At 46.6% G+C, this 72,089-nt stretch overlaps 2 protein-coding genes across 6 annotated transcripts; one reads left to right on the top strand and one right to left on the bottom strand.

Annotated features, from left to right (window-relative positions):
- Positions 1–21,417: 21,417 nt before the first annotated feature.
- On the bottom strand, positions 21,418–24,711 carry LOC121008630 (histone H2B-like). Its single transcript, XM_040441292.1, has 3 exons — positions 24,581–24,711; positions 23,052–23,190; positions 21,418–21,652 (listed from the first exon to the last, which is right to left on the bottom strand). Exons 2-3 carry the CDS (start codon positions 23,169–23,171, stop codon positions 21,458–21,460), a joined length of 315 nt encoding a protein of 104 aa, XP_040297226.1. The 5' UTR covers positions 23,172–23,190; positions 24,581–24,711; the 3' UTR covers positions 21,418–21,457.
- A 4,027-nt stretch (positions 24,712–28,738) lies between these two features.
- SLC11A1 (solute carrier family 11 member 1) lies at positions 28,739–71,179 on the top strand. Of its 5 annotated transcripts, none has more exons than XR_005780611.1 (16): positions 28,739–28,888; positions 51,777–51,877; positions 54,134–54,256; positions 56,879–56,998; positions 57,419–57,525; positions 58,947–59,017; positions 59,143–59,210; positions 59,395–59,550; positions 62,469–62,627; positions 62,969–63,055; positions 63,729–63,848; positions 64,790–64,939; positions 65,131–65,204; positions 66,266–66,419; positions 67,995–70,365; positions 71,026–71,179. XR_005780611.1 is itself a non-coding variant. In XM_040441273.1 (15 exons), the coding sequence occupies exons 1-15, from the start codon at positions 28,867–28,869 to the stop codon at positions 68,103–68,105; spliced, it is 1,623 nt and encodes a 540-aa protein (XP_040297207.1). In that variant the 5' UTR covers positions 28,739–28,866; the 3' UTR covers positions 68,106–70,591. The 5 variants fall into 5 exon arrangements, 1 of the variants encoding a protein (XP_040297207.1); XR_005780610.1 differs by having other exon boundaries at positions 67,995–70,563; XR_005780609.1 differs by having other exon boundaries at positions 67,995–70,563; positions 70,895–71,179.
- Positions 71,180–72,089: the final 910 nt, after the last annotated feature.

Here is a 72,089-nt window from a genome sequence, read left to right as displayed (position 1 = left end):
GGGGTCAGTACTGGGCCCTATTCTCTTCAATATATTTATTATTGATCTTGTAGAAGGATTGCACAGTAAAGTATCAATTTTTGCAGATGACACTAAACTGTGTAAAGTAATTAACACTGAAGAGGACAGAATACTGTATATATATATATATATACTACAGAGGACAGTATACTGTATATATATACTACCGAGGACAGTATACTGTATATATACTACAGAGGACAGTATACTGTATATATACTACAGAGGACAGTATACTGTATATATACTACAGAGGACAGTATACTATATATACTACAGAGGACAGTATACTGTATATATACTACAGAGGACAGTATACTGTATATATACTACAGAGGACAGTATACTCTATATATACTACAGAGGACAGTATACTCTATATATACTACAGAGGACAGTATACTGTATATATACTACAGAGGACAGTATACTGTATATATACACTACAGAGGACAGTATACTGTATATATATACTACAGAGGACAGTATACTGTATATATACTACAGAGGACAGTATACTGTATATATACTACAGAGGACAGTATACTGTATATACTACAGAGGACAGTATACTGTATATATACTACAGAGGACAGTATACTCTATATATACTACAGAGGACAGTATACTGTATATATACTACAGAGGACAGTATACTGTATATATACTACAGAGGACAGTATACTGTATATATACTACAGAGGACAGTATACTGTATATATACTACAGAGGACAGTATACTGTATATATACTACAGAGGACAGTATACTGTATATATACTACAGAGGACAGTATACTGTATATATACTACAGCGGACAGTATACTGTATATATACTACAGAGGACAGTATACTGTGTATATACTACAGAGGACAGTATACTGTATATATACTACAGAGGACAGTATACTGTATATATACTACAGAGGACAGTATACTGTATATATACTACAGAGGACAGTATACTGTATATATACTACAGAGGACAATATACTGTATATATACTACAGAGGACAGTATACTGTATATATACTACAGAGGACAGTATACTGTATATATACTACAGAGGACAGTATACTGTATATATACTATAGAGGACAGTATACTGTATATATACTACAGAGGACAGTATACTGTATATACACTACAGAGGACAATATACTGTATATATACTACAGAGGACAGTATACTACTACAGATGGATCTGTATAGATTGGATGCTTGGGCAGAGAAGTGGCAGATGAGGTTTAACACTGACAAATGTAAGGTAATGCACATGGGAAGGAATAATGCAAGTCACCCGTACATACTAAATGGTAAAATACTGGGTAACACTGACATGGAAAAGGACCAAGGAATTTTAGTAAACAGCAAACTAAGCTGCAGAAAACAGTGTCAGGCAGCTGCTGCCAAGGCCAATAAGATAATGGGTTGCATCAAAAGGGGCATAGATGCCGGTGATGAGAACATAGTCCTACCACTTTACACATCACTAGTCAGACCACACATGGAGTGCTGCAGGGGCGTTGCTAGGGTCTGAAAACATCCGGGGCACAAGCCCATTGTATCACGCCCCTGTGAAGGCACGCGCCCACCCCATGAAGCCACGCCCCCATGGGCCTTCACAGTAGTTGTTAACCCCTTTCAGCAGTCCCCCCCTTCACAGTAGTTATTAACCCTTTTCAGCAGTCCTCCCTTCAGTGAATGGAGGACTGCTGAAAGGGGTTAATTACTACTGTGAAGGGCCTAGCCGTCTGGGCAACCCTACAGATCATCCCCTCAGTAATCCGTATCCTGCAGTAACTGAACTTTAAATCAGCGCTCATCTCATTACTATCTTGACTTACACACTCAGCTCCAGTAACAGGCAGTGCGGGCGGCGCTCACTCACTGACGTCACGCGCCTGAGCCGCCTAGTGGGAGGAGCAGGCGCGTGACGTCAGTGAGCGAGCGCCACCCGCACTGCATGTTTCCGGAGCTGAGTGTGTAAGTCAAGATAGTAATGAGATGAGCGCTGATTTAAAGTTCAGTTACTGCAGGATACGGATTAGGATGGCGGGGCTGCGCAGCGCAGGAGAGTCAGAGCGGCCGGCCCTGCCAGCAAGGAGCATAGCTAGAACTGACTGGGCCCCACAGCAAAATTTTGTATGGGGCCCCCCCCTCCATGACTATCCTGGCATCCAATATGTACATATGTAAGGGAAAGTTCACATCACATTTTTGCCATCCGTTTGATGTTTACTTTGGAAAATGGGATACAAAAGCGCAGCACACTACGCTGTTGTATCCTGCAAAGTCTGTTAAAAAAAAAACATATACATTAACGTATCATTTTTTTGGATGGTGTCAGTCTGAGTCACCTGTTAACATACAGTACAGACCAAAAGTTTGGACACACTTTCTCATTCAAAGAGTTTTTTTTATTTTCATGACTATGAAAATTGTAGATTCACACTGAAGGCATCAAAACTATGAATTAACACATGTGGAATTATATACATAACAAACAAGTGTGAAACAACTGAAAATATGTCATATTCTAGGTTCTTCAAAGTAGCCACCTTTTGCTTTGATTACTGCTTTGCACACTCTTGGCATTCTCTTGATGAGCTCCAAGAGGTAGTCCCCTGAAATGGTTTTCACTTTACAGGTGTGCCCTGTCAGGTTTAATAAGTGGGATTTCTTGCCTTATAAATGGGGTTGGGACCATCAGTTGCGTTGAGGAGAAGTCAGGTGGATACACAGCTGATAGTCCTACTGAATAGACTGTTAGAATTTGTATTATGGCAAGAAAAAAGCAGCTAAGTAAAGAAAAACGAGTGGCCATCATTACTTTAAGAAATGAAGGTCAGTCAGTCAGCCGAAAAATTGGGAAAACTTTGAAAGTAAGGGCTATTTGACCATGAAGGAGAGTGATGGGGTGCTGCGCCAGATGACCTGGCCTCCACAGTCACCGGACCTGAACCCAATCGAGATGGTTTGGGGTGAGCGGGACCGCAGAGTGAAGGCAAAAGGGCCAACAAGTGCTAAGCATCTCTGGGAACTCCTTCAAGACTGTTGGAAGACCATTTCAGGGGACTACCTCTTGAAGCTCATCAAGAGAATGCCAAGAGTGTGCAAAGCAGTAATCAAAGCAAAAGGTGGCTACTTTGAAGAACCTAGAATATGACATATTTTCAGTTGATTCACACTTGTTTGTTATGTATATAATTCCACATGTGTTAATTCATAGTTTTGATGCCTTCATAGTCATGAAAATAAAGAAAACTCTTTGAATGAGAAGGTGTGTCCAAACTTTTGGTCTGTACTGTATAAATTTTATGTATACATTACCAGGGGTCAGAAACCTTCGGCACTCCAGAGGTTGCGAAACCACAATTCCCAGCATGTTCCATTAATTTCTATGGGAGTTATGAGAAGAGCAGAGCAATAATGCATGCTGGGAGTTGTAGTTTCACAACATCTGGGGTGCCGTAGGTTGCCTACCCCTGCAATAGACTAATGGCAAAACGTGATGTGAAACCGGCCTTAGTGTGCCATGATAGTGCCAAGTGGCAAGCACTAGAGACAGAAAAGGGAGGCTGCAATGTATAGGGCACAGTATACAGGGAGTGCAGAATTATTAGGCAAGTTGTATTTTTGAGGATTAATTTTATTATTGAACAACAACCATGTTCTCAATGAACCCAAAAAACTCATTAATATCAAAGCTGAATATTTTTGGAAGTAGTTTTTAGTTTGTTTTTAGTTTTAGCTATTTTAGGGGGATATCTGTGTGTGCAGGTGACTATTACTGTGCATAATTATTAGGCAACTTAACAAAAAACAAATATATACCCATTTCAATTATTTATTTTTACCAGTGAAACCAATATAACATCTCAACATTCACAAATATACATTTCTGACATTCAAAAACAAAACAAAAACAAATCAGTGACCAATATAGCCACCTTTCTTTGCAAGGACACTCAAAAGCCTGCCATCCATGGATTCTGTCAGTGTTTTGATCTGTTCACCATCAACATTGCATGCAGCAGCAACCACAGCCTCCCAGACACTGTTCAGAGAGGTGTACTGTTTTCCCTCCTTGTAAATCTCACATTTGATGATGGACCACAGGTTCTCAATGGGGTTCAGATCAGGTGAACAAGGAGGCCATGTCATTAGATTTTCTTCTTTTATACCCTTTCTTGCCAGCCACGCTGTGGAGTACTTGGACGCGTGTGATGGAGCATTGTCCTGCATGAAAATCATGTTTTTCTTGAAGGATGCAGACTTCTTCCTGTACCACTGCTTGAAGAAGGTGTCTTCCAGAAACTGGCAGTAGGACTGGGAGTTGAGCTTGACTCCATCCTCAACCCGAAAAGGCCCCACAAGCTCATCTTTGATGATACCAGCCCAAACCAGTACTCCACCTCCACCTTGCTGGCGTCTGAGTCGGACTGGAGCTCTCTGCCCTTTACCAATCCAGCCACGGGCCCATCCATCTGGCCCATCAAGACTCACTCTCATTTCATCAGTCCATAAAACCTTAGAAAAATCAGTCTTGAGATATTTCTTGGCCCAGTCTTGACGTTTCAGCTTGTGTGTCTTGTTCAGTGGTGGTCGTCTTTCAGCCTTTCTTACCTTGGCCATGTCTCTGAGTATTGCACACCTTGTGCTTTTGGTCACTCCAGTGATGTTGCAGCTCTGAAATATGGCCAAACTGGTGGCAAGTGGCATCTTGGCAGCTGCACGCTTGACTTTTCTCAGTTCATGGGCAGTTATTTTGCGCCTTGGTTTTTCCACACGCTTCTTGCGACCCTGTTGACTATTTTGAATGAAACGCTTGATTGTTCGATGATCACGCTTCAGAAGCTTTGCAATTTTAAGAGTGCTGCATCCCTCTGCAAGATATCTCACTATTTTTGACTTTTCAGAGCCTGTCAAGTCCTTCTTTTGACCCATTTTGCCAAAGGAAAGGAAGTTGCCTAATAATTATGCACACCTAATATAGGGTGTTGATGTCATTAGACCACACCCCTTCTCATTACAGAAATGCACATCACCTAATATGCTTAATTGGTAGTAGGCTTTCGAGCCTATACAGCTTGGAGTAAGACAACATGCATAAAGAGGATGATGTGGTCAAAATACTCATTTGCCTAATAATTCTGCACGCAGTGTAGTATAGGGGGTACAGTACAGGACAAGGGGGGGTGCACAGTGCAGCATAGGGGGTACAATGCAGCATAGAGGGCACAATACAGAGCAGGGGGCACACACAGTGCAGCATGGGGGGCACAGTGCATTATAGGGGGTACAGTACAGGGCAGGAGGCACACACAGTGCAGCAGAGGGCAGGGGGCAGAATACAGCATGGGGTGCACAGTACAGGGCAGGGGGCAAAATACAGCATAGGGGTTACAGTACAGAGCAGGGGGCACACACAGTGCAGCAGAGGGCAGGGGGCAGAATACAGCATGGGGGGCACAGTACAGGGCAGGAGGCACACACAGTGCAGCAGAGGGCAGGGGGCAGAATACAGCATGGGGTGCACAGTACATGGCAGGGGGCACACACAGTGCAGCATGGAGGGGTACAGTACAGGGCAGGAGGTATACACAGTGCAGCATGGGGGGGTACAGTACAGGGCAGGGGGAACACACAGTGCAGCATAGGGTGTACAGTACAGGGCAGGGGGCAGAATACAGCCAAAACATGCACCTAGAAATGCTCAATTCACATGTCCTACCTCAGGAGATGATTGTTCCTAGTGGGCAAAAGGACCTTTCATGATGTCAGGAGCACATGATCAGTCACATGAGTGGGCGGAGTCAGGCTCCGGGCTGTGCAGGAGATTGTGTGGAAATGACTGCCAGCATAACATTCGAGGCACTGGTCAAAACATCCGGGGCTCAAGCCCCGAATGTTTTGCCCTAACGACGCCCCTGGAGTACTGTATACAGATCTGGGCTCCTGTGAACAAGGCAGACATAGCAGAGCTGGAGAGGGTTCAGAGGAGGGCAACTAAAGTAATAACTGGAGGGGGGGGGACTACAGTACCCTGAAAGATTATCTAAATTAGGGTTATTCACTTTAGAAAAAAGACGACTGAGGGGAGATCTAATTACTATGTATAAATATATCAGGGGTCAGTACAGAGATCTCTCCCATCATCTATTTATCCCCAGGACTGTGACTGTGACGGGGACATTCTCTGCGTCTGGAGGAAAGAAGGTTTGTACACAAACATAGAAGAGGATTCTTTACGGTAAGAGCAGTGAGACTATGGAGCTCTCTGCCTGAGGAGGTGGTGATGGTGAGTACAATAAAGGAATTCAAGAGGGGCCTGGACGTATTTCTGGAGCGTAATAATATTACAGGATATAGCTACTAGAGAGGGGTCGGGGATCCAGGGAGTTATTCTGATGCCTGATTGGAGTCGGGAAGGAATTCTACCTCACAGTTTTTTTTTGCCTTCCTCTGGATCAACTTGCAGGATAACAGGTCGAACTGGATGGACAGAGGGCTTTTTTTTGGCCTTATAAACTACACTGCTCAAAAAAATAAAGGGAACACTTAAACAACACAATGTAACTCCAAGTCAATCACACTTCTGTGAAATCAAACTGTCCACTTAGGAAGCAACACTGAGTGACAATCAATTTCACATGCTGTTGTGCAAATGGGATAGACAACAGGTGGAAATTATAGGCAATTAGCAAGACACCCCCAATAAAGGAGTGGTTCTGCAGGGGGTGACCACAGACCACTTCTCAGTTCCTATGCTTCCTGGATGATGTTTTGGTCACTTTTGAATGCTGGCGGTGCTTTCACTCTAGTGGTAGAATGAGACGGAGTCTACAACCCACACAAGTGGCTCAGGTAGTGCAGCTTATCCAGGATGGCACATCAATGCGAGCTGTGGCAAGAAGGTTTGCTGTGTCTGTCAGCGTAGTGTCCAGAGCATGGAGGCGCTACCAGGAGACAGGCCAGTACATCAGGAGACGTGGAGGAGGCCGTAGGAGGGCAACAACCCAGCAGCAGGACTGCTACCTCCGCCTTTGTGCAAGGAGGAACAGGAGGAGCACTGCCAGAGCCCTGCAAAATGACCTCCAGCAGGCCACAAATGTGCATGTGTCTGCTCAAACGGTCAGAAACAGACTCCATGAGGGTGATATGAGGGCCCGACATCCACAGGTGGGGGTTGTGCTTACAGCCCAACACCGTGCAGGACGTTTGGCATTTGCCAGAGAACACCAAGATTGGCAAATTCGCCACTGGCGCCCTGTGCTCTTCACAGATGAAAGCAGGTTCACACTGAGCACATGTGACAGACGTGACAGAGTCTGGAGACGCTGTGGAGAACGTTCTGCTGCCTGCAACATCCTCCAGCATGACCGGTTTGGCATTGGGTCAGTAATGGTCTGGGGTGGCATTTCTTTGGAGGGCCGCACAGCCCTCCATGTGCTCGCCAGAGGTAGCCTGACTGCCATTAGGTACCGAGATGAGATCCTCAGACCCCTTGTGAGACCATATGCTGGTGCGGTTGGCCCTGGGTTCCTCCTAATGCAAGACAATGCTAGACCTCATGTGGCTGGAGTGTGTCAGCAGTTCCTGCAAGACGAAGGCATTGATGCTATGGACTGGCCCGCCCGTTCCCCAGATCTGAATCCAATTGAGCACATCTGGGACATCATGTCTCGCTCTATCCACCAACGTCACGTTGCACCACAGACTGTCCAGGAGTTGGCAGATGCTTTAGTCCAGGTCTGGGAGGAGATCCCTCAGGACACCGTCCGCCACCTCATCAGGAGCATGCACAGGTGTTGTAGGGAGGTCATACAGGCACGTGGAGGCCACACACACTACTGAGCCTCATTTTGACTTGTTTTAAGGACATTACATCAAAGTTGGATCAGCCTGTAGTGTGTTTTTCCACTTTAATTTTGAGTGTGACTCCAAATCCAGACCTCCAAGGGTTAAAAAATTTGATTTCCATTTTTTTATTTTTGTGTGATTTTGTTGTCAGCACATTCAACTATGTAAAGAACAAAGTATTTCAAAAGAATATTTAATTAATTCAGATCTAGGATGTGTTATTTTTGTGTTCCCTTTATTTTTTTGATCAGTGTATGTTACTATGTTACTATGTAACATAAGCTGGTTGAGGTGCTGTACATTGAATATATGTATGTAGTGCAGTAAATCTAATGTATTATGTGCCACTTGTGCAGGGGGTGGGAGACTAGGGGACCACCTTGCTCAGGGGCCCACCGGGGGATTCCCCTGTACCCATGTGGGCCAGTCCGAGCCTGCCGACAAATATGGCACCGGTGGAGCTGAAGCCTACATCCCAGACATCAAGATGGACGTGCAGAACAAGGTGTCAGCAGTGTGTAATCTATATCAATGTATGTGGTGCAGTGTGTGATGATCACGCACTGCACCCATCACATGCTGCACCACATGCACATATCACACGCTGCACCCAGGGCCGTCTTTAATATTGATTGTACCCTGGGCAAGAATTTACTAGGGCCCCCTGGATCCCGCCTTCCCACCCCCTAGCATGCAATCACACCCTCCACCACAACACACACAAAATATCCACACATCTCATGGAGTAGTAAACTTTAATAATGTAAACATAAAGAACTGGTTCACAAATAAGTCCTTATATTGACCTATTTACCGCCTGTAGCTCCCTCCCACTTCTCCACCACCCAGCACCCTTACTCACATAAAACAATATATATAATATAGCTTACAGTGAATGACTGTAAATACTTCCAGTTCTGAAGACTCCAGCGGCTCAGGATCAATGCTCTGTGCTGGAAGTGGGCACCGCTCTGCAGTTCAGGAAGGAGACCGGGGCTCGGTTCACCCTAGCGTTACAGTGCACCCCAGCACCCCACAGTATGCAGTATAGCACCCAATAGTATACAGCACCCCACAGTATGCAGTATAGCACCCTATAGTATACAGCACCCCACCGTATGCAGTATAGCACCCTATAGTATACAGCACCCCACCGTATGCTGTATAGCACCCTATAGTATAGAGGACCCGACAGAATGCAGTATAGCACCCTATAGTATACAGCACCCCACAGAATGCAGTATAGCACCCTATAGTATACAGCACCCCACAGTATGCAGCAAAGCACCCTATAGTATACAGCACCCCACAGAATGCAGTATAGCACCCTATAGTATACAGCACCCCACAGTATGCAGTATAGCACCCTATAGTATACAGCACCACAGTATGCAGTATAGCACCCTATAGTATACAGCACCCCACCGTATGCAGTATAGCACCCTATAGTATACAGCACCCCACAGTATGCAGTATAGCACCCTATAGTATACAGCACCACAGTATGCAGTATAGCACCCTATAGTATACAGCACCCCACCATATACAGTATAGCACCCTATAGTATACAGCACCCCACAGTATGCAGTATAGCACCCTATAGTATACATAACCACAGTATGCAGTATAGCAGCCTATAGTATACAGCACCCCACCGTATGCAGTATAGCACCCTATAGTATACAGCACCCCACAGTATGCAGTATAGCACCCTATAGTATACAGCACCACAGTATGCAGTATAGCACCCTATAGTATACAGCACCCACCGTATACAGTATAGCACCCTATAGTATACAGCACCCCACAGTATGCAGTATAGCACCCTATAGTATACAGAACCACAGTATGCAGTATAGCACCCTATAGTATACAGCACCCCACCGTATGCAGTATAGCACCTTATAGTATACAGCACCCCACAGTATGCAGTAAAGCACCCTATAGTATACAGCACCCCACAGAATGCAGTATAGCACCCTATAGTATACAGCATCCCACCGTATGCAGTATAGCACCCTATAGTATACAACATCCCACAGTATGCAGTATAGCACCCTATAGTATACAGCACCCCACAGTATGCAGTATAGCACCCTATAGTATATAGTACCCCACAGCATGCAATACATAGTATAACACACCACAGTATGCAGTATAGCACCCCACAGTATACAGCACCCCACAGTATACAGCACCCCACAGTATACAGTAGAGCAGTATAGCACCCCACACTATGCAGCACCCTCACACTATACAATATACAGCACCCACACTATACAGCACCCCACAGTATACAGTAGAGCAGTATATAACCCCACACTATACAGCATACAACACCCCACACTATACAGAATTTAGCACCCCACACAATATACAGCACCCACAGTATACAGTACAGCAGTATAGCACCCCACACTATACAGTAGAGCAGTATAGCACCCCACACTATACAGTAGAGCAGTATAGCACCCCACACTATACAGTAGAGCAGTATAGCACCCCACACTATACAGCACCCCACACTATATAGTAGAGCAGTATAGCACCTCACAGTATACAGTAGAGCAGTATAGCACCCCACACAATATACAGCACCCACAGTATACAGTAGAGCAGTATAGCACCCCACACTATACAGCACCCCATAGTATACAGTAGAGCAGTATAGCACCCCACACTATACAGCACCCCACAATATACAGCTCCCACAGTATACAGTAGAGCAGTATAGCACCCCACACTATACAGCACCCCACACAATATACAGCACCCACAGTATACAGTAGAGCAGTATAGCACCCAGGGGCGTAGCTATAGGGGGTGCAGAGGTAGCAGTCGCTACCAGGCCCAGGAGCCTGAGGGGGCCCAAAAACCCTTGTGCCACATAAGACACTGGCATTATAGAAAGTGCATGCTGGTCAATTTACACCTTTGGCTGGAGGGAAGGGGTTAGGTCAAGAATTTAGATTGAGGGGGTGCCCTTTCAATGTTTGCTTCTGGCAGCAGGAAGGCTATGTGCTCCCCTGCCCCTTGCCAACAAGGGAAGGAGGGCCCAAGCTGAACTCTTGCACCAGGGCCCATAAGCCTTTAGCTACGCCCCTGATAGCACCCCACAGTATACAGCACCCCACTATACAGTAGCTTACAGTATATTAGTATAACAGCCCCTGTCACCTTTTCCTGATGTAATCTTGACAAAAAAAAAGCTCCACAATTCTGGCAAACTTCTCCTGCAGCAACACTCCTGGTAGAAAGAAAGGACCTTTGATTACCTCATTGCCATGTGACCAGTAATATCGCTATGTTACTGGTAACATGGTGATGATGTCATCTAAGGTCCTTTCTCCTAAGAGAATCACAGCTCTCACTCTCTCACAGTTTGCTGCCTGGAGTGCCCGCACGCAGGCAGGCATGGCAGCACCCCCCTGTGTAGGCACGCCGCTTGATGTACAGGCACGCCGCTTGATGTAATTTAATTTGTGGGCAGTGGCCAGTGGGGCAGTTAGTTACCTTGGGCCCCCCAGGATCAACTGGGCCCGGGGCAGCTGCCCCTTTTGCCCCGCGTTAAAGACGGCTCTGGCTGCACAACACCCATCACACGCTGCCCCACATGCTTCCCATACCCCACACAGTGCACCACATATCACACGCTGCCCCACATGTACCACGCACTGATGTGTGTGTGTGTGATGCATGTAGTGAATGCAGGCTATTGAAGCCAAGTGGTAAAGTACAGGGAGGATCCGCCATATTGGACTGGACTTTATCACTTTACTATAATTACCTCATGTTATTTAGACCAGTAAGGCCCCTTTCACACGAGCGAGTTTTCCGCGCAGGTGCAATGCGTGAGGTGAACGCATTGCACCCGCACTGAATCCGGACCCATTCACTTCTATGGGGCTGTGCAGATGAGCGGTGATTTTCACGCATCCCTTGTCCGTTGCGTGAAAATCGCAGCATGCTCTATATTGTGCGTTTTTCACGCAACGCATAGAAGTGAATGGGGCTGCGTGAAAATCGCAAGCATCCGCAAGCAAGTGCGGATGCGGTGCAATTTTCACACATGGTTGCTAAGATGAAAGTCTATTCACTGTATTATTTTCCCTTATAACATGGTTATAAGGGAAAATAATAGCATTCTGAATACAGAAAGGTTAGTAGAAGGTCAATTGAGGGTTAAAAATAAAAATAAAAAATTAACTCACCCCCTCCTCTTGATCGCGTCTCTTCTTACTTCTTTAATCATGAGCTGCCGGCTAAAAGACCTGTGGTAACGACACATCACATGGTCCAATCACATGGTCCATCACCTTGGTGGTAGACCATGTGATAAGCTCAGTGACATCACCACAGATCCTTTGACAGGTCCTGAAGAAAGAACAGGAGACCGGCAGCTACGCGATCAATTGGAGGAGGTGAGTTCATTTTATTTTATTTTTTTAACCCTCAATTGGCCTTCTACTAAGCATTCTGTATTCAGAATGCTATTATTTTCCCTTATAACCATGTTATAAGGTAAAATAATTACATCTACACAACCTTGAACCCAAACCTGAACTTCAGTGAAGTAGTTCGGGTCTGGGTACCACATTCAGTTTTTTATCACGCGCGTGCAAAACGCATTGCACCCGCGCGATAAAAACGGAATGCAATCGCAGTCAAAACTGACTTCAATTGCGTACCTACTCGCGTGGGTTTGCCGCAATGCACCCGGGACGCATCCGGACACGCTCGTCTGCAAGGGGCCTAACGGTTTCCTGCATGCTCACCTCTTAGGGCATGTTCACACAACCGTTATTTATTTCTGTTCTGCTCCGTAAGATGAGCAGAACAACAAAAATAACGGAAGTTCTGGATGGGGCACATTTTTGTCAACATACACAAAAAACATATACATTATCGGACGCCTCAGACAGATGCCACGTCACCATGGAGTTCCATTGTAAAAAAGTATAGGTTTTTTTGCAGGTTAGGACGGCATAGTGTATCACTGTTGCAGTTTTCCATCCTGAAAAAATAAATAAAAAAAGGATAGGCTAACATATATAATTTTTTTACACTACGGTACTCTATGGTGATGCAAAAAACAGTATGGCATCTGTCTGAGGCGTCTGGTAACATATAATAACAAAATGTGATGTGAACCCGGCCTGACTGACAGGGAAGAAGCTGGACAGACCCCGCCGACTACCATGGAGTCCGTTCAGTATCTCCCTTTATACCAGACAAAAAAGTGCTGCATATAAGGCTTTTTTGTCTATGATGGAAAAATGAATCCAGCCAGCAATGGAGGCAACATGGACAGTCACAATACATTAGTAAGTGGCTTGTATTAACTTTATCTACATGGTGAATGCTATTTGCTGAAATGAGAGGCGGGCTAGGTCAGGATTTGGGGGGTACCACCTCTCTTCATGGTGTACTACTGGTTAGGATTCTGTAGGTGCACTGGGGGGAGATGGTTCAGCACTGGCACGGTGTGCTGGAGGGACATGCAGGATGGTGGCATGCTTGAGATGGGTTTTTTGGCCCTTATGAAAGGTATATGTAAAGCTTGTGAGGTGCTTGTAACAGTGTGGGTGCCGTCTGGAGGTACATGGGGGACCAGTGGGGTGCTGGTAACAGTGTGGGTGCCGTCTGGAGGTACATGGGGGACCAGTGGGGTGCTGGTAACAGTGGAGTACATGGGGGACCAGTGGGGTGCTGGTAACAGTGTGGGTGCCGTCTGGAGGTACATGGGGGACCAGTGGGGTGCTGGTAACAGTGTGGGTGCCGTCTGGAGGTACATGGGGGACCAGTGGGGTGCTGGTAACAGTGGGGTACATGGGGGACCAGTGGGGTGCTGGTAACAGTGTGGGTGCCGTCTGGAGGTACATGGGGTACCAGTGGGGTGCTGGTAACAGTGTGGGTGCCGTCTGGAGGTACATGGGGGACCAGTGGGGTGCTGGTAACAGTGGGGTACATGGGGGACCAGTGGGGTGCTGGTAACAGTGGGGTACATGGGGGACCAGTGGGGTGCTGGTAACAGTGTGGGTGCCGTCTGGAGATACATGGGGGACCAGTTGGGTGCTGGTAACAGTGTGGGTGCCATCTGGAGGTACATGGGGGACCAGTGGGGTGCTGGTAACAGTGTGGGTGCCGTCTGGAGGTACATGGGGGACCAGTTGGGTGCTGGTAACAGTGTGGGTGCCATCTGGAGGTACATGGGGGACCAGAAGTGTTACAGAATATTGCTGATTACAAATCACTGACATGGGCAAGATTACGTTGTTTATTGCGGTCCCCAGTGCATGGAACGGGCGGCACACATGTACATGAGCCCTAAAAGTCAGAATTTCTCAATATTGGAGCATCTGACCAGATTAAAAAAAGTAATGTTTGAAAGAGTGTGACGAGCCCTACAATGCTGGTTAGTTTGCTACTGTTAATTCTGCTGACAGACTCCCTTTTTTTTAAACAGATTTTTTTTATAGGGATAACCATAATTTGTGGTTAAATAAATGTTATAATTTAGATGAATAAAATGTGTGAACATTTCAAATAATTGTCTTTTTTTTTTTTTTGTAAATGATTCAGTTGTAGTTTTTTTGTTTGTTTTTCATAACTATATACTTTGGAAAACTGTAGCCGTGCATGTGTCTCCGATGGCAGACTATGGGGGAATTGATCATGAGCAGAATATTTGAAGTCAGTTTTGCTTGAGTCTGTGTTGGAGAACTTTATTCCACATTTATCACGTGTCGCCGGTTGTCGGATATATGTGGCTCGTTCTTCCCCCAGCACTTCTGTCTAGTGACGCTTCTCCAGTTCTCCTATTCCTCCTCCTCCTGGAGTGAAGCTCATTAACATAGCTGGCCACACCCACTTTTCCCATCCATATTACAAAACTGGAGTAAGTTTAGTAAAAATGCAAAAAGTCACTAAATTTGGCGCAATTGAGAGCAAAAAAAGTTGCAAAAGCCATTTTTTGTTTACTTTTTGATGCCAGAATTCTGGAGTAAAGTTCTGTTAAGGGTCCATTTACACGTCCACATGAGAGGGTCCGGATCCGTTCCGCAATTATGTGGAACGGGTGCGGTCCCTTTCACTTTCAATGGGGCTGTCCGCATCCGCACTTCCGTCCCCCCAAAAAATATAGCATGTCCTATTCTTGTCCGCAACTGCGGACAAGAAAAGGCATTTTCTATTATAGTGCCGGCGATGTGTGGTCCACAAAATGCGGAACACACATTGCCGGTGTCCATGTTTTGCGGATCCGCAATTTGCGGACCGCAAAACACATGCGGACATGTGAATGGACCCCTAATCAGGGCCTATGTATGATGTAACAGACATACACGACTAGGGAGCAGCATCTACTGCTGATTTTCACGCATCACTTGTGCGTTGCGTGAAAATCGCAGGATGCTCTATGTTGTGCGTTTTTCGCGCAACGCAGGTCCCATAGAAGTGAATGGGGCTGCGGGAAAATAGTAAGCATCCGCAAGCAAGTGCGGATGCGGTGCGATTTTCACACATGGTTGCTAGGAGACGATTGGGATGGGGACCCGATCTTTATTATGTTCCCTTATAACATAGTTATAAGGGAAAATAATAGCATCCTTAATACAGAATGCTTAGTAAAATAGGGCTGGAGGGGTTAAAAATAAAAAAATTTAACTCACCTTAATCCACTTGTTCGCACAGCCCGGCTTCTTTTCTTTCTTCTTCTTTGTTGTGCAGGAAGAAAAGGACCTGTGGTGACGTCACTGCGCTCATCACATGGTCCGTCACATGATCCATCACCATAGTGATTGACATCACTACGCTCATCACATGGTCCAAGGTCCTTTACCCAGGTCCTGAAGAAAGAAGAGATGCCGGCTGCGCAAACAAGTGGATTAAGGTGAGTTAAATAATTTTTTTTATTTTTTTTAACCCCTCCAGCCCTATTGTACTATGCATTCTGTATTCAGAATGCTATTATTTTCCCTTATAACCATGTATAAGGGAAAATAATACAATCTACACAACACCTAACCCAAACCCAAACTTCTGTGAAGAAGTCCGGGTTTGGGTACCAAACATGCCGATTTTTATCATGCGCGTGCAAAACGCATTAAAAGGTTTTGCACTCGTGCTGAAAAATTGCGCATTTTCCTGCGACGCACCCGCATCTAATCCGGCCCAAATCCATGACGCCAGTAGACACAAATCAATAACCAAATTCCACCAAAGACAATAGCAGGAGAAACACACACGACATTAACACTGTCACTCCTGCAGTTTCTGCACAGTGTGCCAGGCAGGGTCACAGCATCCATTTACACAGGCTGTGTGTGTCACTGACTGGACCGCATCACATTCACAAATTCTCACACAATCTGTGCAAAAGAAAACGGACACTGTACTGACTGTGCACTCTATTTACTGCAGAACCAGCCAAAATTGGCTTTTTTTTTCTTTAATTTGAGCGAAAACTGCATTTTATACGGCAGGTAATCATCACACGCCATTTTGGTGTGTACGATACTTGAGAAAACTTACATTTCAATATTGCATTTTTATGTGTATATTTAAAATAAAACCGTACACTGGAATATTGCTTGTACAGGAAATGGGTTTCTTGCATCATAGACTGAAATTTGGGGTTTAGTAGGAAACAGAGGCCGGCCGTCATTATAGAGGAAGGAGATGAAAATGTCTAAAGGATGACGGAGCCATCGACATCATTATCTCACAGCCGCATGATGTTACCTCTGACTCTGACGTCACCCTCAGTTTTTGCCCCTTCCTATAAAGTTGGCTATTCTATACTTCCTTCACTGACATCTTATTTTACTGCCCCCCTCCACCTGTAATGTGTCCGCTCCGTCCAGGATCTGCCCATACAAAAAGAACACAATTTGGAAGTCCATATAAAAGAAAAGTCGCTTCTTCATTTCTGAACCACAATCATGATCACCGCTATAATATTTTTTACATTTGTGTAACAACTTACTAGTACATAATAGATGGAAAAGGTCCTTTTGAGAATATAGGAAATTTCTAATTTGTTTTTTAAACAAATAATGTTAAAGGGGTTATCCGATATCGAAAATATCCCCGCCAATGGCCGGACCCCTTGTATGGATTATACGTGTCAGGGCACCCGCGTCGCTCCAGATAAATGATCTGGACTGACATTCTGCTTTGGCCACAAGATGCCGCTGTTTCCTAAGCACAGCAACAGACTGCATTTCATGTGATGTTGGGAACGCTCAGGGGTGGAGTTATAAGTCTGGAGAGGAAGACAGAAGCCATCTTATAGTGAGGCTGTGAGAGACACTGAAGAAATGTGTGAGCAGTGAATCCGACGGCATCCAGGTGTAAGAGTGACCAGAGCGGCAGCTAAGTGAAGCTGATCGTGTCCAAGACCCTGATCCTGTCCAGCGGAAACGAGGATTGCTTCCAGGAACGCTGAGGAGCAAAGCTACATACACTGCAGTATCGCATGCTTGTTGGAGAGGCATTTGTTCTTTTCAGAGTCACCAGTGGATGCAGAGCGGCAAAAAAAAAAAAGCCAAATTAAATCGATGGATGTAGGAGCCCTAAAAGTGAAGCGAGCATCAACCAATCATAGCTCGGCTCTCATTTCTTACACTGCTCTGGTAAAATGAAAGCAGTGCTCCGATTGGTTGCTATAGGCAATGGCTAGTTTCTCTTTTAATCTATGTGTTGCTCTGTGCCCCCCACATCCATCCGCAGTTATTACACCCAATATCACCCCTGATCGCTGTGACTCCATGACACCTTTAACACTGGGTGATCTTGTAAGCCGTGTATCGGGGTGGGCTCCCCAGCATACAGCAAAGTCACGAACGAGGAAAGCAACCCCAACTTTTGCCAAAGCAGAATTTTACTTAAATGTGGAAATAAACACAAGCACAAATGCTGGGAACCTTAAATAAATTTACATACACCCAGCCCGAAGGCTGAGACCATTGTGCTGCACAGCACGGCGCCCTCCGATGGATGCACGAGGAAAGAGCAGTAATTTACCTACTGGCGGGCATGACTATACCGCCACACCTTACCTGTTATTACCCTAAAAGAACACTGTATGGGGGTGTGGTACGGGCTAGCCTGCGGTGCAGCACAACAGCTTACAATCTTACACAGATCTACAGGATTCCCCCTCCCATAACCGGTCCTGTATCACGTGCCTGAGTATTCCTTCTGAGCCAAACGACAGCCTGGCGTGAGTTAGTAGGAATTTTATCAGCTCTCCAATGTGAAATGTCACTTTAAGTTATGTAGTCCTTGCAATGAACAGTAGTAACACTTGTGGCCTGACACAAACAGAGACCCTAACTAACTACAGGCCTGGTCTCAGTCTCTAGGCGCCAACACTGTGGTGAGGTGCGTACACGATCTTACTGAACCAGGTCCGCTCTGCATCCGCTGGCGACTCTGAACAGAACAAATGCCTCTCCAACAAGCATGCAATACTGCAGTGTATGTAGCTTTGCTCCTCAGCTCTCATCAGCGATCCTGGAAGCAATCCTCATTTCCACTGGACAGGATCAGGGTCTTGGACACGACTATAAGATGGCTGCTGCCTTCCTCTCCAGACTTGTAACTCTACCCCCTGAAAGTTCCCAACATCACATGAAATGCAGTCTGTTGCTGTGCTTAGGAAACAGCGGCATCTTGTGGCCAAACAGCAGAATGTCAGTCCAGACCTTTAACTTCGTTTAAACAAACACAATGTTCAGACAATGAGAGCGGTTTCCCCATCACACAGGCTATGGCTGCGGACGAGGTCATCGTGACCCCCGCATCATGTGTTACTACTACATTTTATTCCAGTTAAATAATTTTGGGTGGTGTTCAAAAAGATTTATTAAAACAGGTGTAAATTAGAACTGGCTTAGTTGCCCATAGCAACCAATAAGATACCACCTTTCATTTTCCAAAGGAGCTCTGAAAAAAGAAAGGTGGAATCTGATTGGTTGCTATGGGCAACTAAGCCAGTTTTCCTTTCCACCAGTTTTGATAAATCTCCCCCATCATGTTAGTGCAGTTTCTTCTTCATGGTAAGTTTCCAGGGCAGTTGCCTAGCAACAGTCCACATGTGCAGTGGATGACATCAGCAGGTTGCATCCCGCTCCTTCACAATGGCAGCTGGGGGGCAGCATTCTGATCGGGGAGATGGGTTTTCTCTAAATAAAGGGGGGCAGGCACTCTCGTTTCCTCAAAATCCTGGCAGACGTCACTTTCCTCCTCTTGTCCTCAGATAACTGCCTTGAGTGTTTGTCCACCTCTCGGTAACCTAAAAGGACTGTGTGCTGAAATCATTGAATTCCTCTGGTGCTGACCTCACAGTGTGAGATACTACAGAGCTGCATTCACAATACTGTACAATCCTGAGCTGAATTCTCCCAGCATTCCCTGGTTGTTTGTTGTCTACAGAGCTTGTTGGTGATTTGCATTCTGGGAATTGTAGTCCATTTGTAGGGCCCCAGGCAGTCACCTGATGTAGATTGTGCACATACTATTTCCCTGCATTACAGGAGCTCTGTTAGAGCCTTCACACGCTGCAGATTTTATTGCAGAATTTTCCATGATTGAAAATCAGTTTCTTCTTTTTTCCCCTTTAATACACAAAGCCACACATTTAACATCACCCATACTGCCGCCAAAATCTAGGACTGATGGAAGCTAGCCTACACCTGAGCTTTGGTTGCCATTTAGACGGTACACAAAAACTGGTTTTCCACCCAGTCATGGATGGGGCCACCACTTAACAGAAAAGAATAGCAAAGCACCAATATGGGAATGTACTTTTAACCCAGAGGTGTTTTTTTCTTTCATTTTTGCATGTTTGTTTTCCTTCCCAGTCTTCCTGGACCCAAACGTCATTTTTCCGTTCACCCGTATGAGGGCTTGTTCTTTGCAGGACAAGTTGTTAAATGGTGGCATTGGAAAGTACATGGCATACAATGTAGTGAGAAATGGTAAAAGGCTGTAATGACTGCGATCGGCATTATTGCCGGTCATGGACATTAGCTGCGGGTCTCTGCTGTTTGACAGACCCGCTGGCTACGGCACTGCATGTGTGAGCAGGCACCATGTTTAAAGACCCTACCAGCACATCGCTGGTAGCAAAAGGGTTATGACTTAAGATGGGTTCACATCCTATTTTTGCCAATTTAACAAATGCATAGCGCTCAACGCTTTCCCATCCTGCAGAGCCCAGCAATAGCTATATACACACCCATTCATGTGCACTTACTTTTACAAGTGAACTCTGGTAGCATATGATAAACGCGAGCCAAAAACATGACGTGAACCCAACTTTTTGTAGTGCAACCGATTTTAAATATTGACCTACAGAAACAATCCAGATGCACACAGTTAAATGTAATCTTGTCGACTGCAGCTGTCACTCAATAGTTAAATCAGTCGCACTACAGCTCTGGTCTTATTCCCCCAACACTCAGCTCTTCATGCAGTCACAGCTTAACCCCTTCAACCACTGACGTACCGGTACATCGCAAGGTTAAGGTAATGTATGGAGCAGTCTGCTGCAGTGAGCCCACTCTGTATGTGGCGGGTGACAGTTGTATCATACAGCAGACCCCCAGCCGCAATGACAGGGAATGGAGATCCCACCAAACTGTCATTTAACCCCTCAGATGCTACGATCAATGCAGATTGCAGTACCTGTGAGGTCAGGCAGAGGGGTGCAGGCTGATCAGAGCCCCAGCAGTTAAATTGTGGGGCTCTGATTGGTTACCATGGCAGCCTGGAGGCTTTTGAAGCCTTCCAGGTCTGCCATAGTAAGCACCCTGCTGCTGTGTGCACAAAGCACAGCATGTGAAAATGCTATGAATTGGAAAATAAAAGTGCAAATGCAAAGCCAAAAATGAGCCTGGTACATAAGGTGTTAAAGATGAGCCGTCACATCCTCCATGAGCTGAAACAAGTAGCACACTTACAGCTACTTCCTCAGAGTCAACCTTAACATCCCCCATGGGTTTTATTATTTTTGGTAACAGATACTAGTGGTCTCTCTCCACCCAGTGGCAATGGCTGAGGTGGAAACCATTTAAAAAACATATCCGGCTGCACAGGAACATGTGGTGCATGTAAAAACTGGATGTTGAAGCAGGACCAGAGCTCGACAGTGGGAGACCAACGGAGCCAGATACTGTCAGCAGAAACTGTCAGCTAGTACTGTCAGCGCTCTCTGCGGACCCTTTTAAGGAGGTTTCCAGGATCAGGCATTGATAGCCTATAAAACCAATATCAGATCAAAAGGGTATCAAACCAGCACCTCATCAAGGGGCCACAGCCTCCTGAACATGTACAAAGCTATTTAGTAACAGTTCAGGGAATTGCCGCTTCCTCCCCTTGAAGTGAATGGGCTGAAGCTCTAATACTCTGCACAGCATAAAACCAGGTCAAGTTTGATATTTCATACTAGGTGTGATCAAGGTCCTTCTGTACCCAGTGATACATAAATGTAACATAAATGTAACAAAGTAACTTAATTAAAATAAATTTTTATTAGCAAAATAAATAAAATAATGACAAAAGCTTCAGTCTGTGGCTGCAGATCCAGGGAGGGGACGGGTGGAAGGTCCCAAGGACACAATGTTCTTCACAGCAGACTCCACCTCCAGTCTGGTGATGGTTCTCCTGTGGTTATACATGGACAGCCTGGCAGCTTCAGATGCTATGGACACCATCAGCTCAGATTCTTTGGCCAAACAGATGTCCCGCCCCTGAGGACCCTGTAAAGAACAAATTGTTTATCAGAACAAGGATAGAAAAGGCCATTTCTAGATGGCATCACCCACCCTGCACATTTGACTGGTGCAGCTTAGCATGCCCAGGAAGCTGAAGAGATAAGTGGATGCCAAGCACTCCTGGTACCACTTGCCCAAGAATCTGACCAGGTTCAGACTGGCCCACAGGGGAACAGATTAGTCCCTGGTGGGCCCCCTAGACCCCATACTCTGGTACAGCAGACTGCACTTTATACTGTAGATATGCAGAGCACAGCATCCCAAACCAGGTCAATTATGTAACCAGTTACCCAGTTTACAGACACAGTTGGCTGAGAACTTACAGGTAAACAGCTAGGATAGCCTGTGTCATCTTTCATCAGGGACCTGCCCTCTAGAAGTCAATGCAGAGACCTCATATCATCTTGTAAAACCCTGCCACAATATTTGCATTTATACAGTGGTCCCCCAGAATGAATTTTACTGGTGGGTCCTAGGCACCCATCCGACACTGAATCAGACTACACAAACCCCATTGATAGCATAGCAGTGAGGGTAGACACATGTGGCAGGCGCAGACAAGCACACCAAGCAGTTCACATTGCATCACGGTTTCAATTTTAAAACACAGATTTGCAGTATATCCCGCTGTTGGTTTTGCACCGTGGCTGACACACGTGTTCACAACCACGCCAAGCTTTCTAGATCCCCCATGTTGAGGACCAGCTGGGAAGCTACGATTCAGTGCTCAACTAACCCAAGTGCCACATATACAACGTTCGGACACAGTGCCAATACTACATCAGGTTATTGAACGGGGCACTTTTCAAACCACACCTCTTTCGAGTACGTTCAGATTTCAGCACCAAAAGGCATGTCCCACGTTTGCAGTGTAATCCATGTGGTTCTTATCTGAAGTGGCATCTCTTGACTCAACCCATGAGGAAGCCACAGCAAGATAGCTGCATTAAGTGGGTTCAGCCTTGGAGTTCTGCTGCAGATTTCCAGGAAATTAAGTCTGACTTAATGTGCATTTTTTGGCCGTGTGAACATCCCCCAAGGGTGCGTGGAGCCTCAGGTCACCTCTTACCAAACCTCCTCCAGCCAAAGAGCTTAGAAAGTCACTGCCTTTGAACTGTGAGAACGGCCTGCGAGCCTGGGATACTTGGATTAGAGTCATTACTGGCAGTTAATAAGTCACAGCAGATCCGTCATCTACAGATCACTTATGCATGAAAGCTGCCAAGTAACGCCAGGACCCAAGAGAAGCAACTGCTCCTCCAGGAAAGGCGCAGGGACTGGAGGTTATGGGGGCCATATTGGCAGATAACAGGAGCCTCATTGCCCACCATTCTCTGCCGACCTCTGATTTTAGGGCGTTGCTCTTGGACCATCTCACACCTACCTGTTTTAAAACCTTGTAGATGAATCTGGAGTAGTTCTTGGACTTTGTGCGGCTTTTCTTCCCTGCAGATCTCCGGCTGCCAGCTTCCATTTTGTTCACAGCGTTGGAGGAGCACTTCATTCTGGATTGTTCAAGGAGCCTGATAAGGAGAATAAAGAACATGATGCCAAGGACATACCAGGCAGGGGAGCGACACCAACCAAGTGTCCTGCAGAAGACTACTAAACACTGGGCAGAGCGTCCTGACGAGAGGTCACCCAGCATGTCCCCCTATACATGACCAGCTCTGCACAATGCATTACCAACGGTCACACGCAGGGGGAGCCACAGTATAGTAGTGAGCTTGAGCCCAAGAAATAGGTGGTGGTGGGGTCAAATGGTCAGCATTTCAATACATTTTTGCAGTTAGTACAGACTAACTTTTTAAGGCGACTTTCACACTTGCGTTATTTTTCAGTATCGAGATCCGGCAGAGGGTCTCCATACCAGAAACACATTTCCATTTAATCCTCATGCATTCTGAATGAAGAGAGTTTAGGATGCATCAGGAGGTCTTGCTTTCCATTCTGTGACAGGACACAAGACCATTGCAGTTGTGTCCAGTCACAACAGATCATCACTGAAAACAATGCAAGTCAATGGTAAAAAAAATAAATAAATAAACTCCCAGCAATGCTGTTCCTTAGCGCTAGTGTGAAGCTAGCCTAATGTAGGTTATAGACAAATGCCTCTCCAGCATCTCACTCCAGGCAGAATGTAGTCAACCCTTCCGTGAGCTGACCGTCATCTACTCACTACTATGTAGTTTTGGAGGGTGGTGCGGCATTTTTCTCCAAGATGATGGATGTAGTGATAGTGACCATTTAAAGGGGCCTTCCCACCATAACCTCCCATTCACAGGATGATTAATAAGCATCTGATCGGAGGGGTCCAGCTACTGGGACACATGCAGGTTCTGACCAGGTTTGTGAAACCAAAATCAGGCGCTGATCATAAGAGGAAAGGACAGAGGGTAGTTTTTGTTTTTTTATTGGACTCCAGGTTCTGGATACAAGAACTGCATAAAAAAACCTGAATGTGTGAATACAACAGAGGAGAAATTAGTTTGCAGTCCCTTTCTGCTCAAGTTCATTACTAAACTCTACAGTAAGTTTATCACCTCTTTAAACCCATGTTTTTTCTTCTAGAAGCCACTGCAGTTCAGCTTTCAAAAAGTTGCAGAGATAAATTTTGAGTGAAACCCATCATCACAGCAAACATGTCAACTTCAGGAATGGGAACAAAGGGCAAAAGTGAGAACTTTTTGGTAAAAAAAATAAAAATTATAATATATATATATATATATATATATATATATCTCCACACAACTTAACCACCTGAGACTGAATAATTTGTGAGAAGACCAGAAATCTGCCAGATTATCAAACATTCCAGACCATCAGACAGAATCCATGCAACTCAACACCAGCCTATAGGAACCCCAATGACTATGCGAATACCATCACCACCCTCCCTCCAACACAACTTACCTAATAACCAACCTCACAGTACTGCTGCCAACCAGAGCGCCGTGCTGGGCGTTATATAGCGGGGAGTCATGTGCCTCCAATAAACCAATCACCGGGGGCCGCTCCCTGCAGACGATTACTCAATTAGCTCCATCTGCTTCTGTCACTGCAAACCTATCACTGCACAAAAAAAAAAAACACAACGGGGAGATTTAGGGCTCATTCACACAACGTAGGCCATCCGTGCCCCTATTGTGGACCGCAAACGACGGTTGACTTGAATGGGTCCGCAATCTGCAAGACATGACACGGTGTGGAGCGGAGGCACGGATTGGAAGCCCTACGAAGTGCGAAGTCAATGAGTCCGCAGCGAAACAATACAGGATTCCCGCGGCCCGTGCCAGTGCACTGCGTAAAGCAGCACGGACAGCCTACGTTCATGTGAATGAGCCCTTATAGAAACTAGTAGAAAAGAAACCTGGCTCAGTTGCCCGGAGCAACCGATCAACTAAGGCCAGTTTTACATCCCAGTGCAGGGGAGAATCAAAGAGTGGCCTAAAATACCAGTCTTTGTAAATGACCCCCACAGTGTGTTTAGCGCCTGATGATTTTTAATGCAGTTTTTGTAAGGCTACTTTCACATCTGCGTTTTTGCTGGATCCGGCAGGGATCAGATACGCAATACACGGGCGCCGTTCCGTGGGCATTCCGCATCACTGATGCAGACCCATTCACTTCAATTGGTCCGCAGATCCGGAAATGTGGCACGGAACCCTACGGAAGCACTACGGAGTGCTTCCGTGTGGTTTCGTCCCGTATTTCCGTTCCGCAAAAAGATAGAACATGTCCTATCTTTTTGCGGAACAGCCGGATCTCGGACCCATTCAAATGAATGGGTCCGCGATCCGCTGCGGCTGCCCCACGGACTGAGCTCGTGCATTGCAGCCCGCATTTTGCGGGCCGCAGCACGACCACGGGGCGCACACGTCCGTGTGAAAGAGGCCTAAACGGTACCCTGCCTACCACATAAAGTTAATTATTGCTTCTCCCTAATATAAGGCGTCACCTCTGCAGCCATTTCTGTCTGAGATCCTGCATGCAGTACTTTTGTTTCCGTCTAAAAAAACGGATCTCAGACGGAAATGGCTCAAACGGATGACAACTGATGCAACAGGATCTGTTTTTTTTTTTTTTAAACGGATCCATTGAAATCCTATGCATAAGGGCGGGTTCACATCAGCGTTATGGATTCCATTTTTGTTTTCTGTTATAACAGAAAATAACGGAATCCGTAAGTCAAAATGGAAGCTTTTAAAAGGCATTCCGTTTTGCTTTCGTAGTGTATAGGAATCATAACGGATCCGTCTGGTTTCCGTTATGCAGAACGTAAAAAAAGTCCTGTCGACAGGAAACCAGACAGATCCGTTCTGCTGCCCATAGACTTGTATTATGAAAGATCAAAACGGAATGCCTCTTAAAGGCTTCCGTTTTGACTTCAGTCTTATGGATTCCGTTATTTTCCGCTATAACCATGTTATAACGGAAGACAAAAACGGAATCCATAACGCTGATGTGAACAAGCCCTTACATCGGTTTTCTGTCCGTCATGGGAAGGCAACCAAATGGAATGCATTCTGGTGACTCCGTTCCGTTCAGTTCAGTTTTGTCCTCATTGATAATGAATGGGATGTGACGGATCTCAATACCGGAAAGAAAAAAAACGTAGATGTGAACGTAGCGTGGTGTGTTTTTTTTTAGTTTAAAGTATGTGCCCACTTCCTCTGAAGAACATTATAAGAAAATGGATTGGTTAAAAAAAATGCATTAAAAGGGGTATTCCGGTTCTATAGCGTTATATATATAACCATTAGATCGGTGGGTCTCTCGCCGGTAGGAGGCAGGTTGGGCCTGTGTGCGCCCACTGCTTGTTTCAGAGATAGCCGAGCACAGCGAATTAAAAATTGCATGGGCATTTTTTAAAACTGAAAAATATATATATATATATGGGAAAAATAAAAAAAATAAAAAAGACCCAGAGCTTTTTACGCTGGTCTTAGTATCCCCCTCTGCGCTGCCATAAGATCCGCCTAATTTATGACAAGGCGCGTGCTTCCATCTGTGGCAGTCCGTGCGCCTAGAGTAAAAACTAGATTTAGTAGATTTTTGTTGATATTTGCGTATTTGTCCAGGAGCAAATGTAAGTAAATTTGCCAGAGCTAAAGTCCTAGCCCCGGCACAGCCCCCGACACGACCGCACCCCTATCACGCGCAACTGGTGTACACGGCGCAAAACCGACCATGGGCAGTGGCGTACCGCCAATATAGGCAGGGTACGCCACTGCTATGGGGCCCGCGGCACAGGGGGGCCCGGAGCGCACGGAAGCTCACTGCAGGCTCAGCTTGAAGGCCCCCCTCCCCAAACTTTCACGGACTCTGCGCGCTCCCTAGGACCCAGCCTGGCTGCGCGCTCCCTCGGCTCGTGTACCTGCCCCCTGGCGCACCCAGCGTGGAAGAAGTTAAAAGTGACTTGTGCTGCACGCCCGCCTCGCCAGTGTCGCCAGCCAAACCGTCATCCCGCAGCCAGTCCGGACCTGTGCCATGCCAGCCCGCCCCCAGTAAGACCGCCCCAGCCCCCAGTCACTATCTTTTCAACCCCAACCCAGATCATTAAACAAAAAATTCCTTTACTAATAACAGTCTCTCTTACTGGCACTGGCGTAATTAGAAATGACTGGGCCCCACAGGAAACTTTTGAACGGGCCCCACAGCAAATTTTTGAATGGGCCCCTCCAGTTGTCCAGCACCTCTGACCGGCAGAGACCCTTGACTTCTTCCCTAATACAGTCCAATTATCGTCCAATAGACAGTGTCAAAATATTATACTACAGTATACATATATTTCCTTCACTTGTCTATTGGACGATAATTGGACTGTATTAGGGAAGAAGTCAAGGGTCTCTGCCGGTAGCACTGCGGCCATCTCCCTCCTCACCAAGAACAGCGCCGTATAACGGCTGTACTTGGCATTCACTTCTATGGAGCTGCGCCTAGGCCACGTGACTGATGAACGTGACGTCACTCGGCTTAGCAAAGCTGCGAGAAGGCCGCGGTACTACTAGGCCTTCTCAAACAGCTGATCGCCGGGGTCCCGGGTGTCGGACCCCCATTGATCACACACTGATGACCTAGCCAGAGGATAGTTCTTCAGTAGTAAAGTCTCAGAAAAACCCTTTAAGGCTCGCGCCAGTTCCGTTTTTTTGTGGCCCAAATCCGGGACCATTCACTTCAATGGGGCCCACAAAAAAAGATCACAAATGACTCCTTGTCCTTATGTCCACATAACCGTTCTGCAAAAAAATAGAACATGTCCCATTATTGTCCTTATCATGGACATGGATAGGACTGTTCTATTAGGAGCCGGCTGTTCCATTCCATGAATTGTGGAATGCAAACGGTTGGCATCTGTGTTTCGCGGATTCGCAATTGGCGCTCGTGTGCATAAGGCCTTTGCAGAATTTCTGCAATACAGCCCGCACCCATGTGCAGCTAGCCTAAGGACTCATTCACATGAACGTATGAATGGGTCCACGTCCGTTCGGCAGTTTTGCGGAACAGGTGCAGACCCATTCATTTCAATGGCTCCATTCCGTGGCCCCCGCAAAAAAAAAGATAGAGTCCTATTGTTTTGTGGACAAGAATAGGCATTTCTATAATGGGCCGCCCGTTGTTCCGTTCCACAAATTGTGGAACGCACACGGCGCGGCCGTGTGAATGAGCCCTAATAGTGGTGTGTTCCTCTCTCTTTGATGTCTGCTAGAACATACAGATACGTGGTGACCACTAATACGCCTTTGTGCTGTTTACCTAAACAGCGGGCTTCAATCAATCGTTACATGTACTTAAAATGGTGCATTAAAAACATTGATGGAAAAAACAAAAAAAAGTTATAGCTCTTGGAATGCAATTTAAAAAAATGTGCGTGGTCACTAAGGGGTTAAGAAATCTATGCACTAAGATGAACCAAGCAGGGGACAGATATCTGCGCTGGCGCTGAGCCGCGCTCATACAGAAGATGTACACGCGCTGCATGCAGCGTCCCTGCTCAGATTCTCCTCCTGCATCAGCTTTTTTTAACAAAGTGAAAGGGGAAGTTTGTGTGAGACTGAGATGAATGTATGAGAGCGCAGGCTGGAAATTCCTCATTCAGTAAAGAGGCACAGACCGGCGCAGTTGTGCCCAGGGACCTCACTAATCCATCCAGACCCCCGAGGCTTCACTGCAGGGGGGGGAGAGCCGAGAACACCAACATGGGGGACCGCGCAGAGGAAGGTGGGTGCCTGTACAGCAGGTTCACTGTGGAGACATTTTACAGAATGTAATGAACATCAGTTTTATTAGTTATCTGTCGGGGTAATATTGCCTGTAGCACAGTGGCTCCCTCTAGCGGCAGGTCTGATCCTGTTATAATAACACGCAGGACCCCAGGGGTAATGGAGATTCCTTGAGAATGCATTGTGGTGATTGTCGAATCATGGATGATAATATCTGAGCCAGGACATATATGTCTATGATGTGTGATACAGTCGTATCTAAGCCTATCGTCTGCTGAGCTGCATTTCTAAAAAGGTCCTTTATCACTGATTGATGTTTAAAGGGGTCGTGCCACAAAAAATATTCTATAGTTGTCAAACCAGCACCTGGAACTGAATACTTTTGTAATTGGATGTAATTAAAAATTAATCATAGCCGGTGAGTTATTCAATACAATTGCAGCATCGTCGGGCGCACTACTTGGGGTTTCTTAAAGTACATATTTGTCGTGACGCCAGATGTAGTGAAGCAACAAGAGCACAGCGCCCCTTTTAGTGATGTAGTAGTCGATGGTACCCAGGTGTAGGAATGCCAGAGTGGTGCAGGGTGGCCCAACTGTCCCTCAATGGTGTTGCACGTGTCACGGTGCTCCTAGCTGGATACGCCGGAACTTAATTCCAGCGGGTGGAGATATAAGATTATAATGGGTCAAGAAGACAAAAGAGGTACTAATTCCAGCAGAAATATTAACCCTTAAAGAAAATTATATTAAATTTATTGATAATTTTACATAAATGACGGACAAACATCGATCACTACGGTAGAACTACCACCGACTAAGACTAACCCCTGATAAAAGGGGAGGAGGGGGTAAGGAGGGGGAAGGGGCTAACCCTAAATTCACACCCTAATCTACACCTTAGCCCAGGGACGGCCCCTGATGGTGGGGACTCCCTGTCCTCGAACCTCGGCTAGAAACTCCTACCTGACCCTCAAAAAATGACGGCGGTTGGAGTCCTAGCCTGATGGAAGACTACCGAACGGACAGACATACAAAACAAAGGGATGAACTTTATATACAACCCTAATGATACAGAAACTGATCAGAAGGTACAAAGTGCATCGAGAGATCTAAAAACACACCCTATTGCGAAAGTGTGATAAGTACACTAATCATAGCAAGAAAAAATAATCCAACGCGTTTCCCCCACGGTGTGGGATCATCAGGGGGTGAATGAAGACAAATAATCAAAACAGTATTAAGGATAGCGGAGAACCATAATATAATGCGAGCTCCGTGAAACGGGTGTATAGCAACGGTTTTGATACACCGGTGTAATGCAATGTATGATATTAAATAGTTGGACCCACGGATAATAGTGAAAGGAGGAGAGAGGCCGTCCAGTCCTGCGACCCAAGACTTACATACGGTCATGAGAACAGGGGATCCTTCTGTAAGCGGAGTGCCAGTCAACCATCTGAATCAAAAATGATGAACCGATTTGACACAAGGTGTAGAGTAGCACAGTAGGGTACAGTCACATTGCCCAGCAATTCAAACGCCGGGTCGGATCAGAGAGTTGATACCTATGGCTCAGGATGGACTGTTAGATGCTCAACAATCAAATGGACTAGTCCCCACTTCAGGTCACAGTTGCTGGGCAATGTGACTGTACCCTACTGTGCTACTCTACACCTTGTGTCAAATCGGTTCATCATTTTTGATTCAGATGGTTGACTGGCACTCCGCTTACAGAAGGATCCCCTGTTCTCATGACCGTATGTAAGTCTTGGGTCGCAGGACTGGACGGCCTCTCTCCTCCTTTCACTATTATCCGTGGGTCCAACTATTTAATATCATACATTGCATTACACCGGTGTATCAAAACCGGTGCTATACACCCGTTTCACGGAGCTCGCATTATATTATGGTTCTCCGCTATCCTTAATACTGTTTTGATTATTTGTCTTCATTCACCCCCTGATGATCCCACACCGTGGGGGAAACGCGTTGGAGTATTTTTTCTTGCTATGATTAGTGTATTTATCACACTTTCGCAATAGGGTGTGTTTTTAGATCTCTCGATGCACTTTGTACCTTCTGATCAGTTTCTGTATCATTAGGGTTGTATATAAAGTTCATCCCTTTGTTTTGTATGTCTGTCCGTTCGGTAGTCTACCATCAGGCTAGGACTCCAACCGCCGTCATTTTTTGAGGGTCAGGTAGGAGTTTCTAGCCGAGGTTCGAGGACAGGGAGTCCCCACCATCAGGGGCCGTCCCTGGGCTAAGGTGTAGATTAGGGTGTGAATTTAGGGTTAGCCCCTTCCCCCTCCTTACCCCCTCCTCCCCTTTTATCAGGGGTTAGTCTTAGTCGGTGGTAGCTCTACCGTAGTGATCAATGTTTGTCCGTCATTTATGTAAAATGATCAACAAATTTAATATAATTTTCTTTAAGGGTTAATATTTCTGCTGGAATTGATACGCCGGAACCCCAGGCGTGGCCTTCCTAAGCACAGAAAATGGGGGTAGTAATAGTAGGGGATGAAGAATAAATTGAGTCCAGACCTTGTGATGAAGTTGATAACAGCTTTACTTTTCTCCAAATGATTTACAGGCTTTGTCTTGGTTACCAGCAGGCTATGGCATTAACTGTGGCAGGCAAACTTTTCTCTGCTACATCTGTTGCTCTCTGGCTCTGCTGTGCTAACAGGATAGTTATAGAACTCAGCTTTCTCTGAATGCTGCCCTTTGCTCTGTAATCCGGTCTGTCTCTAGCTTTGTCCAGGGAACACTTTACTCCTGCTCTCTAAGGCTTCAGGCTTTGGCCTCCTTATCCAGCCGAGCTGAAGGTGCTCAAGCTGGCCCAGACAGGGCTCGTACAACAGGGACGGGCTCCTGCTGCCTTCCCCTAGCAGGGGGTAACAGTCCACCCTCCCTACAGCAAGTGGGGAAAACGCCCACCACACCACAGAGGGGGGTTAGAATTGAAAGGAAGGTTCCACTCATTGTGAGAAAGCTCTGCCGTGTTTGCTGCCACCTGCTGGTGAACCAGGCATATTACACTTGAACATAAACAGTTGCCTAGAAAATTGATATGCTCATTATACAGGACCTGGAAATTAATACATAGGATGACACGTGGTTAACCATAGGAGACAGTAGCAGGGTGCAGAAGTGGTAATGCACCTCTGGGGCGTTACACAATGTGTCTGTATAGCGCCACCTGCTGTATTTTCATTTTCTTATTTCTTTGTCCGGCTCACTGAGATGGTCGCACATGCTCAGTTTCATCCTTCAACTGCCTCCTGAGTTGTGATAGAGAGAGCATGGACACGCCTCCTGAGCTGTGATAGGCAGAGCGTGGACACACCCCCTGAGCTGCAGCACAAAGGACACTCCCGTCAGGTTGATATAAATGTAGAAGAGCAATGAATGAGGAGATCTCTGGATCTATGTGAGGTACATTTTTTACATTAGTCATGAGATAACCACTTTAAGGCAATTATCTGGAATGAACCAAGTGTTTCCGATGATTGCCTGATCGTCAGCGGTGATGAGGGCTGGATTTACACGCAGCAGTCGCCTCCACTGTACGGTACAAGCGATCAATGCAGCGATCTCTTGTCCCTGGGCAGCAGATCCCTGTTCAGACAGCAACATGTCAGTGTGAGGGCTCATGCACATGAGCATCATGGCTCAGCGCCCGTGCTGCGGACCGCAAATAGGAGTTCGCAATGCGCGAGCACTGGCGGTGTCCACTCCGTTTGCAGATGCGGACCCGTTGATTTGATTGGGTCCATTATCCACAACCGCATTTTGAGGATCAGCATGTCCCACCCTTATTCCTGTCCACAAAACAAACAAGAACAGGACATGTTCTATCTTTTTGCGGTGCAGAGCCTCGACCCGAAAGCCCACGGAAGCGTGTCACAGTACTTCTGTGGGCTTCCGATCCGTGCCTCCACTCCGCAGAAGATAGGTGAAGTCTTATCTTCGGTCATATCTTGCGGATTGTGGACCCATTCAAGTCAATGGGTCCAAATCCACACCATGGAGTGCACACGGCCGGGGCCTGTTTATCGCGGACCGCCCGTATATGGTCCGCAATACGGGCACTGAGCCATTACACTTTTGTATGTGAGCCCTAATTAAGCATAGTCCAGGTCTGGCAGGGACGCAGCATTCTAAATGATTATTAGGGATAAGTGAAGCGAGGCTCAGATCCTAGATCCGAAGTCGCTTCGCCCAAAACTTCGGTTTAACGCTGTTTGGAGATCTGTCTCCGTACAGCATTAAATGTACGGCCTCCGACGAGGCAAAGTCAGTAACTTAGGTATTTGATTTTTAAACAAAAAAAAAACCATTTTAAAACTTGGATCCGAATTCGGCTGTGCCTGGCCTTATACTGCCTGCGGAGCAAACGTATCTAAGGAGGCATCCTCACGACCGTATCCATTTGTGTGATACTGTCCGCTGAGCTGTGTATCTAATCCTATCTTGTGTGATACTGTCTGCTGAGCTGTGTATCTAATCCTATCACTGTGATACTGTCTGCTGAGCTGTGTATCTAATCCTATCACTGTGATACTGTCCGCTGAGCTGTGTATCTAATCCTATCACTGTGATACTGCCCGCTGAGCTGTGTATCTAATCCTATCACTGTGATACTGTCCGCTGAGCTGTGTATCTAATCCTATCTTGTGTGATACTGTCCGCTGAGCTGTGAATCCAAGCCTATTATGTGTGATACAGTCAGCTAAGTCTCTGTATCTAAGCCTCTCATATGTGATACTGGCACACAGCACTACAACCCCCATCAGGGTGACACCCATGTTTACACTTTGCCTGCCCGTCTTCCACACTGACTCATGACACAAGAACTGCAGACACGCTGATACACGTGGGAGGAGAGACACGGCAATAAGGATATAAGGATATTTCCACAGACAGGAATTTCCATGGACCAAAAACCTGGGAAATTCCCCGGAGGCTGCAGACTGCGCAGGGTGGTGGCAGACGGTGGCAGATGGGGGCAGATGGGGGCAGATGGTGCGCAGGGTGGTGGCAGACGGGGGCAGATGGTGCGCAGGATGGTGGCAGACGGGGGCAGATGGTGCGCAGGGTGGTGGCAGACGGGGGCAGATGGTGCGCAGGATGGTGGCAGACGGGGGCAGATGGTGCGCAGGGTGGTGGCAGACGGGGGCAGATGGTGCGCAGGGTGGTGGCAGACGGGGGCAGATGGTGCGCAGGATGGTGGCAGACGGGGGCAGATGGTGCGCAGGGTGGTGGCAGACGGGGGCAGATGGTGCGCAGGATGGTGGCAGACGGGGGCAGATGGTGCGCAGGGTGGTGGCAGACGGGGGCAGACGGTGCGCAGGGTGGTGGCAGACGGGGGCAGATGGTGCGCAGGGTGGTGGCAGACGGGGGCAGATGGTGCGCAGGGTGGTGGCAGACGGTGGCAGACGCTGGTTACCTCCAGGGGATCTCAGAACTTGTCCCGATCAATGGTAGAGGAGAGACGGGAGGAACTGTCAGTGCCAGAAATATTAAAAGTGCAATCAAACTGTGTGATTACTGCAGCGTAGATGTGATGGATATCATCGAGGGGGGCCCTGACTGCTACGGGGCCCCATGTGCTGCCAGTAATTAATGGTCTCATCTGCCTCCCATACAGTCATTATTAGAGGGGGCTGACTACCTATCTGCTCTGTATTTCGGTTCTGAATTCTTGGGCAGAGATCACACAGAGCAGGTGAACTGTGCACCGATCAGAGAAGAGAGCAGATCTGCATCTAATGTTTGGTAGACGTCCATCCATCCCGATAGATTATGGTAGGTGGTCGCTGTCTGACGCCTACCCTGGTCAGAAGAGCTGAGCGAATTGATTCCAAACAAATCAGATTCGGTATTTTTACCAAAAATTAATCTTCCAAACGAAGCTGAAGTTTCAGCAATTCAATTTAGATGAATTGCGGATGAAGACAGAGAATCACATGACGCAGGGTGGGGTCCTGGCTTACCCGTAATGCCTAAGGCCTCTTGCACACGAACGTTGTATGCCCATGGCCGTATTGCGACCCTCATACGGCGGGTCCGCAATTCACGGGCAACTTCCTGTGTGCACTCCGCATCACGGATGCAGACCTATTCACTTGAATGTGTCCGCAATCACAGAGATGCGGAACGGAAGCACGGATCGGAACCCCACTGAAGTACTACGGAGTGCGTCCTTGGGGTTTCTGTCCGTGCCTCCAAACCGCAACAAAATAGAACTTGTTCTATTGTCCCTTGTTCAGAACAAACAACTGATTCTTCTGACATTAAATAGGCTCTGTCCCCCGGATCACCCCTACTAAACCAAGCACATAGACTGGTAGGGGTGATCCTGCAGTTTAAAATGAAACCTTCACTGTTGGCACCAAGGTTGTTGATAAAATCATACTTTTATTCCTATGGTGGCAGGCAATTTTGAGCACAGCTATGCGACACCTACCAACACCCCCCTTCCTTCCCCTCGATTGACAGCGTTAGCCCAAGTCGAAGTTGTCCTCTAGCGCTTGTACTGAAAAGGCCTCCATCCTGGTGCTCAAAATTGGCAGTGTGTCCCTGCACAGTCTGACACTATCCAATCAGTTTTGCCAATGTCAGACTGTGCAGGGACACACCACAGACTGGTAACACCTGTTATGGACCGTTATTGAAGACTGATAGCAATTCATTCATAAACTTCGAGTAGGAATAATAGAGGAATGATACAATATAGAGTCATAAGAATAGAAGCTCCAGAATTGTTACTACATGGGGAATGGAAGCAGTTACTAAAACAGACATGTAAGGATCGGGGAAAGATCCTCTTTAGGTTGATCTGATTTACAAAATGTAAATTAGTTCTAAATATGGATATGTGACAATATAGGGGGCTTTGCACAATGGCCCAGTCTACCGTAAAACAAGGGGTTGCACAATGCCTGACACCACGGTCATCAGCTGACCGAGGCCATGGTGCAAGAGAAGACTTGTTTTGCAACAATTACTTTATGGAGTCAACACAAATTATACAAAAAACTGAGCAAAAGAAAGAGGATTCATTCCTGAAATACAGTACAGACCAAAAGTTTGGACACACCTTCTCATTCAAAGAGTTTTCTTTATTTTCATGACTATGAAAATTGTAGATTCACACTGAAGGCATCAAAACTATGAATTAACACATGTGGAATTATATACATAACAAACAAGTGTGAAACAACTGAAAATATGTCATATTCTAGGTTCTTCAAAGTAGCCACCTTTTTCTTTGATTACTGCTTTGCACACTCTTGGCATTCTCTTGATGAGCTTCAAGAGGTAGTCCCCTGAAATGGTCTTCACTTCACAGGTGTGCCCTGTCAGGTTTAATAAGTTGGATTTCTTGCCTTATAAATGGGGTTGGGACCATCAGTTGCGTTGAGGAGAAGTCAGGTGGATACACAGCTGATAGTCCTACTGAATAGACTGTTAGAATTTGTATTATGGCAAGAAAAAAGCAGCTAAGTAAAGAAAAACTAGTGGCCATCATTACTTTAAGAAATGAAGGAAAGTCAGTCAGCCGAAAAATTGGGAAAACTTTGAAAGTAAGGGCTATTTGACCATGAAGGAGAGTGATGGGGTGCTGCGCCAGATGACCTGGCCTCCACAGTCACCGGACCTGAACCCAATCGAGATGGTTTGGGGTGAGCTGGACCGCAGAGTGAAGGCAAAATGGCCAACAAGTGCTAAGCATCTCTGGGAACTCCTTCAAGACTGTTGGAAGACCATTTCAGGGGACTACCTCTAGAAGCTCATCAAGAGAATGCCAAGAGTGTGCAAAGCACTAGCAGTAATCAAAGCAAAAGGTGGCTACTTTGAAGAACCTAGAATATGACATATTTTCAGTTGTTTCACACTTGTTTGTTATGTATATAATTCCACATGTGTTAATTCATAGTTTTGATGCCTTCATAGTCATGAAAATAAAGAAAACTCTTTGAATGAGAAGGTGTGTCCAAACTTTTGGTCTGTACTGTATATCGGGAGATGTTGAACGTGACACCCTCAGGAGTGAAAGACCTGGCGCCATGATCAAGGGCCCGCACATCAGAAACTCTCTCACAGGAGAAGAAGCAAAAGAGCGTCAGTAATTTAGCCGACAGTTGACGGAGGGAGAGATCCAGATTATCCGACCAAGAGGAGAGAAAGGAGAGGACCAAAGAGACATCCCACGTTGTCGTGAAGCGTGGTCGGGGGGGGGGAGGCGAGCCAAACGAGAGCAACGCAACAAACGAGAAACAGAAGGATGCTGGCCCGCAGGGACACCGTAGAATCCCTGATGAGTGGAGGAAATAGCCGAGCGGAAGAGGTTGATAGTCCTATAGGCTCTCCCCGCTTCAAAAAGGGAAGTAAGGAACTGTAAGAGTTGAGTCACAGGTGCCGAAATGGGATCCAGGTCCTGTTCCAAGCACCAGCTAACCCAAGTTCCCCAGGCTGCCCGATAAGATTTTCTGGTGCCGGGAGCCCAAGCATTGTCCAGGAAGCGTCTAGTTGCATCCGAAATGCCTTCGACTTCTCCGGGCGTCCTGAGATTCGGCAGGCCAGCAACTGAAGCGAGCTATCGATCAGCAGAGGATGGTGTATGCCTTGAGGTCCGTGGAGAAGACTCGTCTGACTCGGAAGGAGTAGAGGCACGTCCACGACAAGTTCCAGGAGGATCGGGAACCAGGCTTGAGTCCCCCAAAAGGGGGCCACCACCCCCAATTCCGCCTCCTGACGACGAGTCTGTAACAGCATTTTCGGAATCATAGCAAAAGGTGGAAATGCATAATGAAGAGCAGTCGACCAGTCCTGAAGGAATGCATCCACCGCCTCCGGGTCCGGACGCCAGCTGAAGAACCAAGGAAGCTGAGCATTGAGTCGCGAGGCAAAGAGGTCTATGGCAAAAGGACCCCAGACGTCCGACAATCGCTGCTGTCCGCGAAGTATCGGGAGCTCCAATCCGCCCGAAAGTTGTGTAAGCCCGGAAGGTATTCCGCTTGCACCATGATGTCCTTGGATAGGCAGTAGGACCAGAACTCCTTCGCCAAGCGCGCCAAGGTTGCCGAATGGGTTCCACCCAACCAATTGACATAGCGGACTGCCGAAACGTTGTCCATGCGCAACCTGATGCACGCCTGGGCGACTCCGTTGGTAAAAAAACTCAGAATGGCAAACGAATCCGCCATAAGTTCCAGCGCGTTGATGTGGAGGCGGGCTTCATCTTTCGACCACCGACCCCCTGTGGAAATTCTGTCGCAGTGAGCCCCCCAGCCCTGGAGGCTCGCGTCCGATTCCACTGTGAATTCCGGTTGAAAACCGAAAATCGCCTTGCCATTCCATGTCTCCAGGTTGTCGATCCACCAACGAAGTTCCTCCCGTGCTTCCGAATCCAGGACCACTGTGTCCGCAAACGTGGCACCGGAACGAAGGTGTGCGATCTTCAGCCGCTGGAGGGCGCAATAATGGAGAGGGGGTGGGAACACCGCCTGTATAGAGGAGGCTAACAGGCCGATGATGCGGGCCAGGTGACACAGGGACAGGCATGGAGCAGATAGAGCGTGTCTCAGTGCCTTGCGGATCGAACGCCACTTCTCTGCCGGTAAGCTGAGGGATTCCGAGATCGAGTCCACCGTAAAACCCAGGAACTCCATCCGTTGTGACGGGGTGAGGCAAGATTTCTCCAAGTTCAGGAGAAACCCCAGTCCCGCCAGGAGATCCGAAGTCCAGCGAAGATGTTCCAACAGGACCAACCGAGATTGCTGCATGATGAGGATGTCGTCCAGATATACAACAAGACGGACTCCTCGACTCCGCAGCCAGGACATGATCGGACGCAATAGTTTGGTGAAACACCAAGGCGCCGAGGACAGGCCGAACGGGAGACAGGTGAATCGCCAGATTTCCCCTCTCCACCGGAAACGGAGAAGATCCCTGGACGGCACAGCAATCGGAACCGTAAGGTAAGCGTCTTTGAGATCCAACTTCACCATCCAGTCCCCAGGGATCAGCAAGTCTCGGAGGAGGTGAATCCCCTCCATTTTGAAGTGGCGATAGCGCACCACTGCATTCAAAGAGCGGAGATTTATAACCGGGTGCATTTGACCGCCCTTCTTTTGCACAAGAAAAATGTTGCTGAGGACACCCCTGGGGACAGGGGGAGCCCTTTCTATTGCCCTTTTGTGAAGGTGGGATACGAACTCGATGTCTACGAGCGATACGTCTGGTTGCTACAGCGTCAGCGGTGGGGGAGGAGGGACGAGACTCGGAGAGTCCGTGAGTTCTATGTGGAACCCTCTGACAGTGGTCAGTACCCAAGAGTCTGACGTTATGTTTGACCAGGCGTGGAAAAAGTGATGGAGTCTGCCCCCTACACAATGGACCAAAGAAGTCCCCACCGGGGACGGACTTACCGAAGGATTTCTGGAAATTAGGGTTCCCTCTGAAGGACCTTGAGCGCCATTGGCCACCTCTGGCCGGGAAGAAAGGCGAAGGGTTCCTCTGCTCCTGGAAGGGAGGTCTCTGGGTGAAGGAGCCTCTGCCCGCGCTGCGGGCTTGAAAACTGGATCGGCCGGACAGGCGGCCACTGCTACTGCTGGCCCTGGTGGAGACCCGTCCCTGAAAAATCTTACGCATAGAGGACTGGGCCTTGTCTAAGGCCGTAAATGCCCCCACAAAGCGACTGAGGTCTTTGATGAACGAATCACCAAATAAGAGACCTTGCGCATCCTTACCTGCCTCGGTAAGGGCCAGGTTTGCCAATTTAGGGTCAATCTTGAAAAGAATGGCTTTACGCCGTTCAATGGCCAGGGACGAATTGGTATTTCCCGCGATACAAATCGCTCTCTGGACCCAGCCGGTAAGCTCCTTCGGATCAATCAGAGAGCCCTCAACTCTAGCAACCTCGGCCATCTCAAATAGTTTGGCCAGGGGGCCAAAAATATCAAGGAGCTTGTCTTGGCAGCTCCGTAAGGCAGAGTCTAACCCCTTACGGGGGTTCCAGCCCATTTTTGACAGAAACTGCGTCATTTTAGGGTCAACTACTGGGGTCTCACAAACTTTGTTGGGGACCAGAGGTCTAGGGCATTCAGCCCTGAGCTTGCTACGAGACTCCTTGCTGAGGGGGCGGCGAACCCAGTGCTCGAGGTAATTGCTCACATGAGCAGCTGGCAGCCACTCCGCTGACCTCGGGTGGTGGAGAGCATCAGGGTCAAACATAGGTGTGCCCGAGGGGTCCACCAGGGAAGAAGCCACGTCAGCAGCGGGGTGGAAGGAGTGGGGAAAACGGGGTCTGGCACAAGATTGGGAGCATCCTCCTCTGAGTGACAACTAGCCTCCGCAAAAGCCTCAGTTTCAGACCCAAAGTCTGACTCAGAATCGCTAGGATGTTGTGATCTAGCACATTTCCAAATACGCGCCCGTTCTGCCTGGCGCGGCAAGGCTCTCTTGCGTGATCTAAGCACGCTTTCATGGGTGGCTGTAATCACACCAGTCATATTCTCCTGCGTGGCAGGAGGTTCTAAGTCGGTAGGCTGTGGACTAGGTAGTAGGGGTGCCTGACAGGTAAGACCAGGGGCATGGGCAGACAAGGCCTGTGAGATGGTCTGAGACAGTATGGAGGACATAGACCCCATTGCCTCCATAATGGTGCTGGACACTGAGCGCTGGAGGTCTAAGGCGTGGGCACTCATATCAGTAGGCCTAGGATCCCCTGGGGTGGAGGGGGGAATAGTATTAGAGGGTGGCTGGTCTGCTTCAGACATAATGGTAAAATATAGGTAATTTGGCAATCTGGTCAAAACCCCAATTGGGACCACTAGTGAGCAGGCGCGGAAGGGTTGTTGTACCTGGAGGCAGATAGCCTAAAGGAGAGCAAAGCGAGGGGTTAATCACCCCAAGGACGAGCAGAGTAGCAGGAGCGAGAGACCAGGCGTCCGGCAAAGCACCGCGATGCAGGGGAAAATGGTGACCGAGATCGCGAGATTAGGCGCGAGATGCGCCGAAAGATGGCCGCCGAGATCTCGCGACCGTCGGAGAGCCGCGCGCAGGCCACGGGAGGCGACAAGGAGGTAATTAAGTAGGCCAGGGGGGGGGGGGGGGGCGGGCACGAAGGGCGTGCGGGTTAAGGTCCGCAGCAAGGGAGAAGGGAACAGAAAAGCTGCAATAGGGAAGGCGCAGATAGGCCGAGGCCAGTACAACTGATTTAAGCTGCAGGGAATGAGCACAGTACAGAACCCCTGAACTGTTAGCTATTAGCTCAGGGGCTAAAATTGGGAAAACAACAAAATAAAACCAATACAGTAGATACACCTAGTAGAGACAGTGCACAGATGTTACTTATCTGGTGGCAGCAGCAAAGAAAGAGGAAGATCCAGAGGAGGAGCTGCCTGTTATAGGGGCTGTCTGGGGAGGTGGTTACTATGGTTACATTGACCTCAGCCGTGTTAGCCCCCCCCCCCCCATATCAAAATTTTTGAACAAAACATATGCAGAGATATTAACAGTTATTTGCAGGGGGGAGCTAACCCGTCATCAGCCCCCCCCCTTATCAAAAAAGTGACCAAACAATTAGCTATTTTGGAAGATATTTGTTAGATCAGGTATGATCAACTAGTTGTTTTGTTAGATCTCACATAATTACAGACTTATTAAGTGATTAATGAGGGGGGGCTAGCCCCCCCCCACATGCAATTTTCTGGTAAAATTTGATGCAGACTAATAGGCCTTCGTTAGATCCGGTAAGATCAAGTGGTTTCAACGTTAGATCTCATTTAATTACAGAGATTTTTCACATGAAAACACAGATATTAGGAAGTATTAAATAGGGGGGCTGGCTCCCCCTTATGTAATACCAAATATCCATAATATCTCTGTAATTATATGAGATCTAACATTGAAACCACTTCACCTTACCGGATCTAACGAAGGCCTATTAGTCTGCATCAAATTTTACCTGAAAATTGCATGTAGGGGGGCTAGCCCCCCCTTCCCTGACGTAATACCAAATATCCATAATATCTCTGTAATTATATGAGATCTAACGTTGAAACCATTTGATCTTACCGGATCTAACCAGCAGAATAGTGAGTGCAGCTCTGGAGTATAATACAGGATGTAACTCAGGATCAGTATAGGATAATTAATGTAATGTATGTACACAGTGACTGCACCAGCAGAATAGTGAGTGCAGCTCTGGAGTTTAATACAGGATGTAACTCAGGATCAGTACAGAATAATTAATGTAATGTATGTACACAGTGACTGCACCAGCAGAATAGTGAGTGCAGCTCTGGAGTTTAATACAGGATGTAACTCAGGATCAGTACAGAATAAATAATGTAATGTATGTAGACAATACATTTCCATCCATTAAATCTATCCGTTTTTACAGATAATGCCTTCAATCTTCAAATCTTTGTTTTAAAAAGAAAGTTTTCACAAAAATGTATATTTTAAAAACGATCGATAACCACAAAATTGTGTACTTTTTTTCTTACTGTGTGTCTAAACGTATCAGCTTGGCGTACAGCAGAAACAAGATGTGAACAGCCCCTAAGTACTGGAATGTATGTACACAGTGACTCAGCTGTATTCCTAGATTAGTTTTATAGTAATCTGTAAATGGTGATCAAAGGTGAACATATGCTGTAAAATGAGAGTAAACCTAAGCTCTGTCTTATTTGCTGTAGCTTTGAATACAATCTATTATTTCTTGTTATCAGCCATTTCAGATGGGAGAGAGTTAGAATCCAGTATTCCTCAGGCCTCATGCACACGACCGTATTTTTTCACGGTCCGCAAAACGGGGTTCCGTTGGTCCGTGATCCGTGACCGTTTTTTCGTCCGTGGGTCTTCCTTGATTTTTGGAGGATCCACGGACATGAAAAAAAAGTCGTTTTGGTGTCCGCCTGGCCGTGCGGAGCCAAACGGATCCGTCCTGAATTACAATGCAAGTCAATGGGGACGGATCCGTTTGACGTTGACACAATATTGTGATCCGTCCCCCATTAACTTTCTATGTAAAGTCAGGAGTTAATATACCATAGGATCGGAGTTTTCTCCAATCCGATGGTATATTTTAACTTGAAGCGTCCCCATCACCATGGGAACGCCTCTATGTTAGAATATACCTTCGGGTTTGAGTTACATCGTGAAACTCAGATCCGACAGTATATTCTAACACAGAGGCGTTCCCATGGTGATGGGGTTGCTTCAAGTTAGAATATACTAAAAGAACTGTGTACATGACTGCCCCCTGCTGCCTGGCAGCCCCTGATCTCTTACAGGGGGCTGTGATCAGCACAATTAACCCTTCACGTGCCGCACCTGAAGGGGTTATTTGTGCGTATCATAGCCCCCTATAAGAGATCAGGGGCTGCCAGGCAGCAGGGGGCAGACCCCCCTCCCTCCCCAGTTTGAATATAATTGGTGGCCAGTGTGCGCCCCCCCCCCCGCCCCCCCTCTATTGTAATTTCATTGGTGGCCAGTGTGCGGCCTCCGTCGCCCCCCCTCCCCCCCTCTATTGTAATTTCATTGGTGGCCAGTGTGCGGCCTCCCCTCTCCCCCCCCATCCTGCCCGATCATTGGTGGCAGCGGAGATTCCGATCGGAGTCCCAGTTTAATCGCTCTGGGGCTCCGATCGGTAACCATGGCAACCAGGACGCTACTGCAGGCCTGGTTGCCATGGTTACTTAGCAATATTACAATATTAGAAGCATCATACTTACCTGCTGGCTGCTGCGATGTCTGTGTCCGGCCGAGAGCTCCTCCTACTGGTAAGTGACAGGTCTGTGCGGCGCATTGCTTAATGATCTCTCACTTACCAGTAGGAGGAGCTCCCGGCCGGACACAGACATCGCAGCAGCCAGCAGGTAAGTATGATGCTTCTAATATTGTAATATTGCTAAGTAACCATGGCAACCAGGCCTGCAGTAGCGTCCTGGTTGCCATGGTTACCGATCAGAGCCCCAGAGCGATTAAACTGGGACTCCGATCGGAATCTCCGCTGCCACCAATGATCGGGCAGGGGGGGGGGGGAGAGGGGAGGCCGCACACTGGCCACCAATGAAATTACAATAGAGGGGGGGAGGGGGGGCGACGGAGGCCGCACACTGGCCACCAATGAAATTACAATAGAGGGGGGGCGGGGGGGGGCGCACACTGGCCACCACTGGCCACCAATGAAATTACAATAGGGTGGGGGGGGGGGCGCACACTGGCCACCAATGATATTCAAACTGGGGAGGGAGGGGGGTCTGCCCCCTGCTGCCTGGCAGCCCCTGATCTCTTATAGGGGGCTATGATATGCACAATTAACCCCTCAGGAGCAGCACCTGAGGGGTTAATTGTGCGGATCACAGCTCCCTGTAAGAGATCGGGTGCTGACAGGCAGCAGGGGGCAGTCATGTGCACAGTTCGTAGTATATTCTAACTAGAAGCGTCCCCATCACTATGGGAACGCCTCTGTGTTAGAATATACTGTCGGATTTGAGTTTTCACAAAGTGAAAACTCATCTCTGAAAAAGCTTTTATGCAGACGGATCTTCGAATCCGTCTGCATGAAAGTAACCTATGGCCACGGATCACGGACGCGGATGTCAATCTTGTGTGCATCCGTGTTCTTTCACGGACCCATTGACTTGAATGGGTCCGTGAACCGTTGTCCGTCAAAAAAATAGGACAGGTCATATTTTTTTGACGGACCGGAAACACGGATCACGGATGTGGCTGCAAAACGGTGCATTTTCTGATTTTTCCACGGACCCATTGAAAGTCAATGGGTCCGCGAAAAAAAACGGAAAACGGCACAACGGCCACGGATGCACACAACGGTCGTGTGCATGAGGCCTCAATAGAATGAATAACAGAGACTATAGAAACTTCTCTGACCTCTATGTCTCACGTCTCCAGTGGGACATTTACACGCATATAAGATCTTATATCAGTATTTTTATTTTATTTTCTTTTTGCATACATACTACTTTTACAGGCTGCATAATCCAGATTAATTGGTGAAAAGTAACCACCAGATGACATGAACTATGGACACCAATCACTCCAGAGACAGAGCTTTCTAGAAAGGGTTGTCATGCAAAAACAGTCATGTGTTGTCAGGTGATACAAGAGTTATGAAATTGGATGACACATATGAAATTACAACATAAAGGAGCTTCCGCACTGTGTGAATAAATTGCAGCATCCAAGCTGACAACTAAATTGTGGTCTGTATGACAACCTACCAACTACAAATTGGCGTGGTATTAAAAAGCAGGAAGTGCTCAACCCCATGTGCAGTGGTGCATCTATACCGGGGGAGGGGGCAGATCCTGAACATGGATGGACATCCTGGGGATGTGATAAGCAGTAAAAATAATATAACAATAACAAAGACAGGTGCACTCTGCGGTCTTACTAAACCCTCATACTGATGTAAAATTGAGAGATTAGCCAACATATCCTACTGTGGAGGACATGTCTGAGCCCGAGCACCGCGCCAAAGTTTCTCAAGTAGCTCGGAACCTAATGTTAAACCTACCTGTGGCGTATGGGCAATACCAGGAGCCAGTGGGCGAATTACAGGAGTGCAAGGCCTGACTCACAGCAAACTCCCAGTAACCTCCAGCATGTGACCATGCATACAATGGGAGGAGGCAGAGAGCTCTGAGCCACACCCAAGACTGGCTGATATCCCCCGGGCCTTACATGTGCACCAGAATGCTGCCTATGGATGGAAATAAAGGCACATTCAGACTAGGAGTTTTTACACCTCCAAAAATTTTTAGATACAAACTACAAATTGGTGTGGTATTAAACCCCTTTATTTCCATCCACAGGCAGCATTCTGGTGCACATGTGAGGCCCGGGCTATATCAGCCAGTCTTGGGTGGGGCTCAGAGCTCTCTGCCTCCTCCCATTGTATGCATGGTCACATGATGGAGGTAACTGGGAGATTGCTGTGAGTCGGACCTTGTGCTCTTGTAATTCGCCCACTGGCTCCTGGTATTGTGCATACGGCACAGGTAGGTTTAGCGTTAGGTCCCGAGCTACTTGAGAAACCTTGGCGCGGTGCTCGTGCTCAGACATGTCCTCCACAGTAAGATATGTTGGCTAATCTCTCAATTTTACATCAGTATGAGGGTTAGTAAGACCGCAGAGTGCACCTGTCTTTGTTATTGTTATATTATCTATATCTATACCTAAATATTTGAAAGTGTTCGGGTTTGGATTGGAATCGCTGCTGCAGAACTGGCTGTGGCTGTGTAGTGCCCTGGAGCAGGGGGTACTTTGACGTTTGAACATTTGTCTATTTCCCCTATGCAAAGGTAAAACTTCTTGGAAGGGTTAACTTATACAGTTTATTTCTACGTTACTGCCTTTTATATGTATGTTGGGATATATACCCTGTTTATTATCACTGTATTTACATGGCTCTGTGGAAAGGGTTAATGAACATTGAGAGACTGTTAGGACTTTGAATAAGAAGCTAGTAAATTTCCACAGCTGCCATAGAGTTTAAAGAAGAGAATGTTTTGGAGGGGGGAAAAACAGACGTTGTTTACCACCAAACCTAGACAGACTGACCTTGTGAATGTCTGGTTTAGCTCTTTTGTTATGTCTGAAAACTTGTTTTTGTCTGGAAAAACTGTGTGTCATTGCCATTGAGTATCACTGAAGCTCTAAAGTCCATGACAGACGGGAGTTGTAACTTTGGAATTGTTTGTGCTGAGCGTCTCCATCCCTCTCACAGAAGGTTCTAGTTCAGCCAGAAACTGTATATAAGGAGAGCAGTCAGAGCCCCTAGTGTGCTGCAGTAGGGAACAGTGCTTGGAAGAGGAAACTCTGCCAGACTACAGAGTGACCAGAAGAAGACGCTGAGACGGGGATACTCTGCTACAGACTGTGTGCCTCCAGCCTTTGACCAGGGCACCAGCCTTCTGAGAGAGAGAGAGAGGGACAGCTAGCTCAGGCCTTTCCTCAGCATCAAACCCTTCTTCTACCAGGGAGGAGACTGGGGAAGCCAGCTCAGTGCACTGCCTGTATTGTTTTGCACCTGAATTCCTCCAGTAAAGAAGCGCACTGGTTTACTGCAGACCCTGACTCTCTGGACTTATTTCCCATTAGGGTGCACCACGCCTTACTATCCCTTCCGGAGAGCAGCAACATGTGGTGACACCTCGACTGTGTCCAGGGGAACCATCGTAGTTTTAGGGCCACCACCCCAAACCCGGCCACTGCATATAGGAATAGAAAATCATTAGAAAAATCTGGTTAAAACCATAAAAAATTGCAGGATTCGGAATATGGCAGGGTTCACATCTATGCTGTGAACTCTGGCAGTTTGTTCTAGCAGGAAAACAGACTGCCGGAGTTCACCATGTCCGGCATAGCTGGATGCCACTGTGCACCGCAAGATCCCTATTCACTGTAATGGGATCCGGCAGTAATCCTGCCGCTTTCAGGCATATATGCCGGCTTTCGGCCAGACAAAAAATGTTGTGTTGTAAGTAGCATTTTTTTTTTATAAATTCTTTATTTTGGAATTTTTAGTTTTTTTACAAAGCATATTTTTTTGACATGTTAAAACAGATGGCAGTGGTACATAATATTTGAAAAGCATATGGTTGTGTGATGGTTATAGATATTTCCAAATACCACCCTCAAGATTTAAACCGTCAGATCATGTCTCAACTAGCCAATATTGGAAACATATAAACAAATAGTAAATAAAAAAATATATAAAAAAACTATGAATAAAGATATCTTTCTCTCTCGGACCCATCTAATCCCTTAGCCCTCTATTACACGGACGTCGCGTGTGAGGGCCGGACAAGATGCGGGTGCGTTGCGGGAAAATGTGCAATTTTTCCGCGTGAATGCAAAGCGTTTTAATGCGTTTTGCACTCGCGTGAGAAAAAAACCGGCATGTTTGGTACCCAGACCCGAACCCGGACTTCGTCACAGAAGTTTGGGTTAGGTGTTCTGTAGATTTTATTATTTTCCTTTATAACAAGGTTATAAGGGAAAATAATAGCATTCTTAATACAGAAATACAAGTAAATTAGGGATGGAGGGGTTAAAAAATAAATAAAAATAATTAAACTCACCTCATCCACTTGTTCGCGCCGCCCGGCTTGTCTTCTTTCTTCTTCTTTGAGGACCTGGGAGGAAAAGGACTTTTGGTGACGTCACTGCGCTCATCACATGGTCCGTCACATGGTCCATCACCATGGTGATGGACCATGTGATGAACGCAGTGACGTCACCAAAGGTCCTTTTCCTCCCAAGTCTTCAAAAAAGAAGAAAGAAGACGAGCCGGGAGGCGCGAACAAGTGGATGAGGTGAGTTTAATTATTTTTATTTATTTTTTAACCCCTCCATCCCTAATTTACTTAGCATTCTGTATTAAGAATGCTATTATTTTCCCTTATAACCATGTTATAAGGGAAAATAATAAAGATCGGGTCCCCATCCCGATTGTCTCCTAGCAGCGGTGCGTGAAAATCGCTCTTGCTTGCGATTTTCACGCAGCCCCATTCGCTTCTATGGGGCCTGCGTTGCGTGAAAAACGCACAATATAGAGCATGCTGCGATTTTCAAGCAACGCACAAGTGATGCGTGAAAATCACCGCTCATGTGCACAGCCCCATAGAAATGAATGGGTCCGGATTCAGTGCGGATGCAATGCGTTCACCTCACGCATTGCACCCGCGCGGAATTGTCGCCCGTGTGAAAGGGGCCTAATACTTCCCAAGTTACTGCGATACCTCCTCATCCTCTCATACTCTCTTGATAAGTAAAGTTTTTGTCTTACATCCAAATAAACTTACGCACTCACAGTGCAGCTTGTGATTTCCATTTCTGCCACACTTTTACAAACCCTTCGTGATTTCTGTTGAGCCAACTCGTCATCTCTTCAAATTGGCATGTGGGTAGCATTTTTTGTCCGTCTGAAAGCCGGCATGTACGCCAGATACAGTTAGAGGATTACAGTGCAGATGTAAACTCGGCCTAACAAACCTAACAACAAGGGACAGGGACCCCCCACAACCATGATTGACCAGTAAATTAAAAAAAATGTCCACAGAAATAATTACAAATATCATAAAATAATAATTCAAAATATACATAAATCATAAATAGTCATTTATAATATACAAAAGTACAAATATGCTAAATTGGACACTATGCGCAACAATGAAGTGTACAGCGCAGAAAAGTGGCAGGGGAGGCAGTTGCGGGACCCATCCTGCCACTTGTCTTGGTATGCACATTGGCACCTTATTTATTTGCACTAGTACATTAGTGGATTTGTATTGTAGTTGTGCATTTCTGTAATAATATTTGCTCTCTATATCATGTATGGGCAGACATTTGCACTGTACACTTCATTGTTGTGCATAGTGTCCAGTTTTGAATATTTGCACTTTTGCATATTATAAATCACTATTTAATATTTATGATTTTTGTCATTATTTCCGTGGATATTTTATTTATTTACTGGTCAATCATGGTTCTGGGTGCGGCCTTTAGGCCCCATGCACATTACTGGGGTGCAACTGTGCCCGTATTGCAGACCACAAACCGCGGGTCCGCAAACCAAGGGCCCCGGCCGTGTACACTCTGCATCGTAGTACGGACCTATTCACTTCAATGGGTTCACGATCTGCAAGATGCGGCGAAAGATAGGACATGTTCTATCCTTTGCAGTGCGGAGGCATGGATCGCTAGGATATGCCACCAATGTCATATAGGTGACGGTCCCACCTCTGGGACCCCACACCTATCCCTACAAGGGGGCCCCCCGAAGTGAACGGGGACGCACCGCGCAAGCGCAGCCACCCTCCGTTCTCTTCCGTGGGAGTTCTGAAAGTAGCCAAGCATAGAGGTCAATGGAAATGTGGCTGCTGATGCGTGATCCACTCTCCGTTGCTTTAGGGCCCCTTCTAGCGATATCCGAGGAATACTCCACCAATTTCTCAGATGACACAACCCCTTTAATGGGCTATGCTACAGCGTCCGAAGCAGGATTTCTGTCTAATCCTTTCAATATGTCTATTCAGGAATGTGGACATCAAAGAGTGGGGGCCCCTACTAGACCTCCCTATATGAGCAAGAACAAGGGGCCACTCATTTCAATTACAGGCTTCTGGCTTTCCAGTTCAGCCAGTCTTTCCAGTTCCATTTGCGACGGACTCGACCGGCGCCAGGAGTCCCCTTGCTTTTAGAAGGAGGGAAATATATAGTCGTGACGCCAGTTGCAGTGAAGCAACAAGGACACAGGGCCCCTTTTAGTGATATGATGGTAGATGGTACCCAGGTGTAGGAATTCCAGAGTGGTGTAGCGTGGCCTAAATGTCCCTTAATGGTGTTGCACGTATCACGGTGCTCCTACCTGGATATTCTGGACCCCAGGCGTTGTCGTCTGAAGCAGAGCAAATAGGGGAAATAGTTGAGGGATTTGAAGAAATGATTGAGTCCACACCTTGTATATAGTAGAACAGCAACTTTATTTGAATAAACGTTCCTCCAAACGATTTAATTTACAGACTTTGTCTTGGTCTCCAGCAGGCATTGGCATTAACTGTGGCAGGCAAACTCCTCTCTGCTACATCAGCCGCTCTCAGACTCTGCTGTGCTGACAGGGTAACTGTAGAATCTTGCGTTAGCTATAGGCTGTACTTGGCTCTGTAATCTGGTCTGTCTCTAACGTTGTCCAGGGAACACTTTACTCCTGGCTTCTGAGGCTTTTTGCTGTGGCCTCCAGATCCAGCTGAGCTGAAGGTGCTCAAGCTGGTCCAGACAGGGCTCGTCCAGCAGGGACGGGCTCCTGCTTCCTTGCCCTAGCAGGGGGTACTCTAGACCCCTCTAACTAGAACCCCACCCTCTCTGCAGCAAGCGGGACACGCCCACCACACCACAGAGGGGGGTGTTAGAATGGAAGGAAAGGGTCCATTCTCTGTACTTGTAGCTCTGCCATGGATGCTGCCACCAGCTGGCGAACCAGGCACATTACACTTGAACAGTTACAAAATCAGAAATATAAATACACTATTTTTCAAGACCTGGAAATTAGTACATAGGATGACATTAGGTTAACCATAGGAGACAGTGGCAAGGTGCAAAGGTGGTAACGGCACTCTGGGGCTTTACACATTCATCCCTGTGATTGCTTCTTAAAGGGACTTTTAAGAAGATAATTCTGGAGCATCTATTCTTAGGACTGTGTGTTCTATCATTCCTCTATTATATCTGCTAGAAGGTTATGAAATAATTACTAGCAGTTTGCAATAAAGGTCCAGATGGGTGTTACCAGTTGGGGGGGGGGGGTGTCCCTGCACAGTCTAATCAGTGCTTCCAGTGTCAGATTGTGCAAGGACACCCCCCCCCCCCCCCCAACTGGTAGCAACCATCTGAACCTTCATTGCAAACTGCTATCAATTCATACATAACTACTAGCGGGAATATTAAAGGAATGGCACAACTCAGAGTCCTAAGAAGAGATGCTCCAGAATTGTTATTACATGGGGAGTGCAAGCCGGCATGACGGGAGAGGAAGAGGACCTCTTTAATGCAGGGACAGCTAATAGATTTTGTAAGCTCTTGTGAGCAGGGGCCTGACTCCTAGTGTTTCAGTTGTATATTAGCCAGCTACTTTTGTTTTGTACATGAACCCTATGTACATTTGTAAAGCACTGCGGAATATGGTGGCGCCATATAAATACATTTTATTATTTTTATTATTATTATAAAATCCATGAAAATATTTGATTACTAGGAAAGGAATGAGTACAAGTTGACCTCATGTGACTGACGATTTATAATCCATCCTAATCCATGATTTCTGATCTGATTCTTAAGGTTCACCAAGGAACCGACAATACGGCGCCATTGAAAGGCCCAATAATGAAGAAGGATCCACGTATCTGGATGAGAAGATTTCAATACCGTCCACAGGATCGGTGAGTTAGGAATCGGATCATGACTGTCCTATGAATGTCTGAAAGTCAAGAATATCTGATAATCTGCAGCCTTTCCCATGTATGTCAGACCCAAGGAATGTTACTTTTTGTTTTTAAATATAAATTGCATTAGAGCAAATTATTATAATATAGAATTATGTTGGTGGGGGGGGGGGGGGGGGGGGGCGGGGGGTAACAAGTAATCGTGGACAGGGGCGGACTGGGAACTTAAAGAGGCCCTGGGAAAAAAACAAAAAATTAAAAGTGGCCTCATGTTGTAGATGGGTCCAAATTGACTGAAGGAGAAGCAACACAAGTAGGCAGGGCCAACAGAAGCAGGCGGGGCTTACAATACTGTACCGACCCAGCAGAACCAAAGACCACAGTGCAGCACAAAGCACTGACGGCCCTGCCACAGTATGCAACTGTATGACAGACCTGAGGACAGTCATACAGTTGAGTTCTGGAGGGCACCTGCGGCCGTCGATCAGGTGCATAATTACTTCATAGCATTAATTAATGCTGATAGTATCAGATAATTTTGTACCCGGCCAGCAGCAATGAGGAGGGCTCTGGCGGCTCCTTGGACATCGGCCGAACAAGAAATTTCCCTGTAAGGTTTATGACCAGTCTGCCCCTGACGAAGGGGCTGGTGTAGCTCCTGGAGCACTACTAATACTACTCCCCTTGGTGCTCAGTACACTCTCCGTTCCCCTGTGGTTGTGAGGGCTAGACAGCCCTGTCTAATGTGGCTCACTAAAAGTCATTGGTGGACCCATTGGTGATGGAAATGCCAGAGGGCCGTCTAAGCCCTACTCAAGGCCACTGGCCAGGTACGTAAAGATGTGATGCTCTAAACACTTATAACCTGCCCATCGGCCAAACTGTCTAATTTGCATGAAGATAAAAGTAATAATATATCCACAACGTTGCAAGCAATAGAGAAAAGAACGGTATCATTTTCATCAGCGTGATCCACCATGCCAGGCAATACGCTTGGTATAATAGGGTTGATCATGCTGGCAGAGGCTCTCTAAATTTCTATAACCCTATTCTATGCCCCAGATACTCGATGACCATGTGACGGCGCTGCCTATGGGGAAATATGGTAACACAGCTTGCCCTTGTTTCCGAAATCCTTGAAACATAAACATCCATGCTCTTGGATGACAGGTCGTCTGAGGACATGTAGTTTAGGAAGGATTTTAATGCAAGGCTAGATGAGACTGGAGGAGGAGACGGGTCCTTTTTTTTTTTTACATAATGCATCTTTTGGAATCTTGGTTAATTTATTGGTAAAAATGGTTTAAAAATGTGTAATTGACTGCAAACTTGCAAGTAGCTTCATTTTCCCTGTAGCCCTGATGGATTAGGTTTCCCCCGGTTTTCATCCATAAGTGATATGTTTAAAGGGCATCTGTCAGCAGTTTTGTACCTATGACACCGGCTGACCTGTTCCATGTGCACTTGGCAGCTGAAGGCATCTGTGTTGGTCCCGTGTTCATATGTGTCCGCATTGCTGAGAAATATGTTTTATTATATGCAAATGAGCCTCTAGGAGCAACGGGGGCGTTGCTGTCACACATACAGATGTAGCTGCCAAGCGCACATGCAACAGGTCAGACAGTTTCATAGGTACAAAACTGCTGACAGATGCCCTTTAAGAGTCAAGTTTTTCCACATTGCAATGCAGATTTCTACATCAGGGGTTAAGTGGTTAACGATAGTATTCCTGGTGGTCTACAGCAGTTTAGAGGTTAATACTCAAAAATGTCTGGTGACCTATTTAGGTGAAGGAGTTAACGTTGTAATGATCTAGAGTGGTTACGCTTTAATACCTAGTAGCCCTGGTGGGCTAGGGTGGATTAGAGGTTATTAGATAAAATTACTGGTGGTTTAAGGGGGTGAAGGGGTTAATGCCATGATATGTGGGGGTTTAGGTAATAAAGGGATCAAGCGTAGATATTAATTTTTGTTTGATCTTCAGTTTCCATAGATAAATGAAAAAATTCTGGCTGCCTGCAGCTACCACTAGGGGGAGTCACTGCACACAGTTTTATACAGCTCCTATTGAACTCAATAGCGGGTGGGTCTAATTGGACCTCCTTAGCCTCTGGACCCCAGAGAAGCTGTGGTCATGCTATGGACTCAGGTGGGAAATGGCCAGAGGGGCATTGCAACAGACATTTCCATTACATCTCCTCTCTAGGTAGGCCCCTGACCCTTGTAACCTGTACTGTATCTGACCCCCCACAGCCTGGCTTCAGCTTCCGCAAGCTCTGGGCGTTCACTGGACCTGGCTTCCTCATGAGCATCGCCTATCTGGACCCTGGGAACATTGAGTCTGACCTGCAGTGCGGGGCAATTGCTGGATTTAAGGTAGGTGCCGAAACTTTTATTCCCCTTCCCAGAGGCTAGTGAGAGCATGTGCTCAAAGGAAGGGCACATGCCTACGACGTTCTGCAAGAAGTAAGAGAGAAAGGCACCAGAAGGGGGCGCTATTTTAATTTAAGCTCTGGGGCCTTCTCTTCCCTCCAGGTTTATCAAGAGTTATCAAATTCTTGCATCCTGCCATTTCTTGGTATTGTAGGTCACAACCATCTTGCTCCAGACAACCTGACCATGACTACACAAACTAGTGCAACCTGACTAAAACTACACAAACTAGTGCACCCTGACTACGACTACACAAACTAGTGCACCCTGACTACGACTACACAAACTAGTGCAACCTGACTGCGACTACACAAAGTAGTGCAACCTCACTACGACTACACAAAATAGTGCACCCTGACTACGACTACACAAACTAGTGCACCCTGACTACAACTACACAAACTAGTGCACCCTGACTATGACTACACAAACTAGTGCAACCTCACTACGACTACACAAACTAGTGCACCCTGACTACGACTACACAAACTAGTGCACCCTGACTACAACTACACAAACTAGTGCACCCTGACTATGACTACACAAACTAGTGCAACCTCACTACGACTACACAAACTAGTGCAACCTCACTACGACTACACAAACTAGTGCACCCTGACTACGACTACACAAACTAGTGCAACCTGACTACAACTACACAAACTAGTGCAACCTGACTACAACTACACAAACTAGTGCAACCTGACTGTGACTACACAAACTAGTGCAACCTCACTACAACTACACAAACTAGTGCACCCTGACTATGACTACACAAACTAGTGCAACCTGACTACGACTACACAAACTAGTGCACCCTCACTATGACTACACAAACTAGTGCAACCTGACTACAACTACACAAACTAGTGCAACCTAACTACGACTATACACACTAGTGCAACCTGACTACGACTACACAAACTAGTGCAACCTCACTACAACTACACAAACTAGTGCAACCTGACTACGACTACACAAACTAGTGCAACCTAACTACGACTACACAAACTAGTGCAACCTGACTACGACTACACAAACTAGTGCAACCTGACTCCGACTACACAAACTAGTCCAACCTCACTACAACTACACAAACTAGTGCACCCTGATTACAACTACACAAACTAGTGCACCCTGACTACAACTACACAAACTAGTGCAACCTGACTATGACTACACAAACTAGTGCAACCTGACTACAACTACACAAACTAGTGCACCCTGACTACGACTACACAAACTAGTGCACCCTGACTACGACTACACAAACTAGTGCACCCTGACTACAACTACACAAACTAGTGCACCCTGACTACAACTACACAAACTAGTGCAACCTGACTATGACTACACAAACTAGTGCAACCTGACTACAACTACACAAACTAGTGCACCCTGACTACGACTACACAAACTAGTGCACCCTGACTACGACTACACAAACTAGTGCAACCTGACTACAACTACACAAACTAGTGCAACCTGACTACAACTACACAGACTAGTGCAACCTGACTACGACTACACAAACGAGTGCAACCTCACTACAACTACAAAAACTAGTGCACCCTGACTACGACTACACAAACTAGTGCATCCTGACTACGACTACACAAACTAGTGCAACCTGACTACGACTACACAAACTAGTGCAACCTGACTACAACTACACAAACTAGTGCAACCTGACTATGACTACACAGACTAGTGCAACCTGACTACGACTACACAAACTAGTGCAACCTCACTACAACTACACAAACTAGTGCACCCTGACTACGACTACACAAACTAGTGCAACCTCACTACAACTACACAAACTAGTGCACCCTGACTACGACTACACAAACTAGTACAACCTACCTGACTACGACTACACATGTCACAAACTAGTGCAACAAGACTATGACTACACAAACTAGTGCAACCTGACTACGACTACACAAACTAGTGCTACCTGACTATGACTACACAAACTAGTGCAACCTGACTATGACTACACAAACTAGTGCAACCTGACTACGACTACACACACTAGTGCAACCTCACTACAACTACACAAACTAGTGCACCCTGACTACAACTACACAAACTAGTGCAACCTGACTATGACAACACAAACTAGTACAACCTACCTGACTACAACTACACAAACTAGTGCAACCTGACTATGACTACACAATCTAGTTCAACAAGACTATGACTACACAAACTAGTGCAACCTTACTACAACTACACAAACTAGTGCACCCTGACTATAACTACACAAACTAGTGCGACCTGACTATGACAACACAAACTAGTACAACCTACCTGACTACGACTACACATGTCACAAACTAGTGCAACAAGACTATGACTACACAAACTAGTACAACCTGACTACGACTACACAAACTTATAAGCTTGGAAAGAAAGTTATATAGAACATGAGGAAACTAAAGTAAAACTTCTATGTGATACCAGATTATTGCAAATTCTGAACTACAGGAAGTCCAGATGTAATTTATAGAAACAGCTTTCACTTGCAGATGAATGAAAATTGTATTTGTATGTTTCCAGCTCTTGTGGGTTCTGCTTGGTGCCACCTTCCTCGGTCTTGTGTGCCAGAGGCTGGCCATTCGGCTCGGTGTGGTAACTGGTAGAGATCTGGCTCAGATTTGCCGTTCCTATTATCCAAAGGTAAGGTCAGCCTCACCGGTCACATTATATAATGTTTTCTTCTCTAGTCACACCTAAAGATACAGTTACAGTTCTATTGGTTTCCAGTTATCAGAGAGCAGTGTATTGTGGGACTAGGTCAGATGGCTCTTGCCCAGATTGAGAACCGGTAGGTCACATGACAGTGGGGTGGAGCCAAAATACTGTCTATTTCAAAGGGCAACCAGCAGAAAAGAGCTTTGGATCTGAATAGAGAAAAAGACCTGAAATAATTTAAAATCAATGCAAAAATGAACATAATGCATTTGCAGAGTTATATACTGGGATATTTGTATTCTAGATGCAGAATGCTCCCTAACGTTATGCCGCCCCCCCCCCCCCCCTCATTCTTCTCATTGTGCTGGTATATGATCCATATTCTTTGCATCCTCTGTGTCTCAGGCCCCGCGCTGGTTGCTGTGGATTTTAGTGGAAATAGCTATTATTGGGTCAGATATGCAGGAAGTCATTGGTACCGCCATTGCATTTAGCCTTCTGTCAGCTGGACGGTAAGATCCCCATTTATCTACATGTATGTATACAGTGCTGTATAGAGTCAGGTAGGTAGAGAGACACTTCTACTTATCTAGATCCGGCATTAATGAGTACTGAATTATCAAATATTCTGGAATTGCTGTCATAATCAGGGGAGGTTCTCACTTTAAGGAATTAATATGGCTGGTACTGTTGGGGGGCTCTATGGCTGGTACTGTTGGGGGGCTCTATGGCTCGTACTGTTGCGGGTTCTCTGTGGCTGGTACTGTTGCGGGGCTTTGTGGCTGGTACTGTTGGGGGGCTCTGTGGCTGGTACTGTTGGGGGGCTCTATGGCTGGTACTGTTGGGGGGCTCTATGGCTGGTACTGTTGGGGGGCTCTATGGCTGGTACTTTTGAGGGGCTCTATGGCTGGTACTGTTGGGGGGCTCTATGGCTGGTACTGTTGCAGGACTCTGTGGCTGGTACTGTTGGGGGGCTCTGTGGCTGGTACTTTTGGGGGGCTCTTTGGCTGGTACTATTGGGGGGCTGTGTGACTAGTACTGTACGGGGCTGAACGCCTGGTACTGTTGGGGGCTCTGTGTCTGTAACTGTTGGGGGCTCTGTGTCTGTAACTGTTGGGGGCTCTGTGGCTGGTACTATTGTGGGCTGTGTGACTGGTACTGTAGGGGACTGAATGTCTGATACTGTTCGGGGCTCTATGGCTGGTATATTTGGGGGCTCAGAGGCAGTTTTTTTTGGGGGGGGATCTGTGGCTGATATTGTTGGGAGGGCTCTGTAGATGGTACTATTGTGGGGCTGTGTGACTGGTATTTTAGGGGGCTGTATGGCTGGTATAGTTGGGGGCTTTGTGGCTGGTACTATTGGGGGCTGTGTGACTGGTAATGTAGGGGGCTCTGTAGCTTGTACTGTTGAGAGGTCTGTTGCTGGTGTTGTTCGGGGGCTTTGAGGCTGATATTGTTGGGGGGGCTACTGTTAAGGGCCCTTTGGCTGCCTCTATTATGGGGGCCCTGAGAATGGTATGGTCATGAATACCTTGTGGATGTCTTATAGGGCTCTGTGGCTGTGGCTGTTATGTGGACCTGGAGTTGTTACTGGCGGCTGGTACTATTATGAGGGCACTGTAGCTGATATTGTTCTGCGGTTTTTTAGCAGTTAATGTTAGGGGGTCCTGTGATTTATTTTTTTCTGTTATGGTGGTCTTTAGCTGTTAATGTTAGGAGGGTCTGTGGCTGTTACTGGCATGGGGGTCCTGTGACTGGTATTATTATGGGGTTTTATGCCTGGCCTTGTACTGTTATGGGGGTTTTATGCCCGGCCTTGTACTGTTGTGAGGGTCTTTCAAGTGGTACTATTATGAGGGTTATTGTTAGGAGGGTCTTACGGCTAGGCTGTGTAATATCTTGACACCCTGAGGATCACTCTTGTGTCTGGCAGGATTCCTCTGTGGGGCGGCGTCCTCATCACCATCATTGACACCCTATTCTTCCTCTTCCTGGATAAATATGGTGAGATTTTGGAGTATAATTCAGATTATGTGCCTGATACAGATGATGTCATCGTGCAGTGTCTGACATCATCAGTCCTATCACTGTTTCCCCATTAACCTCTTCCGTCTCTATGTTTATCGCAGGACTCAGGAAACTGGAAGCTTTCTTTGCATTACTCATTACTATAATGGCCGTAACGTTTGGCTATGAGGTGAGGATGGGAGTAATAGAGGGACAAGGCCTAGCTATCCCCGTGTTCTGCTGTTTTCCTCCTGTGTCAGCCCTGTAGCTGACAGCAGCCATTCTTTGTCACAGAGTCACCCAGGCTCCATAGAAATGCATGGGCCCTGCAGTCTCCTCCATTTGTAGTAACTGATTCCCTGTCCTGGTTGCAGTATGTGGTGGTCCGTCCTGACCAGAGGGAGGTGATAAAGGGCATGTTCTACCCGTACTGTTCTGGCTGCGGATCTGAAGAGTTACTCCAAGCTGTTGGCATCATTGGCGCGATCATCATGCCGCACAACATATACCTGCACTCCTCCCTCGTCAAGGTAAAGTCTGTGCACATTAGTCAGATAAAGTGGCACCGTGGTTGGCACTCCCGCCTTCCATCACTAGGGTCCTGGGTTGGCACTATGTGCCGGGGGGAAGGGGGGGCCTGTAAATTCTACACAATTACATTGCATCCTATGTTCCATGACTCCTTTCCAAAAACAGAAGTCCTGCAGCGCTTATATACAGTTGTGTTCCAAATTATTCAACCCCCAATGCTATAAAGGGTTTTAGGGAATTTAGTGTACATTTGTAATAGTGTTCAGAATGAAATCTTACAAGGACTTTTTAAAGAACCAAATGCAACTAAAATGACATCAATTGTTTTTGTAATACAGTATTAAATGGTTTTTTTGTGACTTCTTCATTGACACAATTATTTAACCCCTTAAAGACTACCACTCTTAGGAACAGAGGTTCATTCAAGTGTTTTCGATCAGGTATTGAAAACACCTGTGGATGTCAAGGAGCAGCAATCAAGCATAATAAGCACCAATTAGGCAGATGTAAAAGGACTGTGATACTCGGCTCCTTCTAGACATTTACTGGTGTGTTTACAAACATGGTGAAGTCAAGAGAATGGTCCAGGAAGACAAGAGAAGAGGTGATTTCTCTTCACAGGAAGGGCAATGGCTATAAGAAGATTGCAAAGATGTTAAACAAACCAAGAGACACCATAGGAAGCATCATTCGCAAATTCAAGGCAAAGGGCACTGTTGAAACGCTACCTGGTCGTGGCAGAAAGAAGATGCTGACTCCGACTGCTGTGCGCTACCTGAAGCGCAAAGTGGAGAAAAGTCCCCGTGTGACTGCTGAGGAACTGAAAAAGGATGTGTCAGATGTGGGCACTGAAGTTTCCGCTCAGACTATAAGGCGCACACTGCGTAATGAAGGCCTCCATGCCAGAACTCCCAGGCGCACCCCCTTGCTGTCTCCAAAGAATAAGAAGAGTCGACTGCAGTATGCCAAAAGTCACGTGGACAAACCACAAAAGTTTTGGGATAGTGTTCTGTGGACTGATGAAACAAAATTAGAACAGTTTGGGCCCATGGATCAACGCTATGTTTGGAGGAGGAAGAACAAGGCCTATGAAGAAAAGAACACCTTGCCTACTGTGAAGCATGGCGGGGGGTCAATCATGCTTTGGGGCTGTTTTGCTTCTACAGGTACAGGGAAGGTTCAGCGTGTGCAAGGTACCATGAATTCTCTTCAGTACCAGGAGATATTGGATGAAAATGTGATGCAGTCCGTCACAAACCTGAGGCTTGTGAGACGTTGGACCTTCCAACAGGACAATGATCCCAAGCATACCTCCAAGTCCACTAGAGCATGGCTGCAGATTAGAGGCTGGAACATTGTGAAGTGGCCATCGCAGTCACCAGACTTAAATCCGATTGAGAACCTCTGGTGGGACTTAAAGAAAGCAGTTGCAGCGCGCAAGCCTAAGAATGTGACTGAACTGGAGGCTTTTGCCCATGAAGAATGGGCGAAGATACCCGTAGATCGCTGCAAGACACTTGTGTCAAGCTATGCTTCACGTGTAAAAGCTGTTATAACTGGAAAAGGATGTTGTACTAAGTACTCAGATTGAATGTCACTTGGGGGTTGAATAAAACTGATAATGATGTGAGCACAGAAAAGACATTTGTGGTTATTTCATTATAAATGTTATGTTATATTTGTCTGACTTACAAGGGCCTCTGTGATTTAATTGTAAACAAGATGACTGAAATGATGAAAATCCATGTCAAACTGGGGCCAAAACACTCAATTTCAGTGGGGGTTGAATAATTTTGAAAACAACTGTAGTGTGCTAAGTAATAGTCCTTTGATCCGGCAATCCCAGGGTCTGATCGATGCCGGATTATCAAATGGACAGAGAAGTCCTATCATAAACTCTGCTGCCAGGTTATGAATGGCTGCAGTCCTCTGCTCCTGGTACAGAGTCATCCTGATCATATTGCAGTTCATATAGAAGAGGCTGAATGGAGAAGTAACAAGGATTAGATTTATTACATTCCCCTTATTTATCATCCATTTTCCGTTGGTGCAATAAACTGATAATTCATATCTGTCACCATGAAGTCATCTGCAAATACCTAGTGCTGCCGAGCTGCTGTATCTAAGCACATCCTGTGTGATACTTCTGCTGAGCTGCTGTATCTAAGCCATCTTGTGTGATACTGTCTGCTGAGCTGCTGTATCTAATCCCATCATGTGTGATACTGTCTGCTGAGCCACTGTATCTAAGCCCATTCTGCATGATACTTCTGCTAAACTGCTGTATCTAAGCCATCTTGTGTGATACTTCTTCTGGCCTCTTGTATCTAAGCCCATCCTGTGTGATACTCCTGTTGAGCTGCTGTATCTAAGCCTATTCTGCATGATACTCCTGTTGAGCTGCTGTATCTAATCCTATCCTGTGTGATACTGTCTGCTGAGCTACTGTATCTAAGCCTATCCTGTGTGATACTGTCTGCTGAGATGCCGTATCCAAGCCTATCTAAGGTAATACTGTCTGCTAAACTGCTGTATCTAAGCATATCCTGTGGATACTGCCTGCTGAGCTGCTGTATCTAAGCCTATCTTTTGTGATACTATCTGTGGTTCTGGTGTATCTAATGCTATCGTGTGATACTCTCTGCTGAGCTGGTGTATCTAAGTCTGTCATGTATGATATTGTCTTCTAAGCTGGTGTATCTAAGCCTGTCATGTGTGATACTGCCGTTGAGCTGCTGTATCTAAGCCTATCATTATGTGTAATAGTGTCAGGGACCTTCACACCACTACAACCCCCATCGTGTAAGGATCTGGCTCTCATCATATCGCACCCCCAGCGTCTGTATCCGGTATATACGCTGTATACAGGTCTCTGAGTTCGGTTGTGACTGTCTCTGCTCCTCTTCTTCCTCCACAGTCTCGGGATATAGACCGTAAGAAAAAGCAGGAGGTGCGAGAGGCTAACATGTACTTCCTGATAGAGTCCACCATTGCGCTGCTCGTCTCCTTCATCATCAACCTCTTCGTCATGGCCGTGTTTGCAGAAGCTTTTTACAAGAAGACCAACCAGGACGCGGTGAGCACATCCTCCACGAATCAGACTTGTGCATTAGTGGAATTGTAGACATTCAGGTGGTAAGAGGCCCTGGGACCCAAGGATTAGCAGAAGCGTCACTGCTCAGAAGGGCCACAGGTTTCAATGGTAAAATTCTTTCTGCCCGCAGCCACCACTAGAGGGACCTCCATATAGCATTTAATGGGACATGTGGCGGTGAGCTCCCCCTAGTGGTGGTACAATGTATGGTTGTGTCCAGAGAAGCAGAGAAAGCCATATACTCTTCCCAGTGTATATCCACAATGCCGTCCGGCCACAGGTTGCCCTTCTTATTCAGTTATTGACATTGTCCCTTTTTCCAGTACGATGTCTGTCTGAACAGCAGCAGCCCTCACGCCGACGTGTTCAAACCCAATAACGAGACCTTATCTGTGGACATCTACAAAGGGGTAAGTGGGAAAATAATTGCACAGTATACATTTAAACTTGCCAATAGCCTTAAAGAGCACGTACCAGCAGGATCAACCCTATTAAACCAGGGTGGATCCTGCTGATTAAAATAATACCTGTATTGTGAAAATATGTTGTGGCATTCCTAAAAAAAAAAAACACTTTAATTCTTCCTGCAGATAAGGGTTTCAGTGCACTCAGGGGCAGGACCTAGCCCCTCAGTGCCCCTCAGCTTTCCAGTGCTGGTCACATCCAGCCCAGTCAAAATTACAATAGCTAGGGACCCTTCAAAACGAGTCCTGCTACCCAACTAATGGAGTCCATGGCAAGGTGTTACGTGACCCTTCTCGACCTCTGCCGAAAGGTTGAGAGGGCTCCTCAGGGGAGGGGCTTATGCAGCCAGTGAGTGTCCTTTAATCAGGCATTTGATAATCATCGGGTTATATTCACACCTGCAGAAAATTACCCCAGTAGACAGATGGAGACTCTGGAGAATGATGCTTTATAAAACCTCTAGCGATTATTTTCTTGCAGAACTCGTTGTGTTGTTTTTCTGTCCGTTTATCCAGAATAATTTATAATCTGCCACCGATTAGATCTTTGCTACATGAAAGGAATGTCGTATCTATCCGCACCCAATGTCTTCTGACGCGGCTTCTCCTCTCTGCACAGGGCATTATTCTTGGCTGCTTCTTCGGCCCCGTCGCCCTCTACATCTGGGCTGTGGGCATCCTGGCTGCAGGGCAGAGCTCCACCATGACTGGAACATACGCCGGGCAGTTTGTCATGGAGGTGACTATATCATTTACTGCAGACGTTTCTTAAGTATATGTAACGTGTATTTTTGCATTGATGACTATGCGCAGGATTGTCCAACAATATGTGATCAGTGGAGTCTAACCCTCAGGACCGCCCGATCTCACCCTCAGAATCTCCACCGATCCCACCCTGGAGACCTCTACTAATCCCACCCATTGGGGCCTTCACCGATCTCACCCTCAGGGCCTCCACCACCTTTAGGGCCTCCACCGATCCAAACCTCGGAACCTCCACAATGCTACCCTTGGGATCTCCACCTATCTCACCTTAGGGGCCCTCCAACAATCCCACCCTCGGGACCACCACCGATCACATCCTCAGGACCTCCAGCGATCATACCCTCGGGAACTCTACCGGTCCCACCTTCAGGAGCTCTACCAGTCCCACACTTGGGACCTCCACCGATCATACCCTCGGGAACTCTACCGGTCCCACCTTCAGGAGCTCTACCAGTCCCACACTTGGGACCTCCACCGATCATACCCTCAGGAAATCTACCGGTCCCATCTTCAGGAGCTCTACCAGTCCCACACTTGGGACCTCCAGCGATCTCACCCTCAGGATCTCAACCTGTCCCACTCTAAAATGATGGGTCATAAAAAAGAGCCACATTATTTCTACTGTCTAGACTAGACATAATTGTAGCAAGGCCCAAGGAAAGTATGAGATCTGTACATCATTTTTAGCCTCTTGGAGGCAAACCATAATGTTCCCATTCAATGACAGTAAACAGAGATCTTGAAAAGCTTGAGGAACTGAAATCCATTAGACTATGGATTGACAGCCTCCTACTGCAGATGCATGCACATTCTTCAGTTTATTTTGGTGTAATCGTTGAGCTGTGATGTCATCCATCTCGGTTCCTCCGTCTTCTTCTCACTTATAACCTCCATATTTTTTCTTTACTCATCCAGGGCTTCTTGAACCTGAAATGGTCTCGCTTTTACCGAGTCCTGTTCACCAGATCCTGTGCCATTATACCCACCATATTTGTGGCCGCTTTTCAGGATGTGGAACATCTGACGACAATGAACGATTTTCTTAATGTTCTGCAAAGCATTTTGGTAATTCAGGATAATAAAGTTTACAGCAGTGAATGGAAATAGCGACATCAGCAAATAATGAGCCGTTCACTGCCTGATGCATCTGCTGTATTATTATTTCTAAAAAATATATATCTGAATAATTCCATAATGAATGCAACTTGTTATATTTTATTTACACAAGTATATTTTTTTTACTTGTTACTTTCTAGCTCCCATTTGCTTTGCTCCCGGTACTGACGTTCACCAGCATGCGCCCACTGATGCACGATTTCACGAATGGCTTGTAGGTTTTACTGGAAATTTAATAGTCACTATTATATCCAAGTTATGTATTTTATTACACTTCAGAGCTGAACTGACTATTCTGCTGGTGGAGTCACTGTGTACAAACATTACATTACTTATCCTGTACTGATCCTGAATTACATCCTGTATTATACTCCAGAGCTGCACTCACTATTCTGCTGGTGCAGTCACTGTGTATATACATTACATTACTTATCCTGTACTGATCCTGAATTACATCCTGTATTATACTCCAGAGCTGCACTCACTATTCTGCTGGTGCAGTCACTGTGTACATACATTACATTACTTATCCTGTACTGATCCTGAATTACATCCTGTATTATACTCCAGAGCTGCACTCACTATTCTGCTGGTGCAGTCACTGTGTACATACATTACATATCCTGTACTGATCCTGAGTTACATCCTGTATTATACTCCAGAGCTGCACTCACAATTCTGCTGGTGCAGTCACTGTGTACATATATTACATTACTTATCCTGTACTGATCCTGAGTTACATCCTGTATTATACTCCAGAGCTGCACTCACTATTCTGCTGCTGGAGTCACTGTGTACATACATTACTTATCCTGTACTGATCCTGAGTTACATCCTGTATTATACTCCAGAGCTGCACTCACTATTCTGCTGGTGCAGTCACTGTGTACATACATTACTTATCCTGTACTGATCCTGAGTTACATCCTGTATTATACTCCAGAGCTGCACTCACTATTCTGCTGGTGCAGTCACTGTGTACATATATTACATTACTTATCCTGTACTGATCCTGAGTTACATCCTGTATTATACTCCAGAGCTGCACTCACTATTCTGCTGGTGCAGTCACTGTGAACATACATTACTTATCCTGTACTGATCCTGAGTTACATCCTGTATTATACTCCAGAGCTGCACTCACTATTCTGCTGGTGCAGACACTGTGTACATACATTACTTATCCTGTACTGATCCTGAGTTACTTCCTGTATTATACTCCAGAGCTGAACTCACTATTCTGTTTTCTGATCTTTCTCCATCTTGTCTCTGCAGAATCAGTAAAGCCATTGCCATTGGCCTCATTGTGCTGATCATCGCTATCAACTTATACTTTGTGGTTGTCTACATCCCGACCCTGGAAAGCATCACGTTGTATGTGGTGGTTGGGGTAATTCTCCTTTTTTATGCAGTGTTTACATTGTACCTGGTGAGTAAAAGGAGTGGGAGAACTGTAATGACAGAAACAGGTTGGGTGGAGTTCTCCTTTAAAGGGGTTATCCAATACTAAGGCCTCTTGCACACAAAAGCTTTTTCTTTCTGTTTATGTTCCGCTTTTTGCATTCCGTATACGGACTGTATACGGAACCATTCATTTTAATGGATCCGCAAAAAACGGAAGGTACTCCGTATGCATTCCGTTTCTGTATTTCTGTTCCAACATAGAACATGTCCTATTATTGGCCGCAAATCATCCGTGGCTCCATTCAAGTCAATATGTTCGCCAAAAAAACGGAATGCATACGGAATACATCTGTATGTATTCCGTATCCGTTCCTTTTTTGCGGAACTTTCTATTGAAAATTGTATGTCCAGCCCAATTTTTTTACGTACTTACTGTTTAAACATTATTGTATGCTTCCATTTCCGTTTGCGATCCGCAAAGAACGGATCACAAATAGAAACCAATTGGAAAAACGGAATGGCAAAATGGAACAGGAACGGAAACACTACTGAAACAAAAAAATGGAAAAAGTGAATGGGTCTGCGATCCCCATGCGCCTGCCCCACGGACGGTGCCCATGCATTGCGGACCACAATTTGCGGTCCACAGCACGGGCTTTACACGTTCGTGTGAATGAGCCCTAACTGATGGAATAACTGACCAAATAACTAACGTGCGAACTCAGCCTAAGGCCTCCTGCACATGGCCGTATTTTTTTTCTGTTTTTATTCCGTTTTTTTGCTTTCCATTTGCGGTCCATATGCGGAACCATTTACTTTAATGGGTCCGCAAAAAAACAACGGAAGGTACTCCGTGTGCATTCCTTTTCCGTATTTCAGTTCCGTTGAAAGATAGAACATGTCCTATTATTGCCCGCAAATCACGTTCCGTGGCTCCATTCAAGTCAATGGGTCCGCAAAAAAAACGGAGTGCATACGGAATGCATCTGTATGTCTTCCGTATCCGTTCCGTTTTTGTGAAGCCATCTATTAAAAATGATTTATGCTCAGCCCAATTTTTTTTATGTACTTACTTACATACGTTTGTGTGCAAGAGGCCTTATTCCCATCTTGGACAATGGGGGCATATCGCAAGAATCTGATGTGCACCTACCCCTAGAACGAAGGTCGCAAAGTGCCGAAGGGCGCACTGCGCATGTGTGGCCGCCCTCCTTTCATTCTTATGGGAGTACGGAAAAAAAAAACGAAGCTGAGTGCTTGACTATTTTCGGAAGTTCCTAGCTCGGCCACGGCTCCTTTCACTTCTACGGGGCTTATGGAAATAACCGAGCCAGCTCTCAGCTATTTTCGGCGCTCTATAGGAATGAATGGAGGGCGGGTGTGCTCTCTGGCACTTTGCAGTATAGGTGCACAGGTGGGACCCATACCTATCAGACATTGGGTGCGTATCCTAGCGATATGCCCCCAATGTCCAAGATGGGAGTACAAATCTCTCTGCTACAATGTATCAGTCCGGGCTGTTCAGCTCACAGAGCATTGTCTAATAGCATAAAGCTCGCGGTGATAACACTAACCATTGTGAACCACATTCCTTCCACAGCTCTGGACCTGCTGTCTTGCCCATGGAGCCCAATTTCTGTCCTGTGGCAGACATGTTCAGTTTTCGTACGGATTACCAGAGGAATACAATAACCTGCCGGGGACCCAGTAGTGAGGTCAGGGACCTCTGGACTGTTCGGGTAAATGTGGATTTATGTCCTAGAGCTCAAGGGTTCGGCTACACAGTGATCTTGGTTGCACGACATCCACCACGCCCAAGGATCGCAGTGAAGCACTGCTAGTATAGAAATGAATGGGGTCGTAGCACAACTTGCACATTTGTCAGGACCCCAGAATTGCTAAAATTCCAGCAGTGTTGGATTTTTTGCGATTCTGGTGTCACTGTTGAGACACATGCAAGTCGTGCTGCAACCCGCTTTGTTCCTATGCTAGCACTGCGATCTTAGGTGTAGCGCCCAATCGTACAACTAACACCGCCATATAGCCGACCACTTAGGAAAAGCAACAAATTCTGATCATGACGTCCATGCAATGATGTTCCAGTGACGCCATCTTGTGGACAATATGTATACTGACGGTGAAACAAGATTCAGAAATCATGGAACCTCGGGGGCCTCCAGTCAGATGATTTTCTCAAGTATTAAACTCCAGTAAAAAAAAAAATCTGGAAAATAGGAGCGACCATCCGGAGGTTGACCCCAGCAACTCCAAAGGAGTTTTAACCAGTTCTGTAAAGACCTGCTTACAGATTTTTTAGGGGTGTTTGTCATGCAGGACCCAGGAGAAATCCAGACTACTGAATACCAGATAAAAGGAAGTTTACTGTGCGTCAAAGTGGGACTAATGTGGTTACAGGACGAGCGAAAATGGAAACATTGGATTTAGGAGATATTTTTGAAAATGCTGCACATCCCATGAGAATAAGTGCACAATGCACAGAGATGCGCCCCTGACCACAGAGCTGTTACAAATTGACATTTTGTACTTTTTAATTTACAGTGGATGGTGGTCCAGGTCCTTATCTTGATCTAATGTGTCGTGGGGACCAAGGGGAAGGGCAGAAGCCATTTTCACCACTTTTGTCTTCCTTGCTTTCACGTACATAATTAGCGCAGAGCGCCGCGGCAGTGCCACCGCCCAAATTACTGTAGAAAAGTAGAGTGTAAAATATTAAAGGGGTATTCCAGTAACAGTAAGTTATCCCCTATACACGTGCTAGATTGGTGGGGGTCCAACTGTTGGGACCTCATCAATCACTATAATGGAGGACCCAAGTCTCCTGTTTGAATGGCGCGGAAGGTGAGCATTAGCGCTGCTGCTCAATTCACTTTCTATGGGACTATATCTAACCCGAGCGAACAGCTCACCCGCCGCTCCTGTCAAATAGAGACTCAGGTCCCCTGTCCTTGTAACCACTGGGTGTCCCTGACTTTGACCCCCCCCCCCCCCCCCACAGTTATAAATATACCCCATCCAGTCGAACGGACAGGATATAAAACTAGAAAAGTAAAAAAAAAACACACATAAAATAATCCCGTAAAAAATAAAATAAAATAACAATCATAAAGGGGGAATTTCCAAGTCAGATTTGCTGAAATCTGCAGTAGCGTAATTTGCACCAAATTTTTCAAACGTTTTGCTCCCCTATCGTAGTGTTAAAAAAGTTGCAAACGATGGCACATACCAGGTGTGCACTGTAATTTGCTACTTTTCATTTCTCTTGCCGTTTTTCAGATATGGGGAGGGGAAGTGGGCGAGGCTTACTGGGAGGGCGTGGCCTCTAGCAGCCCAACAGATTTACACCAGAAATGTGCATGATCGCCGCCTGGTCATACCTGATGGAGATCTGAATAACTGCTGCACGGACTGCCAGGAAATGCGCCAAATTTATTAAGAGGCCTGTGTCTATTTGGAAGCCAAAATTCCAGAGTGCAGAGTGTGATAAGTTCCCCCCATGTGATTGACAGAAAAGTGAAGTAGAAATTATAATTCTTACAAACTATAAACCTAATCTTTCCAAAAAAAAAGTATAAATCATGTAATTGAATAAAAAAAAAATCAGAAGGTAAATAATTTACACTAACAAATGGCTAAACCGCTGTAAAGTTTGGATAAAGGAGAACTCCAGGGACCAAGTATGACACAGGGTCAGGGCCTAGGGATCCAGAGTATGACACAGGGTCAGGGCCTAAGGATCCAGAGTATGACACAGGGGCAGGGCCTAAGGATCCAGAGTATGACACAGGGGCAGGGTCTAAGGATCCAGAGTATGACACAGGGGCAGGGCCTAGGGATCCAGAGTATGACACAGAGTCAGGGCCTAAGGATCCAGAGTATGACGCAGGGTCAGGGCCTAAGGATCCAGAGCATGACACAGAGTCAGGGCCTAAGGATCCAGAGTATGACACAGGGTCAGGGCCTAGGGATCCAGAGTATGACACAGGGTCAGGGCCTAAGGATCCAGAGTATGACACAGGGGCAGGGCCTAAGGATCCAGAGCATTACACAGGGGCAGGGCCTAAGGATCCAGAGTATGACACAGGGTCAGGGCCTAAGGATCCAGAGTATGACACAGGGTCAGGGCCTAAGGATCCAGAGTATGACACAGAGTCAGGGCCTAAGGATCCAGAGTATGACGCAGGGTCAGGGCCTAAGGATCCAGAGCATGACACAGAGTCAGGGCCTAAGGATCCAGAGTATGACACAGGGTCAGGGCCTAGGGATCCAGAGTATGACACAGGGTCAGGGCCTAAGGATCCAGAGTATGACACAGGGGCAGGGCCTAAGGATCCAGAGCATTACACAGGGGCAGGGCCTAAGGATCCAGAGTATGACACAGGGGCAGGGCCTAGGGATCCAGAGTATGACACAGGGTCAGGGCCTAAGGATCCAGAGTATGACGCAGGGTCAGGGCCTAAGGATCCAGAGCATGACACAGAGTCAGGGCCTAAGGATCCAGAGTATGACACAGGGGCAGGGCCTAAGGATCCAGAGTATGACACAGGGGCAGGGCCTAAGGATCCAGAGTACGACACAGGGGCAGGGCGTAAGGATTTGGAGTATGACAAAAGGGCAGGGCCTAAGGATCCAGAGTATGACACAGGGTCAGGGCCTAAGGATCCAGAGTACGACACAGGGGCAGGGCCTAAGGATCCAGAGTATGACACAGGGTCAGGGCCTAAGGATCCAGAGTATGACACAGGGGCAGGGCCTAAGGATCCAGAGTACGACACAGGGTCAGGGCCTAAGGATCCAGAGTATGACAAAAGGGCAGGGTTTAAGGATCCAGAGTATGACACAGGGTCAGGGCCTAGGGATCCAGAGTATGACACAGGGGCAGGGCCTAAGGATCCAGAGTATGACACAGGGGCAGGGCCTAAGGATCCAGAGTATGACACAGAGTCAGGGCCTAGGGATCCAGAGTATGACACAGGGGCAGGGTTTAAGGGGCCAGACTTGATGAGCATGCCCACTACTGGCCCCCATGAATGTGCTGCCACTGACATGGAAGGTACTTCCGCTATAGTGGGGGACATGGTGGTTTGTTTAGTCAAGACAGAGAATAGATGTCTACAGGTGTTTTCCATATCTACCACCGCAGGCTGCCTACTAGTCTATACAGGATGCATATGAGGCCTGTACACAGGGCTGGTCTGTCCTGGGATCTGTCAGGGGGGGAATCTGGACATCATTTTTCGAATTTCAATTTTCATGCAGAAATAAACTACACAACAATGAGTAAGGCCTCTTTTACACTACAGTATGTCGATTTCAGTATTTTGCGTTCCGTTTTTCACGGATCCGTTGTTCCGTTTTTTGTTTCCGTTGTGTTTCCGTTTTTCAATTCCGTTTTTCCGTATGGCATATACAGTATACAGTAATTAGTTACATAGAGAAAATTGGGCTGGGCATCAATAGATGGTTCCGCAAAAAACGGAACGGATACGGAAGACATACGGATGCATTTCCGTATGCATTCCATTTTTTTTGCAGACCCATTGACTTTAATGGAGCCACGGAACGTGATTTGCGGGCAATAATAGGACATGTTCTATCTTTCAACGGAACGGAAAAACGGAAATACGGAAACGGAATGAATACGGAGTACATTCCGTTTTTTTGCGGAACCATTGAA

The sequence above is a fragment of the Bufo bufo genome, chromosome 7, assembly GCF_905171765.1.
Source record: "Bufo bufo chromosome 7, aBufBuf1.1, whole genome shotgun sequence".
NCBI classification, from domain to species: Eukaryota; Metazoa; Chordata; class Amphibia; order Anura; family Bufonidae; genus Bufo; species Bufo bufo.
The sequence above is the reverse complement of the archived record's forward strand: the minus strand, read 5'-3'. Positions and strand labels throughout refer to the sequence as shown.

Excerpts from the sequence above, each read along its gene's own strand:
- SLC11A1 (XM_040441273.1), top strand. The coding sequence starts at position 28,867 with ATGGGGGACCGCGCAGAGGAAG. Across the intron at positions 28,889-51,776 it reads GGGGGACCGCGCAGAGGAAG|GTTCACCAAGGAACCGACAA; the intron begins GTGGGTGCCTGT and ends CTGATTCTTAAG. Across the intron at positions 63,056-63,728 it reads CTGTGGACATCTACAAAGGG|GGCATTATTCTTGGCTGCTT; the intron begins GTAAGTGGGAAA and ends CTCTCTGCACAG.
- LOC121008630 (XM_040441292.1), bottom strand. The coding sequence starts at position 23,171 with ATGAAGTGCTCCTCCAACGCTGTGAACAAAATGGAAGCTGGCAGCCGG. Across the intron at positions 21,653-23,051 it reads TCTACAAGGTTTTAAAACAG|GGTCCTCAGGGGCGGGACAT; the intron begins GTAGGTGTGAGA and ends TGTTCTTTACAG.